The 70,311-nt window shown below is 47.3% G+C and overlaps 4 protein-coding genes and 1 pseudogene across 9 annotated transcripts; 2 read left to right on the top strand and 3 right to left on the bottom strand.

Annotated features, from left to right (window-relative positions):
* Positions 1-4,462: 4,462 nt before the first annotated feature.
* Positions 4,463-23,713, top strand: Znf16-ps1 (Zinc finger protein 16, pseudogene 1; annotated as a pseudogene). Its single transcript, NR_175277.1, is given in 4 exon segments — positions 4,463-4,757; positions 7,622-7,987; positions 19,246-19,470; positions 19,557-23,713. The product of NR_175277.1 is annotated as a Zinc finger protein 16, pseudogene 1 (transcript).
* Positions 23,714-27,540: 3,827 nt separating this feature from the next.
* Positions 27,541-42,421, top strand: Zfp647 (zinc finger protein 647). The gene is given in 5 exon segments (NM_001427380.1): positions 27,541-27,590; positions 37,242-37,334; positions 37,543-37,669; positions 37,904-38,017; positions 40,472-42,421. Coding segments are annotated over 4 exon segments (1,605 nt in total). The 5' UTR covers positions 27,541-27,590; positions 37,242-37,292; the 3' UTR covers positions 41,794-42,421.
* A 3,760-nt stretch (positions 42,422-46,181) lies between these two features.
* Rpl8 (ribosomal protein L8) lies at positions 46,182-48,470 on the bottom strand. The gene is given in 6 exon segments (NM_001034916.3): positions 46,182-46,376; positions 46,527-46,642; positions 47,533-47,751; positions 47,879-48,020; positions 48,110-48,257; positions 48,446-48,470. Coding segments are annotated over 5 exon segments (774 nt in total). The 5' UTR covers positions 48,248-48,257; positions 48,446-48,470; the 3' UTR covers positions 46,182-46,217.
* A 1,432-nt stretch (positions 48,471-49,902) lies between these two features.
* Commd5 (COMM domain containing 5) lies at positions 49,903-52,833 on the bottom strand. 4 transcript variants are annotated; one of them, NM_139108.3, is given in 2 exon segments: positions 49,903-52,368; positions 52,711-52,833. In NM_139108.3, a coding segment is annotated over 1 exon segment (675 nt). In that variant the 5' UTR covers positions 52,316-52,368; positions 52,711-52,833; the 3' UTR covers positions 49,903-51,640.
* A 6,197-nt stretch (positions 52,834-59,030) lies between these two features.
* Zfp7 (zinc finger protein 7) lies at positions 59,031-67,273 on the bottom strand. Of its 2 annotated transcripts, none has more exons than XM_087557423.1 (5): positions 67,119-67,273; positions 65,475-65,518; positions 65,013-65,139; positions 62,597-62,710; positions 59,031-61,399 (listed from the first exon to the last, which is right to left on the bottom strand). In XM_087557423.1, the coding sequence occupies exons 2-5, from the start codon at positions 65,475-65,477 to the stop codon at positions 59,634-59,636; spliced, it is 2,010 nt and encodes a 669-aa protein (XP_087413549.1). In that variant the 5' UTR covers positions 65,478-65,518; positions 67,119-67,273; the 3' UTR covers positions 59,031-59,633.
* Positions 67,274-70,311: the final 3,038 nt, after the last annotated feature.

Raw genomic sequence — 70,311 nt, 5'->3', positions numbered from 1 at the left:
TCCTATCACTGGGTCCATAACCAAGCCTCCTCCTGACAGAAATAACCGTAGAATTCTTGTGCTCAGCTCCTCAGTCTCATGTCTCCTACAAAAGTGGCAGCCACGCTCCTTGCCCATCCTATGTCCCAGGAAACATGGCCCCAAGTACGTTTCCTTCCCGTCCTGTGCCCCCAGTGAGTATGGCCCAAGGTCAGTATCCATTCTCTGCCCCCACAAGCACACCTCTGGGAGTCATTATTGTCCTCTACCTTGGCAAACAGCCTGGGGAGCATCTGCAGTTCAGAAAAGCAGTGTGACTGCAGGAGCTGGCAGCTCAGGTGGGGAACAGGTCTTTGGGTCCAGACCCAGGTCTGAGTCATGTGATGTTTTGCTGGAACGGATGCTTGAGAGGACACATGTTGTTGGGAAAGAGTATATGTGTAACCCAACAGACAATGGATTCTTGGTTCACCTTGCTGGTCTTCATTTTGCTTCACCTTGCTGGTCTTCACTGATGCTGCTGATGGTTAACCTTGCTTTCTTCATTGATCTTCACTTGTCATGACTTGGGAGAGAGGAGCACACCAAAGAACTTCTGGTGGTGTTCTGGCTGTTTCCTGCCACTTCAGCAGATTCACGCTGGTCATGGAGCCTGGTGGTTTCTTCTGGATTGAGCTGCGGTGGATTCAAGTTTGGTGTTTTGCTAGTGGACTGGGTTGCTGACAACAAAGGTGGGAACCACCCCCAAAGAACTACAAGAAGAAGAAGAAGAAGAAGAAGAAGAAGAAGAAGAAGAAGAAGAAGAAGAAGAAGAAGAAGAAGAAGAAGAAGAAGAAGAAGAAGGAGAAGAAGAAGAGGAGGAGGAAGAGGAGGAGGAGGAGGAGGAGGAGGAGGAGGAGGAAGAGGAAGAACAACAAGAACAACAAGAACAACAAGAAAAGAAGAAGAACAAGAACAAGAAACAAGAACAAGAAGAACAAGAACAAGAAGAACAACAAGAAGAACAAGAAGAACAACAAGAAGAACAAGAACAAGAAGAACAAGAACAAGAAGAACAAGAACAAGAAGAACAAGAACAAGAAGAACAACAAGAACAAGAAGAAGAAGAACAAGAAGAACAAGAACAAGAAGAACAACAAGAACAAGAACAACAAGAAGAAAAACAAGAATAAGAACAAGGAGGAGGGGGAGAAGGGGGGCTTCTAAACAGCTCCACGTCCCCCAAGTCCTGTTAACCATCTCCCTCCCCTACCTTTGGGTTGTAAGGGATGTTGAAACATTTAAGAACCTTCATTAAAGTAGGTTTTGAAAAATAGAAGCCTACAACCTTGTGGTTACCGTTGTGTGGCATTTTTCTCAGAATTCCTGAAATACGTGAGGAGGGGGCCCCTGAGGTTCTAGAAGTAAACAGAAGGTCTGGGAAACCAGAAAGATCCTTGACATCTGTATAAAAAAGAAAAGAGTGAGCAACTGCTGGGGGAGGGGAGTCTGGCCAGCTGTGCTGTAGAGAGGGTTCTTGGACTGTGAAACTGCCTGCAGGCTGTGCAGACAGCCCCAGGGCTGCATGCCGCTTTCTGGGGTCACTGCCCATGCTAGGAGTACAGTAATCCATGATGCAGTGGTCTTGAGTCATCCCTGCTCCCTCATATGCCTGTTAGTAACCCCAATAGAAACCCATCGATCATTTCTTCGGTCTGTTGTACACTCCCTTTCTAGAGTGAGTAGCTGTGCGCTCTCTCTCTCTCTCTCTCTCTCTCTCTCTGTGTGTGTGTGTGTGTGTGTGTGTGTGTGTGTGTGTGTGTGTGTGTGTGTGTGTGTGTAATCTTAGGAAAGTATGCCATGCAGTAACTACTCAGAAAACTATCCAGGGAATGAAATTATGAATACTTGAATGTTGTTTTCACTCGTTCTTTTTATTGTCACGTCTATAACTTCCTCATGCTGAACATTTGTACCCTTGGAGGACCACCCCATAAGCACCCGGAAGCTCCTCTCCTACTCTGCTCCTGAATTTGACTGTTTAAGACTCTACATGTAGGGCTGGAGAGATACCTCAAAGGTTAAGAGAGCTGACTGCTCTTCCAGAGTTCCTGAGTTCAATACCCAACAGCAACATGGTGGCTCATAGCCATCTATAATATGGTCTGGTGCCCTCTTCTGGCTTGCAGGCATATAATAAATAAATCTTTTCTAAAATAAAGATTTATGTAACGGCTTATGCTACATTGGGGGTTTGTGGCTGGGGTTTTTTTCCCTTTAAGGCAGAACAGTATACCTAGATACAGTCTTGGACAACTATTCAGAATCCCCGCTGGACTGGTTCCAGGTACCATAAGCATAACAAAGTCTGCAGATGTTCAAGCTTCTTATTTAAAATGTAACCATATTTGCATATGATTAATAAAATGAAAATTCTGTATAAATAGTATACTATTTAGAGAAAAAACAGTCTAGGCATGTCCAATATGGGTACAGTTTTATGAAATAATCTGAGCTTGAAAGCACAATGCAACGCTCACACACGTGCGTGCATGCAAGCGTGCGAAGCAAGATTGACACACGGGGGAGAGAGAAGGCTCAGCCGTCAAGAGCACCAGCTGTTCTTACAGAGGAGCTGGGTTTTTTTTTCAGGCACTCCAAGGTCACATTCTTCCTTGGTACCTTCTGTCACTAAAGAGATAAGCTAAAGTTTTAAAAAAGAATGCCAACTGCTTTGTAATAATGTATTCCCTAATAATTTGTATCTTTTGTTTGTAATGTGGAGAATTCGAGGGAGGTTGGGTTGATGAGTGAGTCTATTTGCCTCTCTCTCTCTCTGTCTCTCTCTGTCTCTCTCTGTCTCTGTCTCTGTGTGTGTGTGTGTGTGTGTGTGTGTGTGTGTGTGTCTGCGTGTGTGTATACACTGTACAAACCATGGCATACATGTAGAGGGAGAGTCAGAGGAAAATTTTACAGATTCCTCTCCACCTCATGGGTCCCTGGCTGGAACTTGAGTCCTCCGACTTGGTGGCAGTGCTTCACCCGTTGAGCCATCCTACCCATCCAGCTTATTTTTTGAGATGGGATTTCTCAGTGGGATGTAGGCCAACCCATTAGGCTAGGATGACTTGCCAGCAGGCCCCAGGCTCACTAGTCTTTACCTCCCTCCCTCCAACCCCCAGCAATGGGATTACGAGCATGTCACTAAACCCTGCTTTTACATGGGTTCTGGGACTCAGCTCAGCTTTTACCTAATGAGTTATTTCCCCAGCCTCTGATGTGATGGATTTGCGATAGGATCTCATGTCCTAGGCCTCAAACCCACTGTGTAATAGAGGATAACCTTGAACTTCTGATCCATTTTTTATTTTCCTGCTTCCTCCTCTTTGATGCTAGGATGTAAGTTTGTGAATTTCTGGAGATCTAACCAAGAGAAAGCTTTGTGAATTCCAACAAGGCGTCCTTCCAACTGAGTTCTATCCAAAGCATGATATACATACATACATACATACATACATACATACACACACACACACACACATGCGTGTGTGCTTGACTATATATTTGTCCATTGTTGCTAGTAAAAAAAAATACTAGCTTAGGATAAATACATTTGTCTTCATCAACAAAAATAGTTTTCTCTTGAGTACACATGTGAGAATAAAGTGTTTATTCTTTTAATTTGATTTTTTTTAATTTTATGTGCACAGGTGTTTTGTTTGCTTGTGAGTCTATGCAGGACTTGTGTGCCTGGTGCCCAGGGCAGTCAGAGGGCTGCAGATCTGCCAGGACAGGATTTACACATAGTTGTGAGCTACGTGGATGCTAGGAATCAAACCCCTGGAGGAGCAGCCAGTGTCTTTAACTGCTGAGCCATCTCTCCAACCCTTTATTTTTCTTTGCTTTATAGTCTACAAATTTTCAGGTAAATTTAATAAGGTTATCTAGTCAGTGTTTCTGAAATTCCAACAAGACTTGTTGTGTGAACATTTTATATAATAACAGTTTTTGTCTAATAAACCTATAAATCAAGCATTTAACTAAGTTTTATAAATGTTCTCTGAACACTCCTAAAAAAATAAACTAACTGCTTAAGGAGATTGGGTTTTTCACTCCCCTGTCCAATCGTTGATTCGTTCTTAAGTGTTTGCTTTTCATTTTTCCAGTGCTAGACATTGAAGCTGTGTACTTGCACACACGAGGGATCTCTCTGCCACTGAGCTACCCACCAACTATGTTACTTTTTTAAGCAATTTGTTTTAACTTGTGGGACCTTTGAATTAAAATTTTCCATTACCCTAGATGTTTAGTTCTTACTATGCTTCTGATAGTATCCTCTTACTAAGTTGAAACTTCCTTGTGCGCTCGGGTCCATTATGACCCCTTATATCAGTAAGGGGACGGCGCGTTCACAGAGTACAGCTTTGAACCATCGAGTAGCCTCAGTCCCCCAGACGTGCTTGGGTATAGAGCGGCCATGCGGAGGGGCACGGGGCGGGGCCGCGGGCCGGAAGTCGGGCGGGACTTGGAGGGTCAGTTGCGGTTGATTTGGGCAGCAGACTATGGTAACGGGTCCCTCCTATAAACACCGTGCCGGGTACGACTTCCCTTGGTGAGTTCACTAGACGAAGCCTCCGCCTGGGAAGCGTCATCTGGTGTCCCCAGTGCAGCGTGGAGGCGGCGGGATGCAGATTCGGCTACACAGCGCGAAGCTGGTTCGAACTGGGGCAGAGTTCGAACCTCTGGAGAGTTTGTGAGGAGGCGTGTGAGGGTTTGTGCAGGAGGTGGAGACTTGACAGGTATGCGACGAAGGAGCTCTGGACGTGGGAACTTAAAGTTGATGTTAGAGAAGAACACAGCCTGGGGGTGGGGGGTGGAGGCGGGGTTCATTAGTTTAGCTCCATGTCTGGTGTTCTATCCTTGATGCCCGACGGTGGTGGACCGGTTCCAAGAAGGAAGAATTTTGTACCTGTTACAGGGATTGGGGTGGTGGTGGTGGAAGTCCTGCTGAGGTAGTGCAATATCGGGTCTTTCAGTTATTTCAGCCTTTAGCCAAGAAAAAAAATGCTTCTAAGTTTATTCAAGGCATTGGCAAGACTGGTTACCTTGTGGTCACTACACAGAGGCTTATATTTCTCTTCATTCTGGCCAGAGCAGCCTGTAATTCCTGGAGGTTCCTAACGAGGCAGCACATCTAGAGACTAGCATTGGCTTACAAGGGCTTTTACAGGTTGGTGTTAACAGATCGGACTCACAAGGGTCCATCTGATTACTTCTGCAAAACCTCCCGTGCCCTGTGGTGTAGTGTATCTACAGGTTCCGGGGATTAAGACATGGCCTACCACAGATTGAGTAAATGACCTCTGGACGAGATGATTGAAACAAGCGCACACTTGGGTACACCTGATAACAAAAAGATGTATGTCTGCTTGCCTACGTCTAGAGTAATCTCGATGGATACGCTAGAACCCTGGAAAGGGAATTGTGTTTGTATTCATTACTTTTCTGTTGCCGTGATAAAAATACTATGCCCAAAGCAACTTATATGAGAAGGAATTTATTCTGGTCTTCCCGTTCCAGAGAAATAAAAGAGTGTCTCACAGCAGGGAGACACAGCGTCAAGGGGCAGGCACGGCAGCTGAGACGTTAGGCTGAGAACCCACATCTTCAGATGCAAGCACAAAGCAATGGGAGAACCCAACGTAGAGCGAGGGCTTGATCGCAAAACCTACCCCAGTGACAGACCCAGCAAGGCTGCACCACCCAACCCTCCCCAAACAGTCCCACCAAAACCCAAGCCCACAGGAGCATCTCCCATTCAAATCATCACAAGAGGGGTTGTTTTGATTCTTCTGGGAAAAGTACGGAAATATCAACCATGCCTTATTTCATCAGGCAGCCAAGACCGCTTAGACTCTATCCCCAGTGGCATCTTGTCCTCTGACCTCTCTCTGACCACTTGCTGTCTGACCTTCCTCGGATCTCGGCCCAGTGCTGTCCAGCCCTTCTTCCTTCTCAGAGCATCCCAGTGCTATACCATCCTCCTGACACCTTTCCCAGAAGCCATTGCTCAGCCCCTCCCGCCAGCCTCCTCACCACACTCCATAGATGACACTGTTGTTGCCTCCCTCACCCTCAGCTTTATCACATCCTGAAGCAGAACAGAGCATCCTTCCTCTGGAAAGAGAAAGAAGAGCCCGTTGGCCAAAGACACTGTGTTTGGACAGCCTGGGTCCAACACAGATTGTGTGTGGGCTAGGGGTGCAGTGTTGCCCTCTGAGCCCCTCTGGCCCCACAGACCTGTGCTGCAGAGCCAGCATTTCAGAGAGCAGGCCTGTGGCACCTCTGGGGTGTGCTTTGCTTCCAGGTTTTCCTGCCTATCCTCACCATTGTTCCTAGAACCCGACCTGCGTGCCTCTACCCTTCCCACCTCTACCACTTCATCTTCTGGTTGCCTATTCGGTGAGACCTACTCTACTTCTCTCTGCTGCCCGATCTATTGAACTGGCGTGTTTACTTTGATCTTTTATCCCTGCTGTTAACCCCAAGGAACAAGCAGTATAGTTGGTATTCAGGAAATATGCACTTGCTTGTTTGTTTGTTCATTGTTCTTTTTCAAGACAGGGTTTCTCTGTGTAGCCTTGGCTGTCCTTGAACTTGCTCTGTAGACCAGGCTGGTTTTGAACTCAGATCCTCCTGTTTCTGCCTCCTAAATGCTGAGATTAAAGGCATGTCCCACTACACCCAGTTTAGGAAACACTTTTAAAAAAACAAAACAAAAAGTACCCAAGAGGAGAAATCCAGTTCCTAGGTTGACAGACATCATCTGCTAGAGGTTCCTACCGACATTTCCTGCGTTTTTCTCTACCGTAGAGATGGACCATGTTGGAATGCAGTGGTGGAAGGGACAAGAAAGTCAATCTCCTTTCCTCAGTGCCCCTGGGGGCGAGGTACCAGTAGAGAAGGTAGGGGGCAGTCAGCAGTTCACCTTTGTGAAGAGCCAGTGTGCCTCCAGATGGGCAAGCTCAATCTTCTGCTCAGAGCAAGGAGACTGGAGATGAGCACACATTTGAGAGGCTCCACAGGATAAAGGAAGGGTGTTGTTATCTTGGGACAAGACAAAATCACTGGGGATTTAAAGTAGGTAAGAAGTGAACCCTGGGACACCAGCAGAGGAGGGGAAGTGAGAGGCTGAACTAATGGGTGGTTGCTGCAGTAGGAGAGCGTTCCAGGAGGGTAGAAACAAGGGTACCCCTTACGACTGCCGCCACACGAATCTCAAACAAACCTGACTGGAAGATCGGCAGTCTCTGAGCATGATGGCTGTTGTGTGCACAGTACCCACTGCCCTGGGTCGTTTAGGGCTGCCGCTTCCTCACAGCAGGCGAGGTCTTGCACTTTACAGTCCATGGGACTGTTCAGGAGCCAGGAATAGAGGGGCCCACCACCAAGAAGGCTTTGTCAGGGTTGTTCCCTCTTTGTGTTATCTGAGCCTTTCAGAGACACACTTGCCATGCACCAGGGGCCTGCTTTGCCTTGGGGATCAACATACCTATTCTCCATATCTCTAATCAGAGGTAGAGGAAGAGCCTTTGTCTTGTAGGATAGTGGGTCCCTGGTACTAGCTTCTGTGTCCACTTACTGCGTCCTCTCTGATCTTCAGGCATCACCTATACCCAACCCCCTCAGAGTGCGTTCCGAGGAGGCAGAGGTGACGCCCTCGGCTCCTAGACCATTTCCTTGGACTCCTGTGGTACAGGCTTGTCTGCGTGACACTCTGCTGTGGCCCACCTGGATCTTCAGTCTGTGGGCCCCCCTGTGCTACACTGTTAAACTGGAAGCCATCCACCCTCACCATCAGCAGCCAGGTACTGGGAACCATTCTCCACTGGTGTCTTCATTCTGGAATGATGATGACCGCCTCACCCGAAGCTTGTCTTTAAGGAATCATCTGTGTTAGGCTTCATGCACAGACTCAAGAGGCCAGAGCTGGATGCCAGGGACCTGACTTCTCTTAGCCCCTTGTACTGTAAGTAGGACCTTCATCTTCCTTTTAACACTGAAGAATGTTCTCTAACCTGTCAGAATCCTTGGCCCTATAGGCCTGGCCCCGTAACCAGGCTGGCGTCAGCTCTCTGCCTCATGCCATCCTGGTTTCTCCTGGCTATGTCCACAGCGCTCTGCCATTCCCATCCCACTCTGAGCCCTTCAGTGATCTCTTTGCAAAGACTCCCTACCAGCTCACTGTGCAGAAAGGGATGGCTAGGTTAAGGATGAGAATGGTGCAGACCATGTGGAGATCAGCCTAGGCTAAACAGAGTGTGTTGTAAATGGGAGGGGGTGGGGCGGTGAGAGATGTGAGAAGGTCCCATAGTGGCCCGAGGATAGACCCACTGACCAGACTGAGCAGATACAGGATGTTAAGTATCTTGCCAAGGGGTCCTTGCTGGGTATGCTGAGCAGAGGATAGGAAGCACAGCCCTTCCAGGGTGGGCTGGAGGCTTGTGCTCATAGGGACTCATACTCTGTTTTGGTTTTGTTTCCATTTTTTCTGTTTTGGTTTTGACTCATGTTCTAAAAGCCACTGCTGGTGACTGGAGGGATGGCTCAGCCCTTAAGAACACTCATTATTGTTGCAGAGGACCGGGCGTCAATTCTCTACCACAAAGGTGGCTCACAGCCATCCAAACTCTACTTCCAAGGCCTCCGGTGCCCTCTCCAGACTTCTTCATGGTGTACATGCATTCGTGCAGGCAAAACACCCATAAACATTATCTTAGAGAACGACTCTAAGCTGCTGTGGAACAAGTGGGCGAGACGGGCATCTCCAAGGACCTGTTTTCCAACATAAATGTTTAAATAAACCAGAAACTGTCAACTTTGCTAGAAACCTAGAGGATTGTCCCAGGTTTGCCACAACGAAGGAAATAGAAATGCAGGAGGTAGCTGGGGAGTGGAGACTGGGCTTAGTAGATAAAGAGTGCAAACTGGCTCAGGTGATGGTGACGCCTGCTTTAATCCCAGCATTTGGGAGGCAGCTGGTTCTCTGTGAGTTCGAGGCCAGTCTGGTCTACAGAGAAAACCTGTCTTGAAAAACCAAAAGAAAAAAAAAAAGACTTTAAGTCTACTGCCTTAAATGCATCAAAGAGCTAGATGAAACCATGAGCAGAGATTAAAGAAACCAAGGGAGACCAGAAGTGTTAATGAGAGGAGACTCTCAATAGAGAGGAACCTAGTGTAAAATCTAATACCAAAAGGGCCACTAAAATGAAAAGTCACTAGAACATTTCAGAGGCAGCTTGAGCAGGGAGGAGGCAAGGATGAGGAAACGTCAGGTTCTGGTGGTGAAATTGGCCAGTCTGAGAAACAGGAAGTGCCCGGAGGGTCTCATCAGGTGCACCAGGTGTCTTCTGTGGACTCAAAGAGAAGAGACAGGGACAAGGATATGTGTGCTGGGAGCTGAAAATCTCCCACATTTGATGAAAGACCTCAGTTTGTAGACCCAGGCCCCACAAACTCAGGAGGATAAGTTTAAAGATCCACACAAAGGCCATTATAGTTAAATTGATGAAAGACAATTTGAGCATGATAAGAAGGAAGGTGTTTGGTGTATCACACCAGAGTCAAGCGTGGTGGCTTGGATCTGATGCTAGCACGCGAGAGGGTGGAGGGTCCCGGGAAAGTTGTGAGGTCCACGTAGTGACACCGCTATATCCTGAAGGGGGAAAGTGATAAATCAAGAAGCTATAGCAGCAAGACATATTGAAAGTGCCAGTGGACCTGTCACCCAAGAACTTGTGAGCAACAAAGACACAGAATGAAGGAGTGGTTAAGACAAATAAATAGCAGACTGTGGGGACAGTTGTCATGGATGCACCTTTCCTCTAAGATGCATGTGTGTTATATGTACATAGATACACATATATACCTATATTATAATATATATGTACATGCATGCATGCTGAGGATGGACCTCCGTGCCTCATGCATTCTAAATGTGCACCCTCCCACTGAGCTAACCGTCTAGTCTAATAACCTTTGACCCAGAAATTTATTTAGAATTTGTGATAACCAATTAAAAGAATAACAGATGCATGGGGAGGATTTCGGCATCAGTTGTTTTAGGGTGTTTGTAGGATGATGTCATTATGCAGGTGAAGGTGGGTAGAGGACAGAACAAGGCCTGTCATTGAACAAGAAGGAAGGATGGGCAGGATAAAGGTTCTAGAGAAGGATGAGCCTGGAGGAGAGGGCCGCTAAGAGAACACGGCAGCGGATGTTAAGATTCCTCTCTGCACATTTACAGGTTGTTATGAATAGTCTTAAGGGATGGATGTGTACAGGATTTTGTGTATCTAGATGAGCAAACTGTATGTTATCCAGATGAACAATTATATCTTATTGATTGGATCAGAGATTATTGTGTTGTATGTTCTTTCATGTGTCAATGTAATTGAATTCGAGAGTGTGTGGTGGTTGGGCAAGCTGGGCCGCCATGGAATTGGGATGTGTCTGTTAGGCATGATGACAGCCTGCCTTTGGAACTGGATGGGTAGAGAGATTGTTGCTGGGCTCAGAGAGAAGCCATCGGCAGTGAGATATGGGATGGAGCTAAGCAGGTGAGATGCTTGGCTGACTGAGATGAAAATATCCCACGGATGCCATGTAGCACTGTGGCGCCGGCACCAGGATAAAAGAAACTTTATTTCGTTTACCGAAACAGGGGTTCTTTATAACTCCATGGTAAACATTAAGTATACATCCAACATGATGAACATCAACATTGGCAATTTTGCTGGAAGTTGGGTAGCTTTTAATGTTTCAGACATCCACCTAGGGTCAAAACTGTCTAAACCCCTATGAGAAGATAGGACTTCAAGTAAAAACTTAATTTTAGTTACATTTTAAACTGTACTCCAGAACACAGCTGTGAGTGTCCACCTTGCAGAATGGAGAATTTTTAGGGGATATTCAAGTGACCTTGTGTTTATCTCATGTTGCTGTGTTTCTGTTGTGGGAGCTCAGATCTGTAGCATGAACAAATGTTCTTTTGGTGAAAGTAGCAGTCATAAAATTAAGTTTCCGTATTTTAGTGGTAGAAAGAAGCCTCATAACTTTTTGCTAGCTTTAAATTGTTTTAATATTCAGGGGCAAGATGGTAAGTCTGATAGCAATAAATATATAGAGTTAGAAGAGACAGGAAACCTAAATTTCATAATTCTTGGCAAGCATTTGAAACCAGTAGTTTGGGAAATATAAAATACTTTTTAAACAAATAATTTGGAAAATGTGGTAGAGAAAAGATTTTGAAATTAAAATTTCCTGTATTAAATTCTAAATGTTATAATATTAGCATTAAATATTTTTCTTGGTCCTTAATAACATTAATAAAATCAGCACACTTAAAATCTTAAAAAAAAAGTATACATCCAACAAATTCACACGAAAAGAAGGAGATCAAAATGGCACTTCACTAAGAAAAAAAGTTGACTACAAAAGAATGTGGCAATAGAAGATTCCAAGAAGAAAGACATGAAAAATATACCAAAGACAGACAGCAACATGGCTGAAACTTTCCATCACTAGTGAGCCTGTAACCCTAGCTACTGAAGAAGCTAAGGCAGGAGAATTGTAATTTAAAGTCCAGTGTGGGCAACACGGTGAGATGTGCCTCAAAATAAGGGGGCTGCGCAGATAGCCCAGGAGATAGAGCATCTGCCATGTGTGGTGAGAGCTCAAGTGTGGATCCCTGAAACCCATCAAAAGCAAGGCAGATGTGGTCTCCATCACTATCCCGGACTAGGGAGGCAGAGCGGAGAGCCCCAGAGCAAGTTGGCTAGCTAGACTAGTTGGCTAACTTGGGGTTCAGCGAGAGACCCTGCCTCAATATTACATAAGCATTTGCCTAGTATGCACAAGGCTTAGAGTTAATACTCAGTCCTGCAGGGGAAAAAAAATTAGAAAAAAGCCCTTCTGGTCAAAATACTTATATTGATAAAATGGATAAGAAAGCGTGGTCCAAGTATAAGCTGTCTTAAGAGACTTACTCTAGAGTCAGAGACATAATTTAGAGTAAAAACGGGAAAAGTATCCCATGGAAATACTAATCCAAAGAGACCTGGCATGACGATAAAACCCTCAGGTACACGAATCAAATCGCAGTAGATTCGAAGGGTTCAGTAGTTCTATAGTAATCATTCGATGGGCCATGGTAGTGCTTGTCTTTATTCCCAGCACTCAAGAGGCAGAGTCTGAGGCCAGCCTGGTCTATAGAGTGAGTTTTAGGACAGCCAGGGAAACACAGAAAAGCCCTATCTCAAAAAACCAAAATAAACAAATAATAATATTAAAAATTATTATTATTATCATTAAAGACTTTGGTATACTAGTTATAAAAGCAACATACAGTATCTACTAACCATGTCCAACCTCTTTCCTGTAGCCTGGATACATCCCAAAATAGTTATTAATGCAACCCAACCCACATTGTAGATTGTTATTACATGTCAGTGTCAAAAGTTGAACACCCATGATGGAAAACTGTTAGAGTTAGCTAGGGAGAGACAAGACTTGGACAATAGTCTAAACCAACTGTACACATTGCTCTTTAAAGATGTCTGCTCATTTGAAAATCATCCAAAACTAATCCCTAACATACGAGCACTAGCAGGTGGGGCCTTCAGAAAGTGACTGGGTGACCCAGGCACAGCCTTTGTAAATGAGGTTCTTGTCCTTATACAAATGAGGACTCCTGGTTGGCCCTGCCCTTTCGCCACCTAAGAACACCGTAAAAGAGACCATCATCAGATAAAAGAAGCCCACATCAGATGGAATCTATGCACCTTAATCAGCCTCCAGAAATGTAAACGATAAATGTATTGTTCATAAATTACCCCTCTAAGTGTTTGTCGTGTGTTTGGGGTCTTTTATTTCTGGGAAATGCCAGGAAATGAGTCTCAAAGCCATACTAAACAGGTTCTCTTACTACTGAGACCAGCTTCTAGCCTACACCACTCTACAGCAGCGGCCCAGCCAACCCCCAAATACAAAACCGTGCACCTAAAACATCACTCAGGTGTGCATAGAACACAAGCCGTCTGTCAGGTAACAAAGTAAGTGTCAAAAACTTTACATTATTGAAATAATATGAATGTCTTCTGTAGCCAGCAACAGCGGGAAAACTGGAAATTTTACAGAATTGTGGAGATAAAGCTACCAGTGGATCAGCAAAGAAGTCACAAGGAAAATTAGACAATGCCTAAAAATAAGTGATTGAAAGTAATAGGAGGAGACAGTTACGAGACGCAACAAAGGTTATTGCAGTATATGCTTTCATTTAAAAGGAAGAAAGATGGGGCTGGAGAAATGGCTCAATGCCGAAGAGCACCTTGCTTTACTTCCAGACAACCGAGTTCAGTTCCCAGCACCCACAAGGAGAGTTCACAATGTCTCACTTCAGCTCCAGGCAGCCGGACATCTGATTTCTGGCCTCCACGGGGACCTATACATATGCAGCACACATGTAAATGAAAATAAATATTTTAAGAAAAAAAGAAAGAGGGCTGGAGAGATGGCTCAGTGGTTAAGAGCCCTGACTGCTCTTCCAGAGGTCCTGAGTTCAAATCCCAGCAACCACATGGTGGCTCACAACCATCTGTAATAAGATCTGATGCCTGATGTGTCTGAAGATGGTTACAGTGTACTTACATATAATAAATAAATCAGAAAGAAAGAAAGAAGGAAGGAAGGAAGGAAGGAAGGAAAGAAAGAAAGAAAGAAAGAAAGAAAGAAAGAAAGAAAGAAAGAGAAAGAAAGAGAGGAGAAGGGCTGGCAAGATAGCTCAGTTGGTAAAGGTGCTTGCTGCGAAAGTTTACCAGCCTCAGGTCCATCCCCACAAACCATGTGAGGGTAACGAGAGAGCTAACCCCATTAACCTGTCCTCTGGCCTCCACAGTAAACTGTGCATCTCCACATAGCGTGCACATTCACACATGCAATAGTAACAAATGATGCTTTAGAAAAAAAGAAAGAGTGCTGGAGAGATGGCTCAGCGGTTAAGAGCACTGACTGCTCTTCCATAGGTCCTGAGTTCAATTCCCAGCAACCACATGGTGGCTCACAACCATCTGTAATGGGATCTGATGCCCTCTTCTGATGTGGCTGAAGACAGTGACAGTGTACTCATATACATAAAGTAAATAAATCTTTTTAAAAAAAAAAGAAATTGAATTGGAAAGCTAACTTTTAAATCTTGTGAAACTATAAAGCATGCCAGCAGAGATGGGGACAAATAAAGAATTATTGTTCCAGTTTTAGCATATATGCTGCTGAAGCGAGCACACAAACTTTTAGAATAACAAACAAATATGGAACAACTAAAATCAGAATTGAAATTGGAAATATTTTCACCAAACTGTTGTTGTTGTTGAGACAGGGTTTCTCTGTGTAGCCCTGGCTGTCCTAGAACTCACTCTGTAAACCAGACTGGCCTCGAACTCACAGAGATTCGCCTCTGCCTCCTGAGTGCTGTGTGTGTATCACCTAGCCCTGCTAACCAAACTTTTTTTTAAATGGGCTATCACTCAACTGTAAATCTCTTTTTTTTTTTTTTTTTTTTTCCGGAGCTGAGGACTGAACCCAGGGCCTTGAGCTTGCTAGGCAAGTGCTCTACCACTGAGCTAAATCCCCAACCCCTAACTGTAAATCTCTTAAATTGTATGCACTGAGCCCTGCATTCAATCCCCTGCACCATTTTTTTTAAAGAAATAAGAAAAACTTAGAAACTAGAAACCAGTAGCCTTTATGATTAGAAATACAAAACTCAGTGATATAATGGTAAGACGAATTGTGTATTTACAGTATATGCAGACCATACAGCCATGGAAGGAGAATTTAACAGGAAAATCCACTAGTATAATTTACAGTTAAAGACAGAGTGGGGAACCCAGAAATACCCAGAAAGTTTGTGAGCGACACAACCCTCTTCACCATGGTAAAAGGTACTTAGGAGAGTCATAGCTGACCTCACCCTCAGTAGTGAGAGCCCACAGGCTTCCCTGAGCGCGGGAACAAGACGAGGTTCCTGTCTCACCATTGCCATTCATCATCATAAGAGAGTCTTACCATGAACACTTTAAACACATGGATTAGAAAGAAATGTGTGGAACTATTTGCATAAGACTTTAAGCCATACAGAGGGGAGAAAAAATCTCAAAAAATTCACAAAAAATACTAGAACTAACTGAATAGATTGCAGAGAAAAGATCAGTTTCTTTACGTGAGTAATGAACAGTCTATAGAGATTTAAAAGTCCAGCTGGGGGGTAGTGGCTCACACCTTTATCCCAGCACTCAAGAGGCAGAGGCAGGAGGATCTCTGAATTCTAGGCCAGCCTGCTCTACAGAGTGAGTTCCAGGACAGCCAGGGCTACCTACATAAGAAAGACTCTGTCTTAAAACAAAACAATGGGCTGGAGAGATGGCTCAGTGGTTAAGAGCCCCGACTGCTCTTCCAGAGGTCCTGAGTTCAAATCCCAGCAACCACATGGTGGCTCACAACCATCTGTAATGGGATCTGATGCCCTCTTCTGGTGTGTCTGAAGACAGACAGCTACAGTGTACTTATATATAATAAATAAATCTTTAAAAAAAACAAACAAAAAAAAAAAACAAAGCCCCAACTGTCTTAGCCACTGTTTTATTGCTGTGAATAGAGGCCATGACCAAGGCTTACAGCTTCAGAGACTTAGTCCATTATCATCGTGACAGGGAATGTGGCCACAAGCGTGGTACATGGTGCTGGAGCAGTGGCTCAGAGAAACATCTGGATCCATGGGCGGAGAGAAAGAGAAGCTGGGCCTACCCTCCGTGACATGCTTCCTCCAACAAGGTTGCACCTACCCCAACATGGCCACACCTCCTAACCCTGCTCAAATAGTGCCACTCCCTAACGACTAAGTATTCAAATGTAGGTCTATCTGTGGACACCTTTCTTAAATTCAGACCGAAACAAAACCAAAGAAATTCCACTGAGAATAGCAGCGACTAAAGGGGAGAACACTAGGAATAAATTCAACAGAGAAGGGGGAGACTTGTCCACTGAGAGCTGCGAAAAAGAATGAGAGACAATGGGTGGACTGTGTTCACACATTGGAAGACAACAGTATTAAGATACGTAGACTACTTAAAACGATGTGCAAATTCACTCCGGTTCTTCTTAAAATTCTAGAAGCCTTTGTGGCAGAAACTATAAAAATTTATCTTCATGTTCATAAGGAATTAAAGGGCCCTGGACACTCAAAACAATCTTGAAAATCAAAATTTTCAAGAAGGAAAACTCAGACCTTCAAATTTCAAAACTTTTTACAAAGCGTCAATAATGAAAACAATTTGGTCTTGGCATAAAGAGGATCCAAAGTCTAGAAGTAGCACATACCTCCATAGCCAATAGATTCTCATCTAGAAGTAACACACAACCTCCATAGCCAATAGATTCTCATCTAGAAGTAGCACATACCTCTGTAGTCAGTTGATTTTCAGCAAAAATGCCAAGGCCTTTTAACTAAAGAGGAAAGAGCCTTTTGACATACTGGGACAAGCAGTTAGGGCCATGCAAAAATGAAGTTGGATCACTGTGTTAGTCATGTACAAAGTCGAGGGTATGGTGGTGCACACTTGTAATCTCAACACACAGAGTGCAGAGGAGGTCAACCTGGGCTACACAGCAAAACACTGTCTCAAAAACATACAAGTTTTAAAGGAAAACACAGTGAGTAGTTTATTTCCTCAGGAGCAGGTGGAAACACTGGGAACCTTATATAGTTATGGTGGGATGTGAAATGGTTTGGCCACTATGGGAACTCATTTGCAGTTCCTCAAAAGTTTAGACATTGCATTGCCACATGATCCAGAAAGTTAACTCCTAGATAAACACCCAAGAGACTCAAAGACAGTTCTACAAGCCTTTGTAGTCATCAACACACTGCAGCTTGACTTTAAAACGTTTTCTCCATGGTGGTGCAAACATACACAAGTACACTCAATAGAAACAACATGGTAGGTTTTGATCTTAAATAACAATATGTAATACCATATGTACTATGTAATACCATATATGTAATATGTAATGCCACACACGCTGATTCCCAGTGGCAACAGCAAGTCACAGGTGCCCAGCCAACCACACCTCCATGAGGATAATCCATATTTACGCTGTACCGTATCAGCTTGTGTGTGCAGAAGGTGTATTAAATACATTCCACCTTAGAATGGTGTTCTGGAAAACCTGATGTCGGTGTATAAGACCTTGCCGCTGGAGGCAGAAGGGACTGAGAAAGTAAGTTAGAGCTAGGGGTCCACAAAGTACCCTAAAACAACAACAGCAAAAACCAGTCAGTGTTGGGAAGAGAACACAGAGCCTAGATGTCCCTGCAGAGAAAGCATTTTTCTAGGCACATGAGCCCTTAGATTTGGGGAACAGGGGATAGTTTTTGGTTTAAGTTGGTTTGTTGGTGAAGGATTTGGTGGGGTGGGGGTTGAGACAGGGTTTCTGTGTGTAACAGCCTTGGCTGTCCCGGAACACTCTCTGTTTTGTTGTTACTTCATAACTGTAATTTTGCCACTATTATGAATCATAATGTAAATATTTGATATGGGCTCCCAAAGGGGTTCTTGATCCATAGGTTGATAACCACTGTTCTAGAAGGTATAAATAAACACAGTTTGCAGGGCTGAGGAGATGGCTCAGTGGTTATGAACACTGACTACTCATCCAGAGGGCCTCCGTTCAATTCCTAGCACCCACATGACTACCAAAAACAGTCTATAGCTCTGGTTCCAAGAGGATCCTACACCCTCTGCTGACCTCTCAGACAGCCATGCATGTGATACACAGACAGATATGCAGGCAAAGTGCCCTCTGATATACACACATAAAAGAAAAGGAAAAGGAAAAACCAGCATGCAGGAGAAGGCAGAGGCAGGTAGACCTCTGAGTCTGAGTTTAAGGCTAGCCAAAACCACATACTGGGACCCTATGTAAATATATGAATAAAATCTACGATACTCTTGTGTCTGTCTGTCTGTCTGTCGGTCGGTCGGTCTGCAGGGTCTCTATCTCTGCCTGCCCATGTGTCCTTGAGTGCTGAGTTTAAAGGTATGTGCCACCATGGCCAGAACAGTGGATTTGCTCTTTTGTTGTTGTTTTGAGACAGGGTCTCACTGTGTAGCCCCTGGCTGTCCTGGATCTCCCTGTGGAAACCTGATTGGCCTCGCCCACAGAGGCTCACCTATTTCTGCCTCCCAGAGCTGCTACTAAAGGCCTGTGCACTCACTCCATGGCGGGCTCACTGTTGTTTCCTAGTAAAACACTCATTAAGGAATGGCTCAAGGTAGAAAGTTCCTTCCCCATTGCCATATCTCTTCTACTCAGTAACATTTCATTTTAGTCAGGTCATCAAATCCGGCTAACAGATCCTTTTGAGCCTGTAAGCCATGGTCAGACTTGAGGGGTTTGGTCTTCACTCTGTAACCCGGGTACCTTGAGCTCACTGTGTCCACCACTTTCCCCTTGAATGTGTGACAGACGCTCTTCCTGCATCGGCCCTCCAAACACCTGATTACAGGCATGACTCACACACCCCGAGGTTTTCTAGTAAGTACTTAGGGTGGAAAGAGACCCTTGTGCTCGCTAAGCAAGTGTTCTCCCACTGAACTGTATCCCGAGTTCTTAAAGGTCGTTTTTAAAATAACATAAATAGACTCTGGAGAAGTAGCTCAAAGGGAAGGACTTGGGGTTTGGCTTCCAGCACCTCCAGCAGGCAGCTCCCAGATGCCTGTAACTCCAGTTCCCGTGCACACCTGCAAACGCATGGTGCTCATACATACACGCGGGCACACACATACAGGTGACGTCAATAAATATTAAAAACAACAACAACATGACCCGCACGGATACGCCGGGGACAAGCCTGTGCGCTTAGCACTTAGGAAGCTGAAGCAGGAAGACCGACTTCAGTAAGTTGTCCTGTAACTGCCACATGGGTGTCGTGACTGTCATGATGTGTACACGTGGCACACTTTTTAAAACTTTGTATGTGTACCTGTGGTAGTTCCTTTTACATAGAGGAAGGAGAAAGAGTACCTTGGCCTGGGTGTTTTTATATTTTATATACTTATATTAATGATCTATTAATCTATATTAGATATAAATGATGGTATATCTTTTTAATATATACATTTATGTAATCAATCATATTGTCATTTATTTTATATTTTATTCTGTTTTTAGGTGGAGCCAATAGACTTTGCTGAGTGTGATCTGAAGGAGTGGCTGAAGGGTTCTCAGAACCTTGTCCTGACCAGCGGGCAAACGGAAAGTGCGTCCTTCTGTGAAGAGTCCCAGGAAGGGCAGGCGGTCCTTGCTGGTCTTCAGCTTCTCTGCAGTTATCAGCTAGGGGCTGCCCCAGTCCTTCCATAAGATGAGGTTCCCTGCTCCCACTGCTTCCTCCTCTGGGTGAGGTCAGCAGTTCTGGGTGTCTGTCTGTCCCCCTGCTTCAGTCACAGCAGTCCTTCCTTTGACTCAAGTGTGTGTTGTTTCAGATTGCACAACCGAGGAGGAGCCGTTCTACCCCAAGGAGCACATTTCTGAAGATATCTGGAATCACAGGCAGAAATACCAACACCCGTCTGTTGGTGATGTTTCTCCAGCCCCTAAGTTTGGAAGGCTCTGTGATGAACTATTAGAAACTGACTGCAATGTCTCTGAAGCTGACAGCCTGCTCCAGCCCCTCTACTGGTAGGGACACCTCACACCAGGGACTATGTTCCTGAAGAGACCCTTAGGGGAGAAACGTCTGCTTTGCAATGGTTTTGACACAAGCTTCAGCTTGAGCCCATGTCCGCTAGTGTGTCAGGGAATCTCTTCAGAAGAGAGGCCACGTCCACATGACACTGCAGAGAACTCTCAGTACAATAGGGGGCTAACTGGCCAGGAGAGCCTTCCTACAATTGAAAGCCCACTCATATGTACTGAGTGTGGGAAGGCATTCAGAGGAACCCTTGACCTTGATCAGCATCAGAGAGCCAACCCGGGAGAGCCATCTTTAATGTGTTCTGAATGTGGAAAGGCCTTTAGCCAAAACTCTGACCTTAAAAGCCACTGTCAACCTTGCCTCCCTGGGAAAGCCTACCAGTGTGGCAAGTGTACAGAAGTCTTTGTGGGGCACACAGATTTTGATAGGCATCAGGTTCAGCACCACAATGAATAATATGTGTGTAACGAATGTGGAAAAGCCTTCAGCCAGAACTTAAGCCTTCAAAACCACCAAAAGTCTCATGTGATGGAGAAACCTTATGAGTGCAATGAGTGTGACAAGGCTTTTGGGCGGAGCTCGAGCCTCATCCAACATCGAAGAATCCATTCTGAAGAAAAACCATACGTATGCAGCTGGTGTGGGAGAGCCTTCAGACGGAGCTCAAACCTCCTCAAACACCACAGGATTCACACAAGTGAATCCTTTTGAGTGCAGCAAGTGTGGTAAAGCCTTCAGCCAGAGTGCACACCTCAGGAAGCATCAGAGAGTTCACACCGGAGAGAAATCTTACGAGTGTAAAGAGTGTGGCAAGTCCTTCAGACGCACCTCAAACCTCATTAAGCATCACCGGGTTCATACAGGAGAGAAACCTTACTCGTGCAGTGACTGTGGGAAAGCATTTAGCCAGAGTTCTAGCCTTATTCAGCACCGGAGAATTCACACTGGTGAGAAGCCTCACGTGTGCAATGTGTGTGGGAAAGCCTTCAGTTACAGTTCTGTGCTCAGGAAGCACCAAATAATTCACACGGGAGAGAAGCCGTACGGGTGTGGTGTCTGTGGGAAAGCCTTCAGCCACAGCTCAGCCCTCATCCAGCATCAGGGTGTGCACACTGGAGACAAGCCCTACGAGTGCCACGAATGTGGGAAGACCTTCAGTCGAAGCTCTAACCTCATCCTGCACCATCGAGTCCACACCGGGGAAAAACCTTATGAATGTACGGAATGTGGAAAAACCTTCAGCCAGAGCTCAACCCTCATTCAGCACCAGAGGATTCATAACGGACTGAAACCTCATGAATGTAACCAGTGTGGCAAAGCCTTCAACAGAAGTTCAAATCTCATTCACCACCAGAAAGTACACACTGGGGAGAGGCCCTACACGTGTGTTGAATGTGGCAAAGGCTTCAGCCAGAGCTCACATCTCATTCAACACCAGATAATCCACACTAGAGAGAGGCCCTATCAGTGCAGCGAGTGTGGCCGAGCCTTCGGTCAGCGTTCCGTCCTTACCCAGCACCAGAGGACTCACACTGGAGTGAAGCCCCACGCCTGCTCGGCGTGTGGAAAGACTTTCAGCCAGCCGTCCAAGTTGGCTAAACACGAGCTGACTCATAAGGAGCAGCCTGGAGACTGGGAGGGGTGAAGCTCCATTCCTCTGTTCTTCTGACCCTGGTTTCAGCCGCCCCACTCCCAGCTGTGTGGCCAGTTCACTGATTACTGTGTCCAGCTGTCACAGAACCTGGGGCCTCCCTTGGATCACCCTTCAGGGCTCCCCTGCTGTTGTGGCCACCTCGTGTGGCCTCTCATCTGCATTTTGTTGTTCTTATGGTTTGGAAACAGACTTGTGTTAGTCAGAAGGAAAAGATGACGAAGGCTTCATGATCGGAGTTTATTATCGTAATCAAAGGGTGTGAAAATTGGTGATGCGACCTTTGTGACGAGAAAAACCTCACAGAGTCTGCTGTTGTTGTTGTTTAGCCTCAGTTATAGGGAGTGAGTTGGGATTCAGTGTCGTTGAGTTTGTTTACCTGAGGACTGGGTGAGGGGTTTTCGCATCCATTTGCCGTCTTCCCAGGGGTTATACTGCAGTTGCTGTTCCGTCCCACCTGATGTCTTATACCAGAGCTTCCTGTAGTCCTGTGTTCACTCATCTTGAGCCAGGTTAGCCTCCTCCTCACCGCTCTCTGAGCCCAGGCCTCCAGCTGCTGTGTCTCTGGGGCAGGACCCCAGAAGCACTCTCCTCAGCACATCTCTGCAGGTTCTGGCCACCTTTTCACAGTGTGGCCATCATCAGTCAGAGCACTCCCTGTTCCGTCTCAGGCAGTGCAGATATCCAGAACTGAGCTCACACTGGTCTACAGGAGGATTTCTGGCACTGAGAAGAAAGCCAGCATTCTTCCTAGCTCTCTCACTTCCCAGCCCTGGCTGCTGCGCTCTCTCTCTCTCTCTCTCTCTCTCTCTCTCTCTCTCTCTCTCTCTCTCTCTCTCTCTCTCTCTCTCTCTCTCTCTCAGCTCTGCACTGCTCCAGATGTCTTTCTTCCGCACGATTACATCCTTATCCCTAGTGAAGGAGCTGCCATGTTGGCAGTTCCTTTACTGTGCCCTTTCCTTTACATCTGATGCCGAAGCCCTGCTCAAACTGGACTACAGAAAGATTCCTGGATATTTAAACTGCCCAAACCCCAAAACTGTCTAGGTGCGCGCACACACACACACACAGTACCAGCTCACTAACCTCTTAGTTTTCCCAGAGCTGTGCCCCTAGGCTCTGAACAGGAGAAAGCTCGGGTACAGCATACCTGTCCCCAGCAAGGTCCCTAGGTACCAGCTACTAGGTAGACATAAGAGCGTAGACCAAAGTCAGCCTCCGTCAGTAAGTAAACCTTTGTCGCCCATGCCCGTTTGCTCGCAAATATCCGGCAGCTTTTGCATGTCAGAATTAAGTGTCACCACAGATACCCTGTGCTCTGAAACGCTGGAGCATTTACATTGTGGCCCTTTCAATGATGTTCCTAGCTTTGCCCCAGGATGCCGCCCTCAGCATAGGGTGCATTACCTGCTAGCATAGCAGGCTCTCAGGGTTAAGTTGTGAAGAGCGGCTCAGACTCCTGCAGGAACTGAACCATTCTGTGACTAGAAACCTCAGTATGTGGTGTGCTTGCCTGAGAACAGTGGATGGGTCCTGCTCTGAGCCATGAAGGCACCGCCACACGGTATTGCTCTCTTCCTGCCCCTTCCTTGGCACAGTACATTTTCTAGAGAAGTAAGACCTTGAATGGACATGAGCTCTTCATGTCGTAAAACTTACGAAGGCAGAGTGGGCCTGGTACGTGCATACTTCCCTAGCTCCATGTTCATTTGCAGACTATTAGAATCTCAGAATCACAAGGAGAGCCAAACATCAAGGAAAGGCTCCGGACATGCATGGAACTGTCTATATGGTTGGGAATCCCACCATCAGGCCAGGGTCAGCGTCAGCTTCTCTGTTTAACCTCGCTTTGGTGTGGTGTCCAGTACAGCTGCAGTCACCATTGTCACTGGCTGCTGTCCACTGATGGGAGACTGCAAGACATGGGCCCTATACAGAAAGGCAGCAAACTCTCAGGGCTTCCCGTGACGTTTGGAGTAATTGAAGGTGTCCACTATGGCTGTCGTGATTGTATTGTAATTTTTGTAATTTTACACAGAGAACTGTGTATGCAGACACATTCAGAGATCCCCTTTAAAGTTTGTTGGGGGTTTTTTTTGTTTTGTTTTTTAAATCGTGTCCTTCTATAGACAGTTTTGTTTCGGTTTGGTTTTGGGTTTTTGTTTTTGTCTGAGCAACACGATGGTACAGTGTTAGTCAGCAAGCGGCTGTTCATGGCATACTTTAATCTCTAAACTTTATTATTATTTGGACAGTTTTTTCAGTGCTTTTCTATGTAAAAAACAGAAATATTTCATGCTGTTCCGGGACAGTCTTCTGTCATACATACATGGCTGTTTGTCCTTCCTTCTGTATCAGTTAAGGCTTTCTTTCCCAATATTGGCGTGTTTGGAGCACACCTCCAGTTACTGTAGAATGTCCTTCACCTCGGGTCTGTCCTGTGTTTCCTGATAACTTCGGTAGAAACCCCCATAGAGATGTGTCTTCGCTGGGAAGTCTGAAATGTGTTTCCTTTCTGGTGATGTTACTCTCACTACAGTTTACCTGTCTGCAGGTGGGAGGTGTACACGTACACGCACATGTGTGGGAGTCGGGACACTTTGTGGGAGTCACTTCTCTTCTACTATGCAGTTCTAGGGGGTTGAACTCGTGTTTGTCACGCTTTTGGAAAACACCTTCACGTACTGAGCCACCTCTAGCCCCAGTGATGTCGACTCTTTATAAATGGTTAAGATGATGATAGAAATTGGACATGAAAAAAAAAAGAAATTGGACATGGTGGCGCATGTCCAAGTTCTCAACAAAAGGCTGAAGTAAGCAGGTTACTGCTGAGCTCAAAGCCAGTCTGGACTGTAGAGTGAGACTCTGTCCTAGTTAGTGTCTCTAGGGATGTGAGGAAACACCATGACTGTCTTGGTTAGGGTTTTACTGCTGTGAACAGACACCATGACCAAGGCAAAGTCTTATAAAGGACAACGTTTAATTGGGGCTGACTTACAGGTTCAGAGGTTCAGTCCAGTATCATCAAGGCAGGAGCATGACAGCATCCAGGCAGGCATGGTGCAGGAAGAGCTGAGAGTTCTACATCTTCATCTGAAGGCTGCTAGGAGAAGACTGGCTTCCGGGCAGCTAGGATGAGGGTCTTAAAGTCTACAACCACAGTAACACACTTCCTCCAACAAAGCCATACCTACTCCAACAGGGCCACACCTCCTAATAGTGCCACTCCCTGGGCCAAGCATATTCAAACCACCACAAGGACTAAACGTGAGTTGAGGAGGGAAGAGTTTATTTGGCTCACACTTCCACATTGTATTCCATCACTGAAGGAAGTCAGAGCAGGACCTCAAACAGGGCAGGGACCTGGAGGCAGGAGCTAATGCAGAGGCTGTGGAGGAGTGCTGCTTGCTGGTTTGCTCGGCCTGCTTTGACCAACTCAGGGATGGCACCACCACATGTCTGGTGCTCACAGAGACCAGAAGAGAGTGACAGATCACTTGACATCTGAGTTACAGTTTTGAGCCACCATGTGAGTGCTGGGACTCAAACAAACCTGGGTCTTCTAGGAGAGCGGCTAGTACTGTTACCACTGAGCCATCCCTCCAGCCCCAGTATTCATTTCTCAGAATATGAGACTCTGGACACTAAGCAAATTCAGATTCAGTTAAGGGAAATGGGATGGGTCAGCAGTTAAAAACGAGCTGAACTATAATGAGCTTCGTGACTCAGTTTGGTGGTGATGGTTTTTGTTTGTTCATTTGGTTGGTTGGTTTTTTGAGACAGGATTTGTCTGTATAACCCTGGCTGTCCTGGAACTCGCCCTGTAGACCAGGCTGACCTCAAACACAGAGATCCACCTGCCTCCGCCTCCCAAGTGCCAGGTATTAAATGGGTGCACCACCACCACCCAGAGGCTCAATTTTTTTTTCTTTTTTTCGGAGCTGGGGACGGAACCCAGGGCCTTGCACTTGCTAGGCAAGCGCTCTACCACAGAGCTAAATCCCCAACCCCGGAGGCTCAATTTTTAAAGCGTGTGTACGTTCGCTCGCACAAGTGCCCACAGAGACCAAAGGCCTTGGATCCCGTGGAGTTGAAGTTCCAGGCAGTTGTGAGGTGCCTGACTAGGAATCAAACTCAGATCTGCTGAAGAGATATAAATGCTCTTAATGCTGGGCCATCTCCACTTAGCCGTCCCAGCTTTTTAATCTTTCAATCATTACTATTTTACTTATATATGTAGGAGAGTTTTGCCTGCATATATCTGTATACCGTATTCCACCTGCATGCAGTACCCAGACAGGCTAGAAGAGGGCGGGAGATGCCCTGGAATAGGAGCTACATGGTCGTGCTAGGCTCTGAATTCAGTTTCTTGGTCTTCAGTTTCATTGGCAGACCCAATGTTCTTAACCACCAAGCCTCCTCTCCAGCCTCCCTGGCTCCCATGTTTTAGTGAAGGCATTAGCCTTAGACTGCCTCCTCTCTGTGAGCCCACATGTAGATCAGCTGATAGGAAAGCCTGGGTGCTCTTCCTTTGGGAAGCCATTCCAACCTCTGGTCTAGTCTTAGAAACAGCCATGCTAATGGATATTTTAGTTAGCTGGCATTGCTTCGACAAGCACATAGCAAAGGAAGGTTTCCTGTGGTTCGAAGGTCAGGAACAGTCCATGAGGGTGGGATGATGTGTGCGTACATTTGAAGCAGCTAGTTGGTTATATTGCGTCTGTGGTCACGGGGAGGAGAGCAAATCATGCTCACACTCAGTTCATTCCTCATTCAATCAAGAACTCTTTTTTTTTTTTTTTAAGATTTAATGTATATGAGTACACTGTAGCTGTCTTCAGACACACCAGAAGAGGGCATCAGATCCCATTACAAAAGAAGACAAGTAACCAATACAATTAGAGAAATAAAAATTAAAGCCATAATGGAGGGGTAGGGTCCGGTGCAACTAAATGGGAGACTATATGCTTAACACTCAAGAGTCCCTGACTTTGGGGTTGGTGATTTAGCTCAGTGGTAGAGCGCTTGCCTAGCAAACACAAGGCCCTGGGTTCGGTCCCCAGCTCCGAAAAAAAGAAAAAGAAAAAAAAAAAAAAAAAAAAAAGAGTCCCTGACTTTAATTTCCAGCAGAGATATGTGCTTGTATGGAGAGGCTAAGGGTCAGTCTGAGGAGCCATCCACTATGGTATTTTGTTGTTGTTTTTAAGATTTGTATTTTATGTGTACACTGTTGCTCTCTTCAGACACGTCAGAAGAGGGCATCAGATCCCATTACAGATAGTTGTGAGCCATGTGGTTTGGTTGCTGGGAATTGAATTCAGGACCTCTGGAAGAAGTTACAGTTCTTAACCGCTGAGCCATCTGGCCAGCCCCCTTCTTTTGTTTTTTGAAAAAGCTCCTCACCAGAACCTGAAGCTTGCCAACGACTCTAGACAGGCTGGCCAGCGAGCGCTACATAGATCGGCCTTATTCTACTCCCCTGTGCGGGCATGTGCAGCAAACACCTAGACTGTTGTATTCCTCTAGGCTTGGAATAACTCATTTTTAAAAGACTGCTTATACCAAGTGTGGGCGAATACAAGCAGCACTGGGAATAGTCATACATCGCTAGCCTAGGGAATGTGTTGATGAAGAAACGTGAGACGGGCAGTTCCTTAAGAAGTTAAACGCATACAATACCGTAAACTAAACCCAAGCAGCCGGAGTCAGCCTGATGGGTTCCGGGACCAGTGGTCCAGGCTGCCCGACCACTAGGGAAATCGCTAGAGGGCAAGCACAGATCTTGGCGGAAGTGACCGAAGGCCCTCAGGAGAACGGAGGCTTCAGGGAGGGGGCGAGGCAGGGAGGCACTCGGATTTGTAGGGACTGCGCGCGCCGGCTTCCGCTACTGCCTCAAAGAGCAGGCGCGGTCGGGGTCAGAACGCGGTCTCTCTAGGCACAGCGGAGGCCTCGGCTCTCGGTGGCCCCGGGGCGCTAGCCAGAGTTCTTTACTAGAGCAGGAGGCGGGCGGACCATCCGACTCTCGGGCGTCCCGGTCCAGGACTGGAGTTGGGGGGTGGGGGCCTGGGGGCGGGGTCCCCTGAGATTGACGACTGCGCAGACGGGGCGGGACGGCCCCTTTGTCTTAGGGAGCTGAAGCAGCCGCCACAGGGCGAGAGGTTGCGGCAGATGGTGAGTGGCGCTCTGTCGGCTGCGCGGGACCCTCTCCTTCATCCGCACCCAACCTCCGCGCCCTAGCGTATGCCAGCCCTTCCCCCGACGGATGGCTGCGACCGGGCTGCTGACCCAGGCCGCACCCTCCGATCCCTCGGACCCTCCAGGCCCCTCCCCAGGACCCCTCGCGGTGTCTCCCGCTTGCTTGGTCCGAGGTTTAGATGGTTCTGGTGTGCATACGGTTTCTTACTGGTTGGTTAATTTGGTTTGGCTTGGGCTGTGGATGAGGTTTTGGCTGGTAAAATAACGTGTCCCAGACTGCCCTGGAAGTCCCGCGTTCGCACGATCCTTCCCAATAACCCGGACTACAGTCAGGGCCACCATACAGCATTTTAAGTCACATGCACTGTCCTTAGCATCTTCAGCAGCTAAGGGCATTTCTTGTCAAACCGACGGAGCTCTGCTCTCTTCCACATAACCCAGCTTCTTGGATTTGTTTTATCTTTCTGCTGATGCTCTCTTGTTACTTTGCAACGGCCCCTTTTAATGGATGACAACAACTTATCTAACGTGACGTTTTCTTGTTTAATTTTTGTATGTATTTATGTGTTTTGTCTGCATGTGTATCTGTATATCATGTGCATGCCTGGTACCAACGGAGGCCAGAAGAGGGCATCGGGTTCCCTGGAACTGGCTGTGAGCTGCCATGTTGGTGCTGGGAATCGAGTGTGGGTCCTGGAAGATAACATGCACTCTTAACAGCCGAGCCATCTCTCCAGCCCCCACATTTGTGGCTCAGCTAAACACTTGAATCTGGATGTGCTGATGAGTGCAGTTATCCCCAGCTCTGGGGAGCAGACAAGCAGGTCCCTACGGCTTAGCAGCTTACTTGGCGAATTCCAAGCCAATAAGAGACCATGTTGCCCCCCAAACGATGAAAGGCTTAGGAGGAATAACACCTAAGGTTGTCGTCTGGCCTCCATGTCCTTGCTGATGTGTAGGTACACATGCACACACAGAAAAGCTGTACAGTAATTTTTTTAAATGTTACTCTGCCTAGCATCCTGTCAGTGAATACACAATGACACCGGAAGCAGTTTCCTATGGATCTTTCTAGAATAATTAACTGGAGGCAAGGGCTACTACTGGTGCATGTGGACATTCTTGTTCCTAACATAAAAGGAAAGCTTCGCTACTAGCTGTTTAAAGCTGGGTGGACATCAGTTCTGTTACTTTGCACACTGGGAATTTCCTTGTCTGAGATACAGAGAAGTGGAATGGGGCTAATAGGTTAGGGCTAGTAAGCCATCTTCCCATCAGCTAGGTGACCAGTCCCTGGGGCTTTCTTACCATGCAGATGTTTCAATTAAGATTCTCGATATTTCTGAGGTTGAGACCTCTGCATTTGTCTGTTAGCTGTTTGCATTCCCCTTTGGATTGACTAGCTTGTATTCTTTTTCTCTATGTTAAAAACACTCTTCCAGGGGCTGGGGATTTAGCTCAGTGGTAGAGCGCTTACCTAGGAATCGCAAGGCCCTGGGTTCGGTCCCCAGCTCCGAAAAAAAGAACCAAAAAAAAAAAAAAAAAAAAAAAAAACACTCTTCCAGGGGTTGGGGATTTAGCTCAGTGGTAGAGCGCTTGCTAGCGCAAGGTCCTGGGTTCAGTCCCCAGCTCCGAAAAAAAGAAAAGAAAAAGAAAAAAACACACTTCCATATATATAATATATATTCCATTGAGAAAGTGTCTTCTTTGATTCTATTTACTTATTTTACAACTAGAAGGATTTTGTTGTTGGTTTTGTTTTATGCACAAAGTATTTTCCATTAAAGTATTTTGACTTTTTGCTGTGTTTTAAGGGGCTTCCTTATTTCAAGATTATTTTTAAATAATCTGACTTTTGTCAGGTACTTGTAAAGTGTCGATTCTATATGGAATTTATTTAGATAAGGGATGAAGGTAGGATCCAGCTTCGACTCCCTCCCCCTCAATCATACTCATTGCTAACGTTGTCCACTCTCTATTGGATACTTTATCTCCCATTTACTTGAAAGTGCACCAGTGTCACACTAAATTCTTCCCTGTGCTCCGACCTATTTGGAGAGGATTGTTGCGGTTCTCAGATTTATCTACTTTATTTTGTGTGTGTGGGTGTTTTGCCTGTGTGCATGTCTATGTAGCACATGTGTACAGTGCCTGTGTGCCAGAAGAGGGCGACAGATCCCCTAGAACTGGAATTACAGGTGGTTGTGAGCCTCCATGTAGGTGCTGAGAATTGAACCCGCGGTCTCTAAAAGAACGGACATCATCTCTACCCCTATTTTGGGGGTTTCGGGTGGTTAATGTGCATAGGGTTTTTTTTTGTTTGTTTGTTTGTTTGTTTGTTTTTTGTTTGTTTGTTTGACTGCTTGGTTGCTTGCTTGCTACTTTTTCTTTTTTAAAAAAAAATTATTTATTTATCTTTTGTGAGTACACTGTTGCTTTCTTCAGTCAAGGACACTAGAATGAGCCACCATGTGGTTAAAAAAATTATTTATTTATCTTTTGTGAGTACACTGTTGCTTTCTTCAGTCAAGGACACTAGAATGAGCCACCATGTGGTTGCTGGGACTTGAACTCAGGACCTCTGGAAGAGCAGTCAGTGCTCTAACCACTGAGCCACCTCTCCAGCCCAGTTGTTTGCTTTTTGAGACAGGGTTTCTCTGCGTGGCGTGGCCAGCCTGGAAGTAGCTCTGTAGACCAGGCTGGCGTCGAATTCACAGAGATTCGCCTGTCTCTGCTTCCCGGGTGCTGGGATTAAAGGCATGTGCCACCACTGCCCAGCATACCTAAGGTTTCTTACTGGTTGGTTAATTTGGTTGGACTTGAAGTATGAATGAGGTTTTGTTTGGTAAACTAACTCAGTCTTTAAAACAAAAGTAAATTTGTATAGAATACTGCAAAGTGCAAGGTGAACTGCAAAGATAGAAATTTGCCTGAATATACTGTGGGCTGTGGACGGCCAGACTGGTCAGCGATGGCCATGGGTGGACAGGCTGAGTCCCTTGCAGTTTCGGGTCATTGTCGATTGATCTATCGTTTGGCAGAATGGAGCTGTGGCTTTTAGGGCTGAGGATGCTGTCTGGTCCAGGCATGCATTGGAAATCCAGTTCCTTTCTGGACTGTCTCTCACTCAGACCTCCCCCACAGTGTTTGCTTGATTTCCTTTGAGACATGATCCCTGTGTGACCCCAAGCTGACTTGGAACTCTTTTTTTTTTTCTTTTTTTCGGAGCTGGGGACACCGAACCCAGGGCCTTGTGCTTGCTAGGCAAGCGCTCTACCACTGAGCTAAATCCCCAACCCCGACTTGGGACTCTTAGGATCCTCCTGCCTCAGCTCCTCAGTGATGGGATTACAGTTTTCCACCTCCAAGTTCAGCTTGTGATTCTTTGTCCTTTTTTTTTTTTTTTTTTTTTTTTTGTTCTTTTTTTCGGAGCTGGGGACCGAACCCAGGGCCTTGCGCTTCCTAGGCAAGCGCTCTACCACTGAGCTTAATCCCCAACCCCTGATTCTTTGTCCTTTTTAAAAATTTTAACATCTTCTGTCTTGGCCCCGCTCTGTGGTAGTTTGTTGAGGATTGTGTAAGGATTTAACTTTTATACTTAGCAAAATACTTAAGCACTTGGTTAATTATCTGTTTTTCTAGCAATTTTGAGTCTCTCCTCAAAAAACGGGCCTGAGCTGTTTATCCCCCCCACTCCTCTTTTCCTGTGTTTTAGTTGGTTAGTTGGTTGGTTGTGGTTGGATGGTTGGTTGGTTGGTTGGTTGGTTGGTTGGTTGTGGTTGGTTGGCTGGTTGTGGTTGGCTGGTTGGTTGGTTGTGGTTGGTGGTTGGTTGTGGTTGGCTGGTTGGTTGGTTGTGGTTGGTTGGCTGGTTGTGGTTGGCTGGTTGGTTGGTTGTGGTTGGATGGTTGGTTGGTTGGTTGGTTGGTTGGTTGTGGTTGGTTGGTTGGTTGGTTGTGGTTGGTTGGTTGGTTGGTTGTGGTTGGTTGCTTGGTTGGTTGTGGTTGGTTGCTTGGTTGGTTGTGGTTGGTTGGCTGGTTGTGGTTGGCTGGTTGGTTGGTTGTGGTTGGTTGGTTAGTTGTGGTTGGTGGTTGGTTGTGGTTGGCTGGTTGGTTGGTTGTGGTTGGTTGGCTGGTTGTGGTTGGCTGGTTGGTTGGTTGTGGTTGGCTGGTTGGTTGGTTGTGGTTGGTGGTTGGTTGGTTGGTTGTGGTTGGTTGGTTGTGGTTGGTTGGTTGGTTGGTTGGTTGTGGTTGGTTGGTTGTGGTTGGTGGTTGGTTGTGGTTGGCTGGTTGGTTGGTTGTGGTTGGCTGGTTGGTTGGTTGTGGTTGGTGGTTGGTTGGTTGTGGTTGGTTGGTTGGTTGGTTGTGGTTGGTTGGTTGTGGTTGGTTGGTTGGTTGGTTGGTTGGTTGTGGTTGGTTGGTTGGTTGTGGTTGGTGGTTGGTTGTGGTTGGCTGGTTGGTTGGTTGTGGTTGGCTGGTTGGTTGGTTGTGGTTGGTGGTTGGTTGTGGTTGGTTGGTTGGTTGTGGTTGGTTGGCTGGTTGTGGTTGGCTGGTTGGTTGGTTGTGGTTGGATGGTTGGTTGGTTGGTTGGTTGTGGTTGGTTGGTTGTGGTTGGTTAGTTGGTTGGTTGGTTGGTTGGTTGTGGTTGGTTGGTTGGTTGTGGTTGGTGGTTGGTTGTGGTTGGCTGGTTGGTTGGTTGTGGTTGGTGGTTGGTTGTGGTTGGCTGGTTGGTTGGTTGTGGTTGGCTGGTTGGTTGGTTGTGGTTGGTGGTTGGTTGGTTGTTTGGTTGTTTGGTTGGATGGATGGTTTGTTGGTTGGGGTTTTTGTTTGTTTTCTGTTTGAGACAGAACCTCACTATGTAACTTAGTGTATAGTGAAGGGGCTAGCCAGCTGGAGCATGGGAAACATGGCTCCGGCAGGCTAAAAACTGATTCCATCCCTAAAGCTAGCCACCAAGTCTAGTCCTTTATTTGGCCACTTCTTTCTCCTGATAATGACCACCAAGGTCCAACTATCAAAGTCCTGCAATCAAAAGCCCCCTTTGGCTCACCTAATAGCATGCCCAGTTAAATTTAAACACCTCATTCTGATTCAGGTTTCCCATTTTACCTTTATGAACCATTTGCCTATGGGCCACGACTGTCTTCTCTCTATCCACAGGCAGTCCTTTGCCTCCCAACCCCTGAGCAAACAGCCCTCCTCCCTCTCCCTCCCCTTTCATCCTTTATCTCCTTTCTTTGTTTCTTATTCCCTGCCCTCTGTCTCTCTGGGGCAAATAAATCTTTGTGCTGAGAGCTTGGCTTTGGGGGTCCTGAGCCAATACTGGTCTCTTACATATGCTGCTCTAGGACTTACCTTGTAGTCTCGTGTTAGCCGTCCACTCAGCTTCCCAAGTGCTAGATTACAGGTGAGTGCCAACATTCCTGGCTCTATCTAAGCTGCCCATTCCTGCTCAGGTCCATGGGACTCTCATTAAGATGGTTGGCCCTGTGGTGGGTTTCTCAGCTGGCTCCTTTCTTAGTAGCTCAGAGATGCCTCTGTGTTTGCTGAGTCTTCCTAATAAAAATAAAAATATTCAGTTAGGAGACCCTGTAGCCCAATAATCTTTCATAAAACTGTTGATTGATGGATAGGGTGGTGGTGGCACATACCTTTAATCTTTGGCACTCAGGAGGCAGAGACAGGTGGATCTCTGAGTTTGAGGACAACCTGGGCTACACAGAGAAATCCTGTCTGGAAAAATAAAACAAAGTATTGATGGATGTTGTGAATAAAGTATACGAATTAGCATTACTATGATTTGTGGTGTCTGTTCTTTCATGTCTTGGACTGAGTGTGTAGGAAAGCTATTGATTAGATGGATGGACGGATGGATAGATGGATAGATGGATGGATGGATGGATGGATGGATGGATGGATGGATGGATGGATGGATGGGTAATGACCATTTACTTAGGGAAAATTGCGAGTATTGTGTTTTGGTGGTCACAGGTAGCCTTTCATACGTGAGGAACTGTATTAAAGAGTTGCTGCACTAGCAAGGTTGAGAACCACCGCTCTAGAACAAACATGCAAGCTGTGTCCCAGCAAGATCTTTAAGAATTCCAAAACAAATGATCGGCTTCTGATTTGGCTCACAAAATGAAAACATAGTAACAAACTGTCATACCCTGAAGGTCACAGAAGTTGCAACAGCCAAGAGCCAACAGTTTCTAGATCAGCCCTAAGAGCCTGGGGACCTGTCAGAAGGCCTGAATGCAGTTCTCTGTATTCTCATCACTAGACCCCACCCAGGTGTAGCCAGGACTCTGCTATGCTGAATGCCCGCCACTCTGTCAGGCTTCTGGGAGCCAGAGCTGCTCAGTCACTCTCTCACATATCTGAGGAATATCACCCAAGTGAATGAAGAGGTTTGTGCCAAAGGGAGACACTGAGAAGGCCTCACTGAGGGAGACTGCAGTGTGCCTGCTGCCTGCAGTAAACAATGACCAAGCGCTGATATTATTGGATTTCGCCATGAGGAGACCAAAGGAATCCCTATCAAGGATTGCTCCGGGTCCAGTGGAGGTGACATCATCATGTGAACGCAGTGTTCTTCCAAAAAGCAGAAGGGGCACAGGGGATGAATCTGCTCCTATGGGGAGCAACTGGAAAAGGGTGACTGAGGGACTAGATAGGCTGACCTAGCTGCTGCCAGAGGACTGGGAAAGGAGGTAGCGTATGAGGAGGTGGCAGGGCTCAGATATGGGGGCCAGAAAGCAGGAGGCTGAGCACTTTATATCTAATCATATTCCATGTGGAAACAAACATTACAAAATAAGGAGCTGAATTCTAAAGCCTATAGGAGTATATGATTGATTAATTGATTGATTGATTGACTGAGGGGTGGGATCACTCATGCATATAGAAGACAACTTGTAAGAGTTGGTTCTTGGGACTGGAGAGATGGCTCAGCGGTTAAGAGCACTGGCTGCTCTTCCAGAGGTCCTGAGTTCAAATCCCAGCAACCACATGGTGGCTCACAACCATCTGTAATGGGATCTGGCGCCCTCTTCTGGTGTGTCTGAAGACAGCCACAGTGTACTCATATATAATAAATAAATCTTAAAAAAAAAAGAAAGAAAGAAAGAAAGGAGTTGGTTCTCTTTCCATCATGTGGGTCTCAGAATTGAACTCAGGTTGTCCAGCTTGGTGGAAAGCCCACTGAACAGTTTTGCTGGTCCTAATCTTTTGTGTTGTTGTTGTTGGTGGTGGTGGTGGTGGTGGTGGGTGTCTGTGTCTGTGTGTATCTGTCTGTGTCTGTGTGTATCTGTGATGTATCTGTGTGCACATGCATGCTCGCCTATGCATGTGAGCATGCTTGCCACAGCGAGTGTGGAGCTGATTTCCTCCTACCATGTGGATCCTGGGAACCACACCCCAGTCATCGAACTTGACAGCAGGCACTTTTACCCCGGATCATCTTGCCAACCTGCCTGTCATCTTTTAGGTCCCCACGTCGACCCGTGCCTGACTCTGTCTGTCCTCGGTAGACCAACCCCGCGTTAGTTTAGAGATCTGGCTCCACTGCCCATACTCGTTCTTCTGGACTCTTTTCTGCACCTGTTATTCCTGCAAATTCTAAAGGAATTTTATTCAGATTCCAGTTGCATTCAAATGAAAATTGCATAAAACTACGCACATACACTTGGGGAGGAGTGAGACGCTGGAGTCAACCTCCTTGTCGCCATGCTCCGTTCTTCAGAGACTGCTTAGTTTGGGTTTCCTGAAAGCAATTCATGCAAATATACACGTCTGACATTTTATTTAAAAATATGGGGTAACCCTGACTTCCTGTTTCCCACAACACACACCGGCAGGTCCTGATACCATGATACTCACCTCTTTCTCTTCCCTTTTCTCTCCCCCCTGAGACAAGGTCTCCCTATGTAGTTCAATCTGGCCTCTTCTGCCTCCACCTTCTGAACAGCTAGAATTACAAGGGAGAAGAACCGTGCTTCCCTCCCATTTCATTGTCAAAGAGCTAGATGCTCGGAAAAATGTATCGTAGTCCTGCTCCTCGTTTTTTCTTCTGGTCCCATCTGCCATCAGCTTGGCCCCGTCTCACTATTGTAGACTGTTCCCCAACACTTCAGAAGACTGAACCCATCCACTCCAGGGCCAGCCCTGTCAGGAGAGCTCTCAGAATCCCCTCTTCCCCAGCCATTTAGTTGTGATAAATACCTGTTTATCCCGGTATGTTGTCCAGCACCCACCAACCACCGAGTGTTTGCGACAAGACATCTTTCAGGTCTCAGACTCTATGTTACTCTAGACTCAGGTCACCCACGGTAACCACTGCCCAGGATTGTGTAGCCAATACAGAGGTTGAGCCCTTGTCAGTGAGCAAGAGGTTACCTAAGTCTGACTAAAGGATCTGAGCCTGGGTTTCCCACAGAAGTGTAGGCCTTGAGTAGGCATTCACTTCCCACTCTGGACGGAGTACTTCTTTGGGAGGCAGCTTGGCTCAATGCCTACAGCCCCACATGAGCCATGTGAATGCCTTCAGTATAGAACCTGTGGGCCCTGGAGAGCTAGTGTCCTTGTGAGCAGGCAGGATCATAGGTCCGGGCGACCAGAGCCTTCATAGGCTCCCCAACATACGTGTGGTCGGTCAGCCAACAGTAAGGACCCCGAGAGTCCAGGGAGTAATGAATCGGAACTTTAAGCCCTTGGGAAACAATGAACATGGGTACCCTGCTTAGAAATCCTTATCATTTAAAAAAATTATTTCTTTTCACGTGTATTTTTTTTGTTTTGTTTTTTTGTTTTTTTGTTTTTTTTTTTTCGGAGCTGAGGACCGAACCCAGGGCCTTGCGCTTCCTAGGCAAGCGCTCTACCACTGAGCTAAATCCCCAACCCTGACACGTGTATGTTCTTATGTGAGTTCATGTGTACTACCCGTATGTAATGGCCCATAGAAGACGAAGAAAGCATTAGATTCCCTCGAACTGGAGTTGGACACAAACCTGAGTCCTTCACAAGAGTAATGAGTGCTCTTAACGCTGAGTCAGGAGCTACCTCTCTAGGCTACTTTTTTTTTTTAAGATTTATTTATTTTATTCATAAGAATACACTGTAGCTGTCTTCAGACACACCAGAAGAGGGCATCAGATCCCATTAACAATTGTGAGCCACCATGTGATTGCTGGGAATTGAACTCAGGTCCTCTGGAAGAGCAGCCAGTGCTCTTAACCTCTGAGCCATCTCTCCAGCCCCCTACATATCTTTTAAAAGCAAAACAAAATAGGGTATGAAGCCCTGCCTGGCCTCGAACTCACCATGTGAACCAGTCTGGCCTTGAACTCTTAAAGATATAATAGCCTCTGGTTCTCCTTCCCATTTTTTAAGTGGGATTTCCTGACTAAGCCTACTAGATGGGACAGGCCCAGGAACCATATGTTTGCTCAGAACTCTGTACTAGAGAACACCAGTAAGAGCAGGGGAGACAGGATAAAGCAGGACTGTGGTAGCTTCAGCTCCTTGGATCTCACCTCGGCGTGCCTTACACTGACTATTTATGACAAAGGACAACCTGGGAGGTCAGGATCTGTTGGACCAGACTCTCATGTGTTCTCTTTTCCTTCTCAGCCCCACGGGATCTCCTGATTTCTGTTGTCCTCACAGTCCTAAGAAACCAAGATGGCAGCAGCTGGACTCCTGCCACTGCCAGCAGCACCCCAGGTGAGTGGTTCCAAAAGCTTATTCAGTGTCTTAACCAAACTCCTATAGTCCTCCTATGGCCAAACAGTCTGAATAGCAGACCGAACTCTCCTGAACCCTATCACTTCTGCCCATCGAGCTCATGTGACTCTAAGGAGGCCTCACCAATCTCCCACATCACATGTACTGCCTGTCAGATATACAGTCACTCAAAATCCTGTCATTTCAGGCCAAGGTGACCTTTGAGGATGTGGCTGTTCTACTCTCTCAAGAAGAGTGGGCCCGCCTGGGCCCTGCTCAGCGGGGCCTCTACCGAAACGTCATGATGGAGACCTACGGGAATGTAGTCTCACTGGGTATGGCCCCATCTGTGTATCTTTGCATGCTGGAGTCACGTGGGGAGTTCCCGAGGAAGACAGCTGCTGGGAGGAGGGGGACGTGGGCCAGACTGATCCTGAGGCTTGCTTCAATGGATCCGTTCAGCTCCAGTGGAATTGTTCATTTTCACATGCATGCATGCATGTAGCATGGGTTAAGGGAGTATCTTAGTAAATACTGTGTAACACAAGGGTTTCCCTCCTCGTGACTAGGACTTCCGGGATCTAAGCCTGTTGTGATATCCCAGCTGGAGCGAGGAGAAGATCCGTGGGTCCTGGATGGACAGGAAACTGAGCTGAGCCAGGGCCTAGGAAGTGATCACTCAGGTGAGTAAGGAGAATTGGTCCTGTTTTCACTGAAGGTGTAACTAATTCAGACTGAGCCACCGATGGAAAAGCTTCCATTGGTCAGGGAAGGGTCAGTCATTCTTCCTTTGACAGAATGTCACAGACCAGGAGGTATAGGTCTGTGTAAGTCTGAGCCATAGCCCACAGGAGGACATGTAGGGAGGTGGATAGACAGGATGGTAAACCTTGGTACAAAGAAGAAACGACAGGGTAGCTGAGCTGTGGAGAGGCCTGGGATTTTGTCACTGCTCAGAAAGACTATAGGTGGCTACCCAGGTATTAGCGGGAGATTTGGGTTCTGATGGTTACTTGGTGGTTTAGAAAGCAACAAGGCATCTTAGTATAGAAGGGAAGTTTCTCAACCTGATACTCAGGGTGAAGGGATGAGAGTTCATCTCAGAAAAGAATTCACTTCCCCTAAGCCACAAGATAGTGTATTGAGGCTCCAGGCATGAAAGGAAGCAGAGTTTTATATATATATGAATTGGAAGGGAAAGTATTATTTGAGCTTTATGTGATCTTTAACTTAGGAAAAAAAGAGATTGGTAATTATATGTGAATTTAGCAATAGCTAATAAAAATAATTTGTATTATCATCATCAATAAGCAAAGGCATAAATCTTAAAGTCGCAACATTTATAATAGCATTAGAAAGTTACTTGGGATATGGAGAGATGGCTTAGTGGTGAAGAGCTCTGGCTGCTCTTCCAGAGGTCCTGAGTTCAATTCCCAGCACCCACATGACAGCTCACAAGCTTCTGTAACTCCAGTTTCAGGGGAACTCGTGCCCTCCTACTGGCTTCCACAAGCACCAGGCACACAAGTGGTGCACAGACATACATGCAGACAGAGAACCATCATACGCATAAAGTAAATAAAACTTTTAAAAAAGGTACTTAAGTCCAAAAAGTTGTCTGTCTCACACACACACACACACACACACACACGCTTTAATTTAAAAGGTAAGAATTTCCTTCTTACGTCTTCTCTGCTGTGGGGCTTCCTGTCCAAGGATATCAATCAAGTATGATAACTCATTCAGGGGCATCCACAGCTAAGACCCTGGAAACAGCAGGTGGGCTGGCATCCTGAGCCTGGCCTCTAGGTCGTAGGTGGCTACACAATGCACTAGTAGAGTGGGCCACTATCCTCTGCAACAGGACAGTATAAAGGAAACCTGAAGGGACCTGCTAGGCCTTGTGTTTGAAGGACCTCTCCACGCCGTGGCCCAGTGTAGCCATCTCCCCGAGAGTCTTGATGTGAAGACAACTTTAAACTTGAGATATGAAACATGGCTATTCCCAGTGCTCACATACACACACGGTCTGCCGTAGAGCCTTCCTTCCCGTTTACACTGCCACCCTCCCAGCTCATCTCCAACCTAAACTCGGCCCCAGGTTCCCATGATCTGTCTCTTTAAGTATCCACCCTACCACCTGCTACACAGCGCATTCTCCACGTTGAATTGTCTTCCACAGAGGTGACCGTCAGCACTGCACAATAGAGGAAGCCATTGGTCCCAGGTCCCCTGGCCCCCTCAAAAGCTTCAGGCTTCCCCTGCCAGCCCCAGGTCCTGCTTCGCTGCTCATGCGCTGAGACCTGCCGCTGATGGAAACCCATCACGACGACTGCAGGGGACAGGAGGATGTGCTCCCACTGTTGTGTGCCTTCCACTCTGCACAGGGCAGACAGGCTGATACCTTCCCCTTCCTCCCACCAATGGCTTTGATCTGTAGAAAGATGTTCCCTTTGGCTCTCACATGGGAGACTGCAGCAAAGCCAGCTTTAGTATTGCACTGGGCAGTTTTGTCAGTGTTAACCTTTTGTTGTTTTTATTTTGATTTGGGCTGTTGGAGGTTTTGTTTTATGTTTTGATTTAGGGTTTTTTTTTTCTTTTTCCTTTTTTTAAATTTTAAAAAATTTTTTATTTTGTTTTTGTTTTTTAGTTTATAAAGACTTATCCCTTTATTATATATAAGTACATTGTAGCTGTCTTCAGACACACCAGAAGAGGGTATCGGATCTCTTTACAGATGGTTGTGAGCTATCATGTGGTTGCTGGGAATTGAACTCAGGACGTCTGGAAGAGCAGTCGGGTACTCTTAACCGCTGAGCCATCTCTCCAGCCCTTAGTTTTTAGAGATAGGGTTTCTCTGTGTAGCCTTGGATGTCCTAGAACTCACCCAATACACCAGGCTGGCCTTGAACTCAGAGATCCACCTGCCTTGTGCCTCCCGAGTGCTGGGATTAAAGGCGTGTGCCACCACCACCCAATTGGGTTATTGTTTTATAAAGCAGCCCTTGTAGGTAGCCTAGACTGGCACTGAATTCACAGTCCTCTCGCCTCAGCCTCTCAAGTGCCAGGATTATCAGCATAGATCACCCACCATCGCAACCAGTGTTAACCTTTTCATGTTGTTTTCGGTGCTTCAGAATGCAAAGCCAAGGAAGAGAACCAAAACACAGACTCGAATGCGCAACCCTTAATCTCAGACGAAGCGTCAGCCATGTTGGCAGAAACACCGTTGAGGAAAGTTGATGAACATTACAAAACAGAACCGAACTTCTGTCCGAGTCCAAAGTCTGTTGGCCCCCAGAATGCCCACGTGTTGAACCCCAGTGTACCAGTTGCTCGGCCCCAGATGGCTCCCAGTGGAGAGAGACCCTATATATGCATTGAGTGTGGAAAGTGCTTTGGTCGGAGCTCTCACCTCCTTCAGCATCAGCGAATACACACTGGCGAGAAGCCCTATGTGTGCCACGTATGCGGCAAGGCCTTCAGCCAGAGTTCTGTCCTTAGTAAGCACAGGCGGATCCACACGGGCGAAAAGCCCTATGAGTGTAATGAATGTGGGAAAGCTTTTCGAGTGAGCTCTGACCTTGCCCAGCACCACAAGATACACACGGGAGAAAAGCCCCACGAGTGTCTGGAATGTGGGAAGGCGTTCACCCAGCTCTCCCACCTCATCCAGCACCAGCGGATCCACACCGGGGAGAGGCCCTATGTGTGTCCCTTGTGTGGGAAAGCCTTCAACCATAGCACCGTCCTGCGGAGCCACCAGCGGGTGCACACTGGGGAGAAGCCCCATGGGTGCAGCGAGTGCGGGAAGACGTTCAGTGTGAAGAGGACGCTGCTGCAGCACCAGCGGGTCCACACTGGGGAGAAGCCCTACACGTGCAGCGAGTGCGGGAAGGCCTTCAGCGACCGCTCCGTGCTCATCCAGCATCACAATGTACACACCGGGGAGAAGCCGTACGAGTGCAGCGAGTGCGGCAAGACCTTTAGCCACCGCTCCACCCTGATGAACCACGAGCGGATTCACACCCAGGAGAAGCCCTACGCGTGCTACGAGTGCGGGAAGGCCTTTGTCCAGCACTCGCACCTCATCCAGCACCAGAGAGTCCACACTGGAGAGAAACCCTACGTGTGTGGCGAATGCGGGCACGCTTTCAGTGCACGCAGGTCCCTGATCCAGCATGAGAGAATCCACACAGGTGAGAAACCCTTTCAGTGCACAGAGTGTGGCAAAGCTTTCAGCCTGAAAGCAACTCTCATCGTGCACCTGAGGACCCACACCGGCGAGAAACCCTATGAGTGCAATAGCTGTGGCAAAGCCTTCAGCCAGTACTCGGTGCTCATCCAGCACCAGAGGATCCACACGGGAGAGAAACCCTACGAGTGTGGTGAGTGCGGTCGTGCCTTCAATCAACACGGGCACCTGATCCAGCATCAGAAAGTGCACAAGAAGCTGTGATCCATGGCTGTCAGAAGCCCACACTTAGGGGGACCATGCACAAGACCTACACAACCTTCCTCCAGGGAGGAATTCTGTTACATCCAGAGACCCTTCCCTTGGTGACTGTGTTACAGTCTCATGTCCCTCCTGGGGATTATTTTCCTCAACATCTTGATGTTAAATCAGAGAGTAATCCTACAATTGTAGATACTGCTGAAGACGGCCATAATTCTACCTTTGTCTGACATGAATTAGTTTATTGAAGCAACTGAAAAGCTATATATACGGTGTAGGTACTACTCACATTTCAAGTGAAGTTCCTTTTCTTACATAGCTTCATGACGTTCTAAGTGTATCTGATCATTCTAATATTGTGCTTAAATTTAGAACGTTGGACCATTTTTGGTATCCTTTTAAAACACTTAAGTGCTATGTTGATAAAGTGATATCAAAAAACAAACAAACAAACAAACAAAGGTCTTGGGCCAGAGAGATGGCTCTGTGGGAAAGCCTGATGACCCGAGTTTGCTTTCTAGAATCCATACAGTGGACAGAGAGAACTAACTCGCACGAGTTTTCCGCTGGCTTCCGTGTGAATTCCAAACACACACAAATAAAACCTATATTTTAAAATATTCTTACCAAATATTCTGAAATCGCAGTTCTAAGTGTTTGGAAATACATGTTTTGTACGTTTTAAAATAACTATTTATGGGGTTGGGGATTTAGCTCAGTGGTAGAGCGCTTGCCTAGGAAGCGCAAGGCCCTGGGTTCGGTCCCCAGCTCCGAAAAAAAAGAACCAAAAAAAAAAAAAAAAAAACTATTTATTTTCTGTATATGAGTACACTGTAGCTGTCTTCAGACACACCAGAAGAGGGCGTCAGATCTCATTACAGATGGTTGTGAGCCACCATGTGGTTGCTGGGATTTGAACTCGGGACCTCTGGAAGAGCAGTCAGTGCTCTTAACCGCTGAGCCATCTCTCCAGCCACATGCATGTTTTGTATTTTAAAAGAAGGAAAGATAGGTACATTTGAATTTATTTATACTAAAAAAAAAAAAAAAAAAAAAAAAAAAAAACCTTTTGGCACCGGTTTTAGGGTTTCTATTGCCCTGATAAAACACCGAGGCCTTTATAGAAGAAAGGGGTTTTTCACTTTGATCATTGAAGGAAATCAAGGAAGGGACTCACCCACAGGCCATGGAGTGACTGCTTACTGGCTTGCTTCTCACACCTTGCTCAGTCTGCTTTCTTATACAAGTTCAGTTACTGCCATTCCCGTGGTACCAGCATCTCTAAAATGCTGGGGCCTCCACTCACACTGGGCTGCACTTTCACAGTAGTCCTTAGTCCCGGCACTAGGGAGGTGGATCTCAAAGTTAAAGGCCTGGTCTACAGAGTGAGCTCCAGGACAGCCAGGGCCACACAGAGAAACCATCTCAAAAAGAAAGAAGACACTGGACCACCCCGACAGTCTTTCATCATTATCTCCCAGTCCCCACGATACCTCAGTGAGCTCTGAATACCGAATGGACTTTCTAGCACAAAATCCTGCCACCAGCCTCCCCCACAAAATGGCTAACGATATTGGTACCAATTTCTCTTAGGGTAGCCAGTGCTGTAACAGCACCATGAACAGAAGCAACTTGAGAAGAAAGAAGGTTTAAATAGCTTTCATTACCCCATCACAGTCAATCACCTAAGGAAGTCAGGGCAGGAACACGTGCCATGAAAAAGTACTGGTTTGCTCAACTTTCCTTTTACAACCCATGACAACCTGCTCAGGGGTGGCACTGCCTGCTATGACCTGGGCCCTCCCATATTATTAATCAAGAGAACACCTCACAGCCTTGCCCACTCTCACAGAGGCATTCTTTCAATTTAGAGCCCCTTACCAAATTGAGGGGGTATTAAAGGTAGTGCCATAATTTTACTCGTCAGATAGAATGCCCTAGACCTCTAGTGAAAATTTGATTCATGAGCTGGCAAGGTGGCTCAGTGGGTAAAAGTGCTTGTCACCAAGCCTGACAATCCGAGTTCAATCCCCAGAGCCCACACAGCAGACAAGGAGAACAACTCCGTCTTGTCCTCTGACTTCCACACCCTAAATAAATGTCAACGTCAACTCAAAAATTTAAGGGCTGGTAATATAAATCCTTTGGTGGAGTGCATGAAGCAGGGAGTTGATGCCCAGAGCTACATAACCACGAGTTGTGCAGGCCTGTAATATCTGTACTTGAGAGGTAGAGGCAGGAGGATCAGGGGCAAGGCTATCCTTGACCTTATGTCAAGTTCAAGACCTCACCTCGAAAATACCTTTACACAGCTATCTCCCTTAAAACCTTTTGTGACCCACAGCTCTCTTTGGTTCTTTTTTTTTTTTTTTTTCCGGAGCTGGGGACCGAACCCAGGACCTTGCGCTTCCTAGGCAAGCGCTCTACCACTGAGCTAAATCCCCAACCCCCACAGCTCTCTTTGAAAAGGGAGACAGGTGCTCCCTCCAACTGCTGCCCCTTCACATTTAAGGTGTCTTCGGGACATACAAACACTTTAATGTAGTGAGAGCTGCCTGCATATACACCTACATACCAGAGGAGGGCATCAGATCCCTCTAGAGCCACCTCACAAGCCCCAGCCCAGCATCTAAATTTCCTTAAACTTAGTTCTTTGGATGCTCTAATGCTGACGCCTCAGCTGACTGACTCCATCCCACCTGACCTCTGACCTATCAGGAAAACAGTAAGCTGTGTCAGGAGAGGTCTCTGACAGTCTTACTGAGAGGACTCTGGGAAGCAAGCATCATAGTAATATGGAGACTGCTTCAGGAAGCATGGAGTTTTTGTTGGGAAGAGAGCCCTCAAAACCAAGGCTGTGCTCAGAGGACTGGTGACTCAGTAGTTTTTAAGCCACAAACACTGCTGAACAAACCCTTCCCTGGAGTAGGGGCTAAGCATCAGTCCATTCGGCAGTGAGCCTTGGTCCCCACTCAGCCCATACAAAATGGGCCTGTAATTGATCTAGAAGTCGCCCCCCCCCCCGCCCGCAGGGTTTGTCGGGTCAAGGCCAGCCTAGCCTCTACCTGAGTGCTGGGGTTAAAGGCATGCACCACCACTGCCCCCTGAAAAGGAGTTTGTCTGCCCTTCTAGACAAATCTCTTATTCTCTATTTCTTGGCCAATGGCTCGGCCCAAGCAGCCACACCTAGTGCTTCCCCCAATACCCTCCCCTCCCATAAACGCCTATCATCTATGGTGAGCTGTGAATAAGAAGCCAGGATAGTGGCCTGCCTAGAGCCAGTGGCTCAGCAGTAGGTGGAATTCATACACAGAGAAAAAGGACTACACTCCATGACTGAGACAGGGTGCACAGCAGCAGAAGCAATTTTGGAGCACAACCCAATCGTCCTGAGCTAGTCTCTCCAGAAGAACCACCCCACAAGGAATATACATGCTACTCAAGTACTCAAGGCCAGGGGAAGGGCCTTGAGACGTTAACATGGGATGGTATTACATCAGTGATCAAAGAGCAAGAGGCCACAGGACATGGCCAAGTTTAAAGTTTTTACAACGAAACCTGCTTGCCTTCACTGTCAGTCTGTCCCTAACTTGTGGTCCCTCTGCATGGTCTGTGACCCTGGGGAGGTAAGCTTCAGAACTCTACACACATTGTCCCAGTGGGACCAACAGGTGAGACCTGGTTCTTAGTGATCTGTCCCTTTATAGGAAAACATGGCAGCTCCTTGCTATTCCACGTAAGGTGCTGCATGGGTGGTTTCAGGTAGTCTGGGGGCTGTAGCTTTCTCAGTGTCAGCACCCACTGCTCACAGGAATCTAGGACCAGCAGACAGCAATCTCAAGCTATAGCCTCCATCACCATCTGTGAAGGTGACCAAAACCAGCAAAGGTACAGAAGCACCTCTGCTCTGAGCAAATCTTACTGTGTTAACAGCTGTGGTCTTCGTCACTTGCAGAGAGTAGGGCCCACATGGGATGTCTAATATTCTCTTGGGCAGCAGTTTAAACTCACACACTAGTGCCCAAGACTGCCTGTAATTCCAAATCAATTGAGAGCTCAGTGCCAGCTTCTGCTGCAGGAGAATGAATGGGGGAAATCTGTAATTCCACTAATTCCAGCAAGTGTGGCCCCCAGTACACGTCAGCACCACATACTGTAAAACTGAACTACCCAGCTGGGCATGATGGCAATCCCTGCCTTATCACAGTGAGTTCCAGGACAGCCAAGGATCCTGTAGAGACCTGGTCTCAAACCAAAGTCATCCACCCAAATTCCAAGCCCAGCATGCCATGTTCTTGAGTCTTCTAGGGCAGAATCTTCTTTTACTTCCCTGTATACCAAAAGGCTCTGTGGCAAGGAATCCCCCCACAAAAGAGGCTCACACACAGCTTATTAGCCAAAGCACATACTTTATTAGCTCCTGAACTCTAGTTCTCCTTCTCCTGTACAGTTTTGGTTCCACGTAGCCGTCCAGTCCGGCGAGCAGCAATGAGACCCACTTTGCGCCCAGCTGGGGCATCTCTTCGGATAGTGGAAGGCTTGCCAATGTGCTGGTGGTTACCACCGCCAAAGGGATGCTCCACAGGCTATAGGAAGAGAAGGAAGTTAAGAGTAAGAGCATTCTCACCTATGTAGGGAACACAGTAGAAGATCCTAGCGCCAGGGACCTCCCTGCTGCAGACCCTCCCAAACATAGCAACAAGAAAAGCCCGCCCACCCAGTCCTTGGCTACTTACATTCATGGCAACACCCCGCACACGTGGCCAGCAGTTCCTCTTTGCCTTGTACTTATGGTAGGCACGGCCAGCCTTTAAGATAGGCTTGTCAATTCTGCCCCCGCCAGCCACGACACCTACAGAATTACACAACACCTCTGAGATGTGCATCACAAGCCCCTCAGGTCACACTAGTGCCAGAAATCTACAACCCCCACAGAAGCCCACGAGTTCTACCTAGGAAACCCTGTATACTCTGCAAACTGACATTTCCATGACAGGCAAGGCCCATGCCTATATTAAAGCATACTGTTGACTCAGCCCAAGTTTCCAAAGGATGCACCTCAAGAGTCAGTGCCTGAGACTCGAGACAGGTCCTTCGGCCTCTGAAGACACCTCCCACACAAATGGACAAATCCACCCAAACAGTGTGCTTTGACCACGTGCCCTCACAACTTATCCTGTGTAAGGATGGAGTTGGCAGATTGTAAGACCCATCCAAGTAACTAAACAAGAGACTGAATCATGTCCTCTTTCACTGACTTGACTGTCTTTTAAAAGTCAACCAATTCTGGTCCTATCTTTTCTAAAATGAACCAACTAAACTCGAGTGCAGGGAAGTCCTAGGTACAAAAGTTCCGAGCGGTATAATCTTTTTTTAAACCCTAATTTTATGCATACAGGCATTTTCACCTACATGTCTGTAGCCATACACCACATTTACGCAATGCCCAGAGACCAGCAAAGAACATCAGATCCCCAGGACAGCAGTCACAGTTGTGAGGTGAGAAAATAATCGGGGTGCTCTCTAAAAGTGCAAACAGTGCTTTTAATCAACTACCCTGACAGCCCTGTAACAACCCCAGAGTAGATACTGTAGAACTCTACAATTCAACCCTGAGTTGTATTCTGTGTTCAAAGAAGCTCCCCTCCTCCATGATTAAGGAAATAAGCAATCTGGTTCTAGGACCTTGGCCCAGCAGGTGACCACCCTGTCTTCAGGGTTCCACTGCCCTCTGGCACTCACCAACAACAGCTCGGTTAGCAGAGGAAATGACCTTCTTGGACCCTGAAGGCAGCTTCACTCGGGTCTTCTTGGTCTCTGGGTTGTGGGAGATGACTGTAGCATAGTTCCCGGAGGCTCGTGCCAGCTTGCCCCTGTCCCCAGGCTTCTCCTCCAGACAACACACGATAGTACCCTCAGGCATGGTGCCCACGGGCAAAACATTGCCAATATTCAGCTGGGCTGTGGAGAGAGGTGGCAAAGTAACTAATAACGCTAAAAGCAACGCAAACCCACACCGCTCCCATACCACGAAAGTTCTGCATTCCAAGCCCGGATCCGACACTCCCTTCCCCGCCTTGAAGCTCACCCTTCTTGCCGCAGTACACAAACTGTCCAGTGTGGATTCCCTCTGCGGCGATGAACAGCTCTGTCCGCTTCTTGAATCGATAGGGATCACGAAAGACTACTTTCGCGAGGGGAGCGCCGCGGCCAGGGTCATGAATGATGTCCTGTGGGTCAGGGTGGCATGTTGTATTACAAGGTCTGCTCGAGACGCCCTGTTCCCCTCCTGCTTGCCCCCGCCGGTGGTGCCTCACACCTTTACGATGCCTTTAATGTAGCCGTGTCGCTCCGCGAAGTCCACAGCACGCAGACGCGCGGCTCCCTTACGGTGCTTCACGTGCGCACGAAACACAGAACCGGCACCTTTCCTCTGGCCTCGGATCACACGGCCCATGGCGGCGAGTCTGGAAATGGCTCACTTTCAGCGTCCAAAAACAACATGTCCCGGCCAGCTCCCAAGGCCGAAAGCACTCCATCCCTCCCTCCCGGTCTTGGATGAGTGGACCAGGCCGCATGACAGACCACCGAGTACTAAACGGTGGCGGATGGCGGTGGATACTTTCAAACCCGCAGTAGACAAAACACAACCTACCTGCCGGCAAGCAAGGCCAAAAGAGGAAATACACGGCTCACAGCAGCCTTATCTTCCGGGGCGGAGCCATAACCCCGCCCCTTCCCCAGCGCAATGCCTGTCGGGGCTTGTAGTCCTATGCGGGGTCCTGTGTCTCTACCAACTTGCTGAACTGAGGCTTACACCTAAGTCTCCCTGGGGAGAGGCTGACTTTAAAGAAACGGACTCGGAAGCCTTATGGAGTGCAGGTGGACGGTGGAGGAGGCTTCAAGAGGTGGAAGGGTTTGTCCAGGGCCACGCAGAATCCGAGAATCCGAGTTGGTCCCAGGGAAGGGTTTCCATATAAGTTGTGGGGCTCCCGATGGTGGCTCCGAGGTAGACAGAGATTGAGTGAGCAGTCACGAGAAACCTAGTGCTTTGCACACCTGGAAGGCTGGGATTTCCAGGCCGGGGTGTAGCACACGCCTTTAATCCTAGCACTCAGGAGACTGGGGCAGCCGGAGTTCCAGGCCAGCCTGGGCTAGAGAACATGTTCCAGGACAAGTCAGGGCTACAAAACAAACAAACAAAAAACACTCTCGGGGGAGTAGCGGGGAGAAGAACAAAAAGGTAATGACTGGGATTTAGGATGGTCACCTGCGGAGTTCTCAAGATGTCTGGCAGAGAAGACAGAAGTCATTGGCCTCAGCAATTGGGACGAGGGTGGGGACAGTGACCCGGAAGACCAGTGATGCATAGCAATAAAGTGGCCTATGTGTGTCTTTGGTGCCAGAGAGCCCCCAAACAGAGGGTCTTCATTTGAGTGAAACCTAAGTAGTGGATGCCATATAGGTGAAGACGGAGAGGGAAGTAACTGAGGGTCAGGGTCCCAGTTGATAATAGAGGTTTGTCAGGACTAGGAGATTTTGCACGGCAGAGGCTAAAATTGGCATATTGAGGAGGAAGGGACACGGCTGGTGGTCTGACACACTGAAAAGAGGAAGGGACACCCTGTCATTGGCATGGCTCAAGTACCACAGGTACTAGTGCATGGGGTATTCCAGAAGGGTAGTGGGCAGAGGTCTAGGCCACCCAGGGCTGAGTCAGCCCAGAAAAAAACCAGAGAGAAAGATGCCTTATATAGCAAAGACTGTGGGAGGATACCTGCTAGTGCTGTCTTGTGAACCTTGCAGGGCCATAGTTAGCTTTCTGGCTGTACTTAGGGCCCTGATACCACTAGGTTATCTGTGAGAGTTTTCTAAGAGTCTATAAGTGTATGTGCAATGTTCAGTCCCTGTCACACTCTTCCTATAGAGGCATCTTCCACTCGGCTGTCCTTCCAGAGGACAAAGACACCTTATATGTTTATTTATAGATGGGGTCTGTGTAACCCTGGCTGTCCTGGAACTCTGTAGATCAGGAGAACCTCAAACTCAAGAGATCCACCTGTCTCTTCAGAGTGTGGCATTAAAGAGGTGCACCACCACCATCAGGCAATATTTTTTTTAAGGTTTATTTTATGAGTATGGGTGTTTTGCCCATATGACTGTGCCTGGTGCCCAGGAATGGACAAGACATTGGATCCCTGAAAATGGAATTACAAATGGCTGTGAGCCACCATGTGGTTGATGGGACTCAAACCCAAGTCTTCTGCAAAAGCAACGAGGGCTCTTAACCACAGACTCAATTCTCCAGCTCCCAAAGACACTCTTGATATCCCCAGTGGTTCCAGACTACCCATGGAGAGGAAAGTAAAGTACTGACCTAGTACACTGGACGTATTCAAAGGTTTTAATACATTGTACTGACTGGTTTTGTGTGTCAACTTGACACAAGCTGGAGTTATCACAGAAAAGGAGCCTCAGTTGTGGAAATGCTTCCATGAAACCCAGCTGTAAGGCATTTTCTCAACTAGTGATGGAGAGGGGGAGGACCCAGCCCATTGTGGGTGGTGCTGTCCCTGGGCTGGTGGTCCTGGGTTCTATAAGAGAGCAAGCTGAGCAAGCCATGGAGAGCAAGCCAGTAAGTAACATCCCTCCATGGCCTCTGCCTCAGCTCCTGCTTCCTGACCTGCTTGAGTTCCAGTCCTGACCTCCTTTGGTGATGAACAGCAATGTGGAAGTGTAAGCTGAGTAAACCCTTTCCTCCCCAACTTGCTTCTTGGTCCTGATGTTTGTGCAGGAATAGAAACCCTGACTAAGACATACACCAACACTACAAGCTTTACTCTAGTAGCAGCCGGTGCACCAGCTGATCCCTATGCAGAGTACTCCTCAGTCCCTCAATTCCACATGTCTGCAGAGACACCAAGTTCAAAGATCACCTTGTGACCAACCTTCTCACGATGGCCCTCCTTCCAAACACCTATTCTCATCTGACCTGGCTCTATTCAATTGTCACAAGTGGTACTCGTGGTTTTATTGTTTGTTTTAGACATATTATTTTATGAGTATGAATGTTTTGCTTGCTTGCATGTATGTACCGCGTAAGTGCCTGTACTGGATATCTTGATGTTGGATCCCCCACCCCCATCCCCTGCAACTGGAGTTACAGATGGTAACCACATGGATGCTGGAAATTGAACCCAAGTCTTCCGCAAGGGCAAGTGCTCTTAGCTAAACCAGTCCTCCAGCCCTGTTCTCATGTCTTAATATTTAAAATATGTATTTAATGTTATATATACTAAACATTATTTAATGCACATTTAGTAGTTGTTATCCCCCTCCCCTTATCTTCCCACTTCAGCTTCATGAAAGCAGGAATTTAGGGCAAAAGAATAAACATTGCCCACAGCAAAGCAGTGGACTTATGAAAGCACGTGAGCAGAGTTCGGGTCACGCTGAGCAATCTTGTATGTTGCAAGAGGTCTTTATCTGGACTTAGATCTCCACATGGCCTCATCCAGGAGCGTGTACCAACAGCTGGAGATGTTTAATCCCCAAATAGAATAACATGTTTTTAATAGTTGCTTTACCTCTTTAATTCGACACTGAGCCTCACTATGAAAGCCAGGCCCAGCTTACACTTCCCATTCTCCAGCCTCAGCCTTCCAAGGGCTGAGATTATAAACTGTGCCACCCTGCCCAGCTGTTGACTCATAAAACAAAACCTGAAAGTCCCGCTGTCTTTTCACTTAAAATACGTTCTCACATGCAGGACCTCAATGGAGTTGGCCTCATCACCAGTGGGGGGCTGTGTTCTGGTACCAGCTTCAGCACCCACAGTACCAGGGTTCAGTCAGTCCTGCAGTTTGCGCTCACACTTCTTCTCCAGTTCTGCCATCTCCTTAAGGACCAAGGCTACACTGTACCGCAGCTCCTGAAATTTGGCTATGGGCACCTCGAAGCGGTGTGCAGATCCATCTGTGAGCTTCAGCTGCATGAGAACACTCGGTTGCAGGGAGCGGGACTGAGCGCTGGTTGAGATGGCCACGTCCACCCGCCACCGGAAGTAAGACACGTGAGGCAGCGAGGATCCCTGCTGTTGGGCTACAGAGTCGAGAAGAGGGCGTTGACTCCCAAATGCCAAACTGGCCAAATCTCCAATTAGATCCTGAGGAATGCCAAGTTCCTGGAGCTCTTCCTGGAAGGCATCTGGCTTTAGACTAGCAGGGGGCAGCCGGAGAGCCTGCTGGAGCAGGGTGTGTGTGCCCGCCAGCAGGACGGCCAGACGCTCTTCTGACAGGTTGGCGCTGGCACCAAGTTGCTCCACAGCTTCTCTGCAGTCTTTCCCATGCAGGGCCCCGACTACAAGTTTCAACAACTTTCTGAAGGTGCTCCTGTCTAAGTCCTTCAAGAGCTGAGCCACGGCCGTCACTTCTGGAGAGGGCTGGGAACCCAGGAAACTGACCCGGCCACTGTGACTGTCAGCGGGATGGTGCAAGTATGGAGCTGCAGGCCCCAAAGCAGACATCCTTTCTTCCCGTTTCTTGACCAGTCCGAAGAGAAGGTCCTAACCACAGTTGCCTAGAGAGGTGAAGGAGAGACAAGTGACTCCCTAGTCAGGAGCTTCCTGTACTAAAAATTGGGGGTCGATGTGGAGCCCCCATCCGCCGGACACATAACTACCAACGATAGCAAACAGGATGCGTGCTTGGGAGGTGGCGCTGAGACCGTGTGGCAAAGGAGCCCTCCTGAGTCTAGCAGAAGGGAGGCGTCCCAGAGATTTAACAGTTGGCAGGGAAAAGAACCAAGAAACAGAAGCGCGCACGTAAGTCCTACGTAAATAGTATTAGTGAACGTGGACAATGCAGCTGAGACCCCCTCAACCCTGAATCCTCATGATAGCAAGGGAAGACCGGACCTCACATTACAAATACAAACCAAGCCTTTACCGCCCTCTGCACCTGGAGGAACCTAGCCGCGGTAGCTGGCTGTGGCTGGCAGCAGCTGGAAGTTGGCGGGTCTCAGGAAGTGACCAGAGACACTTCCGGGCCGCTCTAGGAAAGCGCGACAGGCTCTCTGTGGTTCCCGGAACCGAGCGCATGCGCCGCCCAATCGCTTGCCTTCTGACACTTTGGGGAACAGAAGCAGAACGCAATCGGCTTCTGGGTTGGATGCGTGGCTTCTGTTTTCCTGTGCCCAGGCAGTCCTGTGTGAGGGACACAAGCCAGAATTATTGTAGTTGATTCCAACGAATTGCATATTTTCAAATAGATGGCCAGGAGGCGGCCCACGTCTTTAATCCAAGCACTGGGAGGCAGAAGCAGGAGGATCTTTGTGAATTCAAGGACAGTCCAGTCTACACAGAGAGTTCCAGCACAGCCAGCACTACATACCCTGTCTGGAAAAAAAAAACAAAAACAAAAACAAAAACAACGAACCAAAGTTCCCCGCAAGGGGGAGGAGGGTCGTAAATTTGTGTGGTACATGCCTTATAACCTCATGAAGCTTTTAGGGTGGGGGAGTAATTATGCGGGCAAAAGTGTATATAGATATTTCATCAAGGATAATATGAATGGCTAATGAAGCAAACCTAGTGATACAAGCAAGTGATCGCAAGAGCCTGGGACAGGATCATCACAAAGCCAAGGAAGGGCTATCTGGGCTCCAGAGTGAGTTCCTCGGCCTCACTTGGGAGGGCAAGGCAGACAGATCTCTGTGAGTTCCAGGCCAGTTAGGGCTACACAGAGATTCTGTCTTAAATAAATAATAACACACACACACGCACACAGACACACACACACACGCGCGCGCGCACATAAGAGGACATGCTCACAATTACAAAAACTCCATACTCGGGGTTGGGGATTTAGCTCAGTGGTAGAGCTCTTGCCTAGCAAGTGCAAGGCCCTGGGCTCGGTCCCCAGCTCTGAAAAAAAAAAAAAAAAAAAAAACTCCATACTCCATACTCCTAAAGAAACAGACCGACCACCTCAGATGCTGTGTGTGCTGTGCGGTAATTGAAACTTGTACTTACCTATGGAAGGTAAAGCAGAGCAGCTTCTGGGAAGAGCTGCCCAGCTGCTTATTTTAAATTTAAATTACAAGAGTGAACGGTATAGGTCAGTGGGAGACTTAAAACAAAATCAGTCTCCATTTTTAGGTTTGCCTAAAAATCTCGAAGCCCTATATTCATCAACTCCACAGAAAACAATTCGAAAGGCCAAGTGCCGTAGGAGTCAGCCTTAAGTGTTAGGACCATGTTCTATCAATTCCTCTTGCAGCATTAGTTTGTAGCCAACATCCTTGACGTTCCTTAGCTTGGATGTATCTCTCTAATCTCTGACTCCTTTTTTTTGGAAACAGGGTTTCTCTCTGTAGCCCTAGATCAGGCTGGCCTCGGAGATCAGACTGCCTCTGCGCTCCTGAATGTTGGAATTAAAGGCATATGCCATGCCACCACTGCCTGGCCCTCTGCCTCTGTCTCTATGTGAAATTTCCACCTTCTTGTAAGCACTCTAATAACTTCAATTGCCAAGACCATTTTTCCAAATAGTGTTACATTTACTCTCAGGTTCTGGAGACCTTAGGAGTTCAGGATATCTTTTGAAGAACAAAATTCAATCTACAACTAATAAATGTTCACAAAAGCCTTGTTTTCGGATCTTTTTGAGGGGAGGGGATGTGTATTTCTGTGTGTGTGTGTGTGTGTGTGTGTGTGTGTGTGTGTGTGTGTGTGTAGGTGCACATATATGTGGACATGCATGTGCACATGTGCGCATGTGACGGTAGAGGTCAAACCTCAGGTGCTATATCTATTGCTGTGGTTGGTTGTATTTTAAGGCAGGGTTTGAGCCTGCTCTATTGAACACAACTGTAGCAATTTTGTATACAGTCTCCATTTTGCTCATAAATTCAGGTTCTCAGACACTTCCCAGAAGTAATTATCCAGTGCTGACCCTGGAGAATAAGCCAAAGTGTTAAGGTTCACTTATACAATACAGTGACAATGTCTCACTGTACTGCACCTCCCCCTCTTGCTTCACCTAACACCAATAAGCTCAAAAGTTAGCTGTCTGGATAACCAAAAATGTCAGACCATGTCACTGCCTTTGAACCTTGGATTTTCCTATAAAAAGCCTGCCCTGAGGACAGGCTGATACCACATTTAGGCTCCAATCCTTTTTGTGGTCCTGATTGATTAATCTTGGGGTGTGCATTCAATAAACTATTCTTGCTAAACTGAGATCAGTGTTCGTATTGTTTATGTGGTGATTCTTGAACTCCAACCCAGGGTAGCCCTGCCTTACGTAGCCCTGGCTACCCCGGAACTTAGTGCATAGACCAGCCTGTCCTCAAACTCCTAGAGACCTGCATACCCCTGCCTCTGCCTCCCGTGTGCTAGGATTAAAGATGCATTCCACTATACTGAGCTTCTTACCGTTAGTTTTGTTTGATTTTGGTTTGAGGGTTGTTTGGTTTTGGTTTTTTGAGACAGTGTTTCTCTGTGTAGCCCTGGAAAATTCACTCTGTAGACCAGGCTGACCTCAAACTCAGATATCTACCTGCCTCTGCCCCGGTAGTGCTGAGATCAAAGGCTCCATCTGGCTGTTGCTACTGTTCTTAATTAATTTCTTTATGTATGTTTATAGGGGTGTGTTTGTATGCATGAATGTGTGCCCCCACTTGAGGACAGTTTGCAGGAGTTAGTCTCTCCTTTCTCCACATGGGTTCTGGCAATTTAACTCAGGTCATCGGGCTTGATGGGAAGTGCCTTTACCCACTCAGCCATCTTCTTGGTCATCACCTTGCTTTTGAGACAGGGGTTCTAACCTGGACATCCCTCTCCAGGGTCTAGGATGGAAGTGTAGTCTTCTTCTTTCAACAAGAAAATGTCTCTTTGCAACAAATGAAGACCATGCAAGAAAAACACAACCAATCAAGATGGAGAGTTGAGAAGGCCAATCCCAATGGACCCATTTACAAGTCTGTACCTAAGGCTTGGAGATTGTCTTAATTTGAGTTACTGTTGTGATGATGAAACACCAGGACCAAAAGCAAGTCCAGGAGGGAAGGGTTTATTTGGCTTAAACTCACTACATTGTAGTCCATCACTGAAGCAAGTCAGGGCAGGAACTCAAGCAAGGTTGGAAACATGGAGGCAGGAGCTGGTACAGAGGCCATGGAGGTGTGTTGCTTGCTGGCTTGCTCCCCATGGTTTTCTCAGCTTGATTTCTTATGGAACCCAGGACCATCAGTAACATTGTACAGGTTGAGTGGGTTGTCATTACATGATTAGGACTATATATGTATGTACATATACATGTGTGCATGTAACAATAAAGAGGGGAAGGATGGAGGAAAGGGAAGCAGGGACAGATGCAATTATACAAGAATCTCAAAAAGTAAGAAGAATGTTTTGTTTTGTTTTTTTAAGATTTATTTATTTTATGTATATGAATACACTGTAGCTGTCTTCAGACACACCAGAAGAGGGCATCAGATCCCATTACAGATGGCTGTGAGCCACCATGTGGTTGCTGGGATTTGAACTCAGGACCTCTGGAAGAGCAGTCAGTGCTCTTAACCGCTGAGCCATCTCTCCACCCTGAATGTTTTTCTTTTTTTAATGACACAAACTTAATAGTTGTTTATTATAAAGGGGGATGAAGTAACATCATGGGAGGTAAGGCTGATACAAAGTCCTTCCTTTAAAAGACAAGGACTCACATATCCCAGCCTTGCCTTGAGCTTGCCATGGAGCTAAGGAGGACTGTGAATTCTGATCCTCCTGTCTCTACTTTCTGAGAGCAAGCACTACCACACCTCAACTTTATTTACTTACTTACTTACTTACTTACTTACTTACTTACTTAGGTTTTCCAAGACAGGGCTTCTCTGTGTAACAGTCCTAGCACTCTCTGTAGACCAGGTTGGCCTCAAATTCACAGAGCTCCACCTGCCTCTGCCCCAAGTACGGGGCTTAAAGGTGGGCTCCACCTCAGGTAACATAAGGATCATTTCTATGAGATGTTGGGAGATACGAATCCGGGTTTTGTGAATTCTAGGTATGCATTCAACCAAGCTTTATCATCAACCAGAAAGCACCTTTTGAAAGACGTGAAAGCACGAGTCCCAGAGTAGCACAGCATCATGTGCTGGTGTGGCCCGGAAGGAAGGACATCCCCGCACAGCTGCCAGGGATCCTTTCAGGATTTTCCCTTCTGTACCAAGCTCTGGGTATAGTCTGATGGTTCCATTTTTCTGGTGATCTCCCTATTTCCCCTCATAGGCATTTGTAAAATCTTTTCCAGACACAATCCTGTTGTGGCATCTGCCAACACAAGCCAGAAGTACCCCACAAAGCCTGGGTCTCTGATAGCCATTTGGAAAGGACTGCCCACAGACTACCCAGTCCTGGCGGGAAGTTAGGGTACAATGAGTGACACAAGGCGGTGGCTTCATGCTAAGGGCTCACTCTTAGTAACATAAGGATCTATTTCAGGGGAAGGGAGTATAAAGAGGCGCAGTGAAGAGGCTGGCCATGATCCCACACCTGCAATCCAAGCACTCCAGGGAAGAGACAGAGTATTGCAACAAACTTGAGTCCAAGGCTACCACGGTCTACATAGCAAGGGATACATATTAAGATCATGTCTCAAAATAAATTTTAAAAAATGCAAATGGTACAATGATGCCAGCAATTAAAAAGATGTGGAATGGAAGCTAGCACAGACGCCTGAAATTCTGAAGCAAGGCCATACCAGCCCAACGGAATCATCCACTATCTGAGGAAACAGGTTTAGTGTGTTCCTGACCCTGGTAGAGTTGTTAGTCAACCACAGGGTACCAAGCAGTCACGAATACACAGTCACTTGCCTTTATGGACTGAGTTCTGTCAGGCTTGCTGAGGTATACAGTTTAGCAGATGCCCCAGGAGCTGGCACAGGATGGGTTAAGGTTTGAAAGAGTGTGAAATATTTTGAAAGTTTGGATTGTGTGCTGGTGGCACACAAACCCAAAAAAATTAAAAACATTGTTTGGACTAGAAAGGCCATCAACTGCCCTAAAGAGAAATTAAGGCACCATTCCTGTAGGATCCTGGCAGTCAAGTGCAGAGAGGGGAGGACCAGCTCATACAATTTCAGAAAGAAACAAGGTCTCTATTAAAAATAACCATTTGTGCTATTTTGGCAAAGAATCTGGCTGCCTTCTGCCAGTATCCTAAGAACTTACTTGAGGCTAATTAAAAAGCAGTGGAGAGGTTGATGAAGACATGGCTCAACTGTTAACAGCACCTGACACTCTTAGAGAAGACCAGGGTTCAATTCCCAACACCCACATGGCATCTTCAACAGTCCATAATCCCAGTGCCAGGGGAATCCAATGCCCTCTTCTAACCTCCATAGGCACCAGGTACGGGCGTACACACAAGCAAAACATTCATATACATAAAGTGAATATTTTAAACAATCCTTACATAACTAATTCATTTGGTTGGAGGATCTCTCAAGACAGCAATGGCATGGTTATTACTAATTGTTCTTCTGGGGAATCTACAATGGAAAAAAAAAGCAAAAATCGGGGCAGAGAGCGATGAAAAATGGGGGCTGGGAGATGACTCAGCGGTTAAGAGCACTGGCTGCTCTTCCAGAGGTCCTGAGTTCAATTCCTAGCAACCACGTGGTGGCTCACAACCATCTGTAATGAGATCTGATGCCCTCTTCTGGTGTGTCTGAAGACAGCAACAGTGTACTCATACATAAAATACATAAATCTTAAAAAAAGAAGTGAAAAATGTATAGTGTGGAGAGGAAACAAGCTCTAGGAAGCTTAAGGTGGTAGCCAAGTCATGTGATCAAGACGCAGTAATTAGTAATTGCTAAAGGGATTAGCACTGTTATAGAGACGCTCTGAACTGGAACAACAGAAAAGATGCTCTCGAGAGTAAGATCCTTCCCAGCTATAACTCCAGAATTTTCTTCTGCCTTCCAATTTCTGGGATTAAAGGCACGCACCACCATACCCAGGACTTTTTTCCTTTTTAATTTTAATCTTATTTTTAAAGACATGGTCTAGATGACGTTCTGCATCTGCCTGAATGCTGGGCTTGCGAGTATGTACCACCAGGCCTGGATTTGGTGGCTTCCCTTAAGCTGTTTCCTAGGGCTCGCAAGGCTTTCCTGATAGCTATTTCTTTCCTGTAGCACAGAGACTCACAGTGAGTTCAAAGCATGGGCTACACCTTCAGTGTGACACGCACTTTCATTTAATGGGTGAATGCTAAAATATTACAGAAACAAAACATGTCCTAAGTAGACTATTCTTTAAGAACAAATCTGAATCCTTCCTAGCATCCTCAAGTTTCTGTTAGCATAAATTACCCAAATAAAATAAGGCTTCAGGTGTATTCACAGTTTCATATTCACGTAGTGTGGTGGTTTGGATGAGAATGGCCTCCACGAGCTCAGGTCTCAACACCGGGTCCTCAGTTGGTGGAAGTGTTCGGTAATTATTCGGAGGTACGGCCTTGGAGGAGGTGTGTCGCTGGGGGCGAGCTCTGGGGTCTTTTAAAGACTCTCGCCATTTCCAGTTAGTTCTCTCTGCCTAGTAACTGGCTGTCTCAAGATGTGAGCTCTAAGCTACTGCTCTAGCATCAATGCCTGCCTGCCTGCCTGCCTGCCTGCCTGCCTGCTTGCCGCCTCGCTCCCTGCCTAGATGGCCGTGAACACTCTCTGAAACTAACCCTCTCAGAAACTGTAAGCCCTATGTAAACGCTTGTGTAAGTTGCCTTGGTCATGGTGCCATCACAGCGAAAGAGAAGTAGCTAAGACATTTCGGTAAGTGATTTATCTCATGTGAATTTTTTGGTGCTGAGTGAGCCTCGAGCTCCGGTTAAAAGCTTTGCCACAGGCATTGCATCTGTAAGGCTTCTCTCCTGTGTGGATCCTCTGGTGAATAACCAGGTGTGAGCGCCACCTGAATATCTTGTCACAGTCATCACACTGATGCAGCTTTTTTACAGGGTTCACTTTTTTATGGTTCAAAAAGGTGGAACTCTCAGTGGTGTTCCCAAATTCATAGTACCACTGGGCTCTAGTATGTATTCTCTGGTGTTCAATAAGGTAGGAGCTCCGGCTGAAGGCCTTTCCACACTCGCTACATTCATAGGGCTTTACTCCAGCATGGATTATCTGGTGTTGGAAAAGGGTTGAGTTTTGACTGAAGGCCTTTCCACACTCGCTACACTTATAGGGCCTCTCCCCGGTGTGAATCCTCTGATGGCTGGTGAGTTGCGTGCTCATACTGAAGGCTTTTCCACACTGGATGCACTCATATGGCTTCTCTCCCTTGTGGATCCTCTGGTGGTAAATGAGGCTGGAGCTCTGGCTAAAAGCCTTCCCACAGTCATCACACACATAAGGCTTCTCTCCCGTGTGGATTCGCTGATGCTGAATAAGATGTGAGCCCTGGACGAAGCCCTTCCCACACTCCTCACACTTAAACGGCTTTTCTCCAGTGTGAGTTCTCTGATGGCGAATCAGTCGAGAGCTACAACCAAAGGCTTTTGTGCACTTGTTGCACTTATAAGGTTTCTCTCCAGTATGGATCAGCCGGTGCTGATTCAGACGAGAGATCCACCTGAAAGCTTTCCCACACTCCTCACACTTAAATGGCTTCTCTACAGTGTTGTTTCTCTGACGGGCAAGAAGGCTTGGGCTCCCGGAAGCTCTGGGCATTTGTGATTTCTCCCCAGTATGCATCCTCTGATGTTGGGCTAGCGTTGAGCTTTGGCTGAAAGCCTTGCCACACTCCTGGCAGGGGTAGGGCCTCTCTCCAGTGTGAGTCCTCTGATGTCTGACCAGCTGTGACTGCTGGCTGAAGGATTTCCCACACTCTTGACAACTGTATGGCCTTTCTCCCGTGTGGATTCTCTGATGATGGATGAGGCTTGAGCTCTGACCAAAGGTTTTCCCACACTCCTCACATCTGTAAGGCTTCTCTCCAGTGTGAATTCTCTGATGCTGAATAAGTTTTGAGCTCAGGCGGAAACCTTTCCCACAATCAACACATTTAAATGGTTTCTCTCCGGTGTGGATTCTCTGATGCTGATTGAGTTGTGAACACAGCCTAAAGACTTTCCCACACTCCTCACACCCATATGGCTTCTTCCCATGGCAGTCACCTGTGTGTTTCTCCTGTTTGCAGTCAGATGATGTTTCCTGGCACTCCTGACATCTGTATGGTCTTTCCTGCCCATTCATTTCATACGGATCCAGGTTCAAAACTGGCCTAACGACTCTGCCACACACTTCACAGTTTTCTGATGTCCCCTTCACATGGTCTCTAAGGTCATCTGGTTGATAACCCAAATCAGTGGCCTGCAGCTCCTTACATTCTTTGACAGCATCCTTTGTGAAGTTCTTGGGCATCATGGTCTCGTTTTTCAAATGGTGCTCCTGGAAAAGGGAGCCACTCACTCTTAGCCCAAGGCTTCTTGGGCAATTCTCTGACCAGACCTTAGAATCCAAATTGCCTCCAAAGTCAGGAATCTGCCTTTTGAGAAGATTCGTGTACTCACAGGTCTGCCTGCAATCAGTTCTAGTATTGGAGTCTGAAATAAACACAAAGTAAAAATGTTCCTTACATCTGAGGTCTGAAAAAAGGCAGAGACAGCCAGGGACGTGGGGACGTATAGTACTACACATAGCCCAGGTGCAAAGTATAGCAAGCAAGGGAAGCCCTCACCGTTCAGTTCAGTGGTCAGTGACGATAGGCTTATGCCTACAAAACAGTGCTGAGAGCTTCACGTCCTAAGAGGGTAACAAGCAGAGCTCCACTCTATTGGGCACCCAGGAATACTCCACAGTATGCGACTGAGACTGGACCGAGCAAGCCTGAAGACAGAATGTCAGTCTAGAATTCGTCAGAGAAGGTCAGAGGCCCCCAAGGAAGCTATCTGGCAAGTAAGGACAACAGGGTGACTGATCGAAACAGACAGGAACGAGTCCATGGCTGTCCTTTACAGCAGGCTTCTCTGAGAAGGACCCAAACCTCAAACCCACACCTGGCAAGCCTTGTCATTTTTACTGATAAATTGGCATCATCTAGGACTACCTGGAAAGAGGAAACCCCAGAGCAGTCTGTGAGAGCGTCTTGGTTGATGATTTATTATGGAAAGACCTAGCCCACAACGGGCAGCATCAATACTGGGCTGTAAAAGGAAGCAAGCTCAACGCTGGCCAGAGAGAAGACAGTAACAGTGTTCCTCCTGTTGGTGCTTCATTTCCTACTCTATTTCCCACCACGACAGCGTATTACCTGGAAATGTAAACTGAAGTAAACTCTTTCCTTCCTAAGTGGTTTTTAATCAGAATGTCTTGTCGGTGACACAATAAGGTTAGAGTGGCCACACCCAGTTGTTCACACTGACTTCTCCCCTGGGGCAAGTCCATGCGAGGGGCTTAGTGCCCAGAACCCCCAAGAGGCCTTCATGACATCTTCTTTCCTTCTAGACTCTCTAAATCCACACAGGCTACCTGTCTATCCTGATCCCACAGGCCAGATTTCTCTAAGACCATTAAGTGCGTGACACATAGCCACTGAATGCACAAGTGTTTGTGTCCTTGTCTTTTGTGGGACAGCCTTCCCAGAGGTGGCGGCACGGTTCTCTCTAGGGCTGGCCTCCTCTGCAGTGTTCCTCAGCAGCCCAGCCTGGTGACCAGGACTCACCTCAGCCTCCCACTGTCTCAGGACCTCACCTCAGCTCCTTCTTATTCAACCCTTCTTTGTGACGAGACCTGGCCCTCACCTGTCTGGCAAATCCTTGGTGCCTCTGTCCCCTCTGCTCCCTGTAGATCCAGGGCCCACGGTTCTTGTCCTTGCTCCAGCCGGGAGATCAGTTCAGGCTTAAAGACCAGGAATCCTGCTGTGTGTGAGGCAGAGAAGAAGAAATATTTCCTGAAGTCAGCCACCCTCCTAGTTTGCAGCCATGAAGGTCAGGAGCTGCTAAATATCTACAGAGCCTATTCTGGAGGGCGATGAGGAACGGGGCACTGGATACACAGGAGTCTCTCCAGTTTCTTAGACTACACAGGAAGGGGTACCCAGACTCCCACAGTCTCCAGGGAACGCTGTTCTCACAGAATGGGCTGGAGCTACTTGGGGTACAGATGGAGCAGGGAAGCCTAAGCCCAGGACAGCACTAAGCCTGCAAAGCCAAGAGTTTTCTTCCCCCAGTTCAAAAGGCAAGGATACTCCGAGAGAGGTGGAAGTAGCCAAGAAACAAAATTTAACTGTGTGGTGGTGACCACTCCTTTAAACCCAACACTCAGGAGGCAGAGGCAGGTAGATCTCTACTGAGTTTGAGGCCAGCCTGGTCTACAGAGTTCCAGGACAGCCAAGACTATACGGAGAAATCCTGTCTCAAAACCACAAAGCAAAACAAACAACAAACAAAATGATAACAAAATGAATGAAGCAGATTCACACTGCTTGGGGGAAAAAAAATCAACCAACCGACAAAAAGCAAAACCAAGAGGGAAATCCTCGAAAAGACGACGAAAGTCCTTTAGCAGAACCCATCAAGGTCATCATAAAAAGATACTGGTTAATAAGAAAAAAAATCGGGCTGGAGAGATGGCTCAGTGGTTAAGAGCACTGACTGCTCTTCCAGAGATCCTGAGCTCAATTCCCAGCAACCCCATGGTGGCTCACAACCATCTGTAATGAGATCTGATGCCCTCTTCTGCTGTGTCTGAAGACAGCTACAGTATACTCATATACATAAAATAAGTAAATCTTTTTTTAAAAGTAAAATAAAATATATATAAAATCCAAGGTGTGGGGCTGGGGATTTAGCTCAGTGGTAGAGCGCTTGCCTAGGAAGCGCAAGGCCCTGGGTTCGGTCCCCAGCTCCGAAAAAAAGAACCAAAAAAAAAAAAAAAAAAATCCAAGGTGTGTATTTCATGTGCTTTATTTACAGGAGGTCATTTTGGTTTCGGTGAAATCTAACGTAAGATATATTAAACACCTAAATGCCACACATCAATTAGGCATAGCAACCACCTAAAGAAGAGAGCAAAGGAGATGCAGGAAACATGATTCCAGAACTCACAAAGGAACCACCACAGACCGGACAGGACAGGATGCCCGAACCGTCAAATACCAGACCAGCAGACAAATAACAGAATCTTAAGTTGTTACTTCCTTTGTTGTTGTTGTGGTTTTGGTTTGGTTTTTGTTCAGATTGTTATTGTTTCAAGACAGTATCTCTGTGTAGCCCTGGCCATCTCGAAGTTGCTCTGTAGAACAGGCTGGCCTTGAACTCAGAGACTGTCCCGCCGCCTGGGTTCAAAGGTGTGTACCATCATGCCTGTTGGGTTCGTTTGATTTTTTTTTTTCTCCTTTTTGCTCACTGTGGTGCTAGGTACTGACCACAGAGCTTTATATGTGAGAGAACATGGCTCGACCATTGAGCTGCGTGTCCTCCGGGCTTTATTACACTCTGCTGATAAAACATCACAGAACTGGACTATGCCAGGCTGGACTGGATGGACAGTTATAGGCCTGCTCTAATGCTGAGAGAGGTACCTGATAAACCGACTACACCCCATCCCCACCTCCGCTCCTCCTGGCCCATCAGCTCAGGCACCCTCTCAAGAACTCAGGACACTCTCCTGTTGTAGATACCACCATGATGTGGGGTCAGCTCTGAAGGGGGCTCAGTAGGAGGTGGGATGCACAGCACCCATGGAGTAAGACATACCATTCTACCACAAAGCTGAAACAAAATACACAGCTGTGTGTGCCAGAGCAGCCTGCAGGGAAGGCAGCAGGAACGGGAGTTGTCAGATGGCAGGGCAGACGGAAGGAAATGACTCAGGTGTCACCCTACACTGGTTCCAGAAGAGTTTTCCCTGGAGATTCCTCACAATAACAAGATCTTTTTCCTTTTTTTTTTTTCCTGTGTTTTGTTTAAGCTATTTCAACTGTGGGTTCCATTTCCCACCTGATAATTTGATAGTGTGGGAGAAACAGGTTTGACTGGTTCCCAGAAGTCCACTTGCCTAGCCTACTCCTTACCTAGCTGGGTAACGTTGTGTAACGTCGGGAGCTAGCCTGGACACTCAGATTCAAAGTTTAGCCCCTAAGGCCCAAACAGTTAGCATCCACACTCCGTCTCTGACAAGTGTAGTGTGTGTAACGACCCCGAGGAGTAGCCTCACCTAGCCCAGCCACACTGCTGTGGTTCTCCAGCATCACCTCCCTGTAGAGGGCCCTCTGACCGGAATCCAGACATTGCCACTCTTCCCGAGAGAAGTGCACAGCCACGTCGCCAAATGTCACCGTCTCCTGAAAGGACACACACAGCATCCCAGATACCCCTAGGTGCCAGCTCTTCTATGGCCCTAGAATATATTATATCTGAAGCAGGTGACCCATGAGATTGAATTAGAGTCATGGGGATCCTTTTGGCTCCTAAATCTTAGAAGAAAAGAAGGGACTTAATCCAAGGGAGTGACCTTACGCTCCTCCCACTGAACAGGCAGGGGCTGAGCCTGGCAGAAGCCACAATGAGGGTCACAGCTAGATGCGTGATCAGGCCCAGGGGAAAGGATAGATCCTCAAAGTAGGAAGTGGGGGCTTAACAGTAGTAGAGAGGGGACACAGGCAGCTAGGCTTCCTACCATGAGATGGGGAGGGTGGGACCCGCTGGTCTTGACTCAGACACCTGTGAGAAATTATGAAAAGATCAGAGGTCAGAGTGGAGGAAGTCCCCCAATTCCCAGGGTGAACCCCCTGTTTCTTTTCCACCCATGCCAGACATACAGACACACCAGACTGGGCAAAGGCAGCACTGACATTTGAGTATCAGATCCTGAGCCACCTGTCTGTGTGGGAGTGAGGGCTTGAGCCATGATGTACGGCTGCTGGGGTGGGGGGTGTTGAAACACACCTTTAGTCTCTGAGTTCGAAGCCAGCCTGGTCCACAGAATGAGCTCCAGGACAGCTAAGACTACTCAGAGAAACCCTGTCTTGATAAACCAAGAATGAATGAATGAATGAATGAGTGAATGAATGAATGAATGAATGAGTGAGTGAGTGAGTGGCTGCCATAGGCCACAACTGAACAATGAGGGAGACAACTGAATTTACAGGAACTTTGCCTTCATGGGACATCGGTAGAAAAGACAAATAACCACATATAAAATCACATCCAGTGGGCTGGGGATTTAGCTCAGCGGTAGAGCGCTTGCCTAGCGAGCACAAGGCCCTGGGTTCGTTCGGTCCCCAGCTCCGAAAAAAAGAAAAAAGAAAAAGAAAAAAAAAATCACATCCATGATAGGGCTGAAGTATGGGGACTAGGAATGTGTTTAATGAGAAACTCTGGTAAAGTTTAAAGGATGCCTTCCCCGGGGACTTAGGCCAAGGTGGTGGTCAAGGTATGAAATGCACTTTAGGACCTTAAAATAGACCAAAGTGTGGCAGTCTGTGAACCAGAGGGGGCGAGGACAGTAGAGTTAACTGGAGGCAGTAGCAGGCAGGGCCAGAAAAAAACATTTTTTTCTTCAGAAGGAAAAACAGAATCCCTGTACCCGCGTACCTAAATTCCAGAACAGGCTATCGATGCCCAAAGTCACAAGAATGACATCAACAGAGGACCAAAGCTCTGAGGCCCCTCCTGGCACACACAAACACCTAACAGGGAGGTCAAAATGGGAGGGAGGAAGCTGGCTTCCTAGCTGGCTTTTGGCCCAGGTATCTGGCCACTGGCTAGCCCAAGTAGCAGTGAACATTAGAAAAGGGTTACCGGGGTTGGGGATTTAGCTCAGTGGTAGAGCGCTTGCCTAGGAAGCGCAAGACCCTGGGTTCGGTCCCCAGCTCCGGAAAAAAAAAAAAAAGGGTTCCCCTCTCAGACCTCAGCATTTTGACAGCCAATGGGAAATCGCGGTCTCAGATACAGAAGGGCAAATCCTGAGGTGCCATCTGAGTCCACAACCGTGACAACACTGTCAGCCTCTTGTCACCGACTCCAGGTCATTCAGGTGCAGAGGTGAGAGATGGTCCCAGAAAGTGATTACTCAAGGAACTAGGGAGGCCGCAGCCAGACCCAGGCCTGGAGGGAAGCAACCTTACTCAGGCCCGACCCTGGAGCTCGGGAGCAGGCTAGAGGGGCTGGGGTGCTCGGCTATTCAACCCGCATCCACTGGGACCAAGTCGCCCACCAGGCACTCACAACAGCACCGAGCCGCCTGCGCCTACCATCTCTTTTGGGGAGGGAGAGGCAAGTGCCCCTTGTCCTGACAACAAGAAAAGCAACTGCAACTCACCGGCCGGGACGCGTCAGGGACCCGCCAACAATCTAGCCACCGGAAACGGCTTTGCACGCCTATCCCTCTGTGTCCCACCCGGCCGACTTCCGTCCGTTCGGATCCGCTCGCAGGCCAGAGCACCCAGTTGCTTCTCCAGCATCGCCCCCACTCCTGTAACCTCGGGGGCGGGGCCACAAGTTGTCACCCTGTAAAGAGCTGGTCTAGAGTCTGAGGGCAGGACGTGGAGTGTGGGCCGGGAGGTGTGGCTGAAGGTCAAGGAAGGCGGAGGCGCGAGCAGGAGGCGGGGCCAGAGGCGGGGACTCGGTCAGATTCCGGCGATCGTCTAGCGGAGGCGGAGCCCACAGTAGAATGTTTAACCTGCTGTGGGCCGCTGTGGCTGGTGAGCGGAGCTGCGTGAGAGAAAAATCCTATCTGCAGGCTGGAAGAGCTGGCCTTCAGGGAAAGTCATCCCTGCTGGGTCAGACTCCCCTTGAATCACCAGCTTAGGATTCTGTGTTTTTTTTTTTCAGGCTTACCCTGTCAGGATGTAGCCTGTTAGCTTTTCCTTAGCATAAGGAACGCTAGTGAGCACCAGATGTCTTTACTATCTGGTGGCAGAGAGGACGCTGGTCTGGGGCTTTAAGGGAACAGGTAGGGGAAGCTGGAGGCTGGAGTGGAGTTCTCTATGGCTGTTGGGTCAGACACTCTAGGATCTGAGAGGCTATGGAGGGAGAACCCCAATAGAGGTCTCTAGCCCAGGGCTCTCTGTTTTGGATGTCAAGGGGCAGTTGCTACCATGGTCTAAACTCTCCTCAGCTTCTTGCAAAAAAGGATCGCTGGATTGTCCCCAGACCAATACTCTGAGACTTAAAGACTCAGAGCAGAGGTCACAAACTGGATCTGAAGACACATACAAATGCCAAGACTAAATGTGAAAAAGTAAGGTAAAGTCTTAAATAATGTATCTGTGGGTCTGGAGAGATGCCTCAGTGGCTGAGAGCACTGAGTGCACATCCAGAGGATCCCAGTTCAACTCCTGGCACCAACATGACGGCTCACAAATGTCTGTAAATCCAATTCCAGGGAATCTGACACTCATGCCAATGCTTATAAAATAAATTTAAAACAATAATAATACATCTTCAACAGTGATAATATGGAATGAGATAAAACCTGGCCAGCGGGGTTGGGGATTTAGCTCAGTGGTAGAGCACTTGCCTAGCAAGCGAAAGGCCCTGGGTTCGGTCCCCAGCTCCGAAAAAAAAGAAAAAAAAAAAAAAAAAAACAAACAAAAAAAAAAAAACCTGGCCAGCCCAGTGAAGATGTCAACTCCCAAAATCTTCTTTCATGGATCCCCAGACATCTTATGGCCTGTGTAAAACCCTTTCTTAGTCTATCTTTCTTCTCTGTCTCTGTCTCTGCCCCTGCCCTTTGACAGGACTTCAAGATATAAATGAGGCTTTGCCAGAGGTGGTGGGGGTGGTGGCACAAGTCATTAACCTCAGCACTTCCAAGGCAGAGGTAGGTGGATCTCTGAGTTCAAAGTCAGCCTGGTGAGCAAGTTCCAGGACAGCCAATGCTATATAGAGAGACCTTGTCTCAAACAAAAACAAACCAAAAAACTGTGATCTCTCTCTCTCTCTCTCTCTCTCTCTCTCTCTCTCTCTCTCTCTCTCTCTGTGTGTGTGTGTGTGTGTGTGTGTGTGTGTGTGTGTGTGTGTTTACTGGGCTGGCCTAGAATTCACTATGTAATCCAAACTTTAACTTGCAATCCTCCTGCCTCAACTCCCAAGTGCTAGAATCACAGGGGCACACCACCATGCCAGCACCTCCCTCAGTCTCCTCCCCCCCCCCCCCCCCCCCCCCGGAGCTGGGGACTGAACCCAGGGCCTTGCGCTTCCTAGGCAAGCGCTCTACCACTGAGCTAAATCCCCAACCCCTCAGTCTTTAGTTAGATAAGTGCAATAGATTAAACTGTGGTCTTCGACCGCAGAAGGAACAAGGATGCATTTCTGATGAGAAAGATCCTGCCCAGCCACAGTCTCACTGCTTATACCAAAGGCTTCCCCTTACCAAAGGCCCCTTTGAGTCCCTGAACCTTAAAGATAGAGTCATGAGGAGAAAGCACATCCTAACTTCTCAAGAATGCCAGCTCCTGACTAAACCTGATTTTTTTTCCCTTGCCAACTCTCCTTGCCCTAACATTGTTCTTCAACTGTAGGAGAGCCTAGGCCTTTACATTCTAGTAACAAAGAGAAATGAGCAAGGGAACAGGAGGTTGGCAGAACTACGTGAAGGATGGCATCATTGGTGACAAAGAAAGAAGTGTTTCAAGGAAGATAGAGGCCTATTGTGTCCGCCCTGCTGAGAGGGTGTGAGGGGAGAGGAAATAACCTCGGAAAGCAAGCGACACAGAGGGAGCTTTAACAGTAGCGGGAGGCTTTGAGGAAGGAGAGAGTGTGTATGTACATTCACATGTGTGTACGTGTGCATGTGTATGTGTGTGTCAGTGCTGGGTATGGGCCATGTGTGTGTCTGTGTCTCTGTTGTATATGAGCCTTGTATGTGTCTCTTAATGTGTGCCATGTGTTTGTGTGTGTACTGTGAGTCTGTGTGTGTCTGTGCTATGTATGTGCTGTGGGTGTAGGTGTCTGTGGTATGTGTGTGCATATGAATGTGGTGTGTGTGACGTGTGTGTGTGTGTGTGTGTGTGTGATGTGTGGGTGTCTGTTCCCTGTGTGTGCTGTGTGTCCGTGTATTTGTGGTGTGTACATATATGTATTTGTGTCTGTGGCTTCTGTGTGCCATGCGTGTGTATGAGGTATGTGTCTATGCCCTGTATGTGTGTATGTTTGTGGTGTGTGCATATGTGTGTGTCTGTGCCATATGAGTGCTACGGTGTGTGTGTTGGGGGGTATATGTGTATATGTGTGTGTGCTCTGTGTGTGTGTGCATGTGTGTGCGTGTGCGCGTGCGCGCGCGCGTGTGTGTGTGTTTGATTTGAGCTTTTTCACCTCCCATCTGAAAGCTTTTGGAGCCACCTGATCATTATACTATGTCCAAAGTGAATGAAAAAAAAAAAAGGAAATAAAAGAATGGGAGGGCCATGGCTGCTCCTGGGTATGATGGAGGAGAAAGCTTGTTGTAGATAAAAGGAAGAGGCAGGGACATCTGAGGGAATCCTGAGCAGACATGACCCCAGCCATGTGAG

Source organism: Rattus norvegicus, chromosome 7 (genome assembly GCF_021556685.1).
Source record: "Rattus norvegicus strain SHRSP/BbbUtx chromosome 7, alternate assembly SHRSP_T2T, whole genome shotgun sequence".
NCBI classification, from domain to species: domain Eukaryota; kingdom Metazoa; phylum Chordata; class Mammalia; order Rodentia; family Muridae; genus Rattus; species Rattus norvegicus.
The sequence above is the reverse complement of the archived record's forward strand: the minus strand, read 5'-3'. Positions and strand labels throughout refer to the sequence as shown.

Bases quoted from the DNA above. Each gene is read 5' to 3' on its own strand.
- Zfp7 (XM_087557423.1), bottom strand. The intron at 62,711-65,012 runs GTGAGGCTACTC...CACACACAGCAG, and splicing joins CAGCAGTGTGGCTGGGCTAG to GATTCCTGGTCTTTAAGCCT. The intron at 61,400-62,596 runs GTGAGGGCCAGG...TGTTTATTTCAG, and splicing joins ACCAAGGATTTGCCAGACAG to ACTCCAATACTAGAACTGAT.